General features: G+C 42.4%; 3 protein-coding genes across 4 annotated transcripts in view; 1 reads left to right on the top strand and 2 right to left on the bottom strand.

The window, feature by feature from the left end:
* Positions 1–9,480, bottom strand: part of nptxra (neuronal pentraxin receptor a) — an 11,342-nt gene extending 1,862 nt beyond the window's left edge. The window contains exons 1-5 of the mRNA XM_068718966.1: positions 8,454–9,480; positions 3,245–3,527; positions 2,606–2,847; positions 1,483–1,662; positions 1–997 (exon numbers count right to left, since the gene is read on the bottom strand). The exon at positions 1–997 is cut by the window's left edge and continues 1,862 nt beyond it. Of these exons, the coding sequence (XP_068575067.1) occupies positions 767–997; positions 1,483–1,662; positions 2,606–2,847; positions 3,245–3,527; positions 8,454–9,167 (1,650 nt within the window). The 5' untranslated portion in view covers positions 9,168–9,480 and the 3' untranslated portion in view covers positions 1–766. The remainder of the gene's footprint in view (positions 998–1,482; positions 1,663–2,605; positions 2,848–3,244; positions 3,528–8,453) is intronic.
* A 5,170-nt stretch (positions 9,481–14,650) lies between these two features.
* Positions 14,651–27,763, top strand: baiap2l2a (BAR/IMD domain containing adaptor protein 2 like 2a). Of its 2 annotated transcripts, XM_068719014.1 has the most exons (14): positions 14,651–14,857; positions 15,346–15,421; positions 17,042–17,128; positions 19,094–19,155; positions 19,265–19,336; positions 19,577–19,657; positions 19,796–19,927; positions 21,132–21,230; positions 22,260–22,329; positions 23,029–23,212; positions 23,936–24,001; positions 25,072–25,258; positions 26,745–26,785; positions 27,226–27,763. In XM_068719014.1, the coding sequence occupies exons 1-14, from the start codon at positions 14,804–14,806 to the stop codon at positions 27,305–27,307; spliced, it is 1,293 nt and encodes a 430-aa protein (XP_068575115.1). In that variant the 5' UTR covers positions 14,651–14,803; the 3' UTR covers positions 27,308–27,763. The 2 variants fall into 2 exon arrangements, with proteins under 2 accessions (XP_068575115.1, XP_068575116.1); XM_068719015.1 differs by lacking the exon at positions 17,042–17,128.
* A 1,234-nt stretch (positions 27,764–28,997) lies between these two features.
* pvalb6 (parvalbumin 6) lies at positions 28,998–70,924 on the bottom strand. The gene is made up of 5 exons (XM_068718871.1): positions 70,648–70,924; positions 31,069–31,134; positions 30,502–30,634; positions 30,302–30,411; positions 28,998–29,743 (listed from the first exon to the last, which is right to left on the bottom strand). Exons 2-5 carry the CDS (start codon positions 31,127–31,129, stop codon positions 29,718–29,720), a joined length of 330 nt encoding a protein of 109 aa, XP_068574972.1. The 5' UTR covers positions 31,130–31,134; positions 70,648–70,924; the 3' UTR covers positions 28,998–29,717.
* Between the last annotated feature and the right edge of the window lie 206 nt (positions 70,925–71,130).

Genomic DNA, 71,130 nt, shown 5'->3' with positions numbered 1-71,130 from the left:
ACAACAAAGTCTTAAAACGACTAATTGTAATACATATTTGTGCTGATTAAACAAACAAGATATAACATGTTAATTGTTGAGCTTTAGAGACGCTGGTAGGTAGATCTCGTTACCTTTGGACGGAGCCAGGCTAACATTTCCACCCTTTTCTTTTTTTTTTTTCTTCATGCTAAGCTAGGTTAGCTGGCTGTTGATTTTCTGTACAGACATGAGCAAGAAAGCAAATAGGCATCATTTCAAAAAAATGTTCACAATTCCTTTAAAGGTTAAACCTAATGCTACCTAATCATACTACTTTTGGTCAGCTGACCATCACTGTGTCGTTGCTTTTCCGTTTGCTCAAAAATGAATAACCAGCAGAAGGTTCAATGGCTTCCTAGTATTCACATAGTTAACGTTTACATTGTTTGCTTACATTAGCTTGGACCAATGACATAGTAGTTCAGTGTGGCCTGAATCTGGACATAAATCTAATAAGCTATATTTACGAGGAATCTCATCTTGTATTGCACAATTTTCCAGTGGGCCTCCATGATGGCATTGATTACTAGAATTGTGGTAAAGTAACTGCAAACCCTCTAGTACTCAAGTCCTATAGATATGCATACCATACATCTTCCATTTTCTACAAACTTGTCAGTCCATGCCACACATAGATGTTTAAAAAAGCCTGTAGCAGTGCTAATAATGGACAGAATCCTACTTTCTTGAAAGAGCTACAACTTTACCCCTCCCTTCTTCCTGTCACTTCCCTTTGCCCCATCGGTCATTGAGAACTCCTGTTGTGTTTACTACAAGGCTCTCCCGGGTCCTTGGTTGCTCCACCGTAAACCTCAACTCCGTTCTCGGTCCAGGGGGCCACACTGCCCTGGGCTACCCTGCCACAGCGGGCCAAGCTGGCCACCTGGTTGGCAGACAGGACCCGGTCCCAAAGACCCACCTGGGACAACTCCCCAACCAGGGCCTGGGATGAGTCAAACCCTCCACCCAGAGAATCCTGGAGAGAAAGAAGAGAGACGTTACAGAGAGGGTGTGATTGAAGACAAAAACACTTTTACTTACAAACAGACAAAGGCTCAGTTTAGACTGTTCTGGTGCCTTGGGCATGAATGTGGACTTGCTTGTGGGCAAGATGAAGGAATTGTGATAAAAAAAAAGTGGCCAGTATGAATGCAGGACAACTGCACAAATACGCCATGCGAGAGGGGTTCTCCTGGATCTGGATGAGGGCCCCCTAGGCTGTTAACCGTGATGCTTCTGACCATTATGCAGACACACACCTTATCCACCCAACGCTACAACAGCACACCACTTTGGTTAGCAGTGTACTCCAAACCAAACTGAAATTAGCTGGCAGCGCTGTAGTCAGCAGAAGCCTGACGGGCATTCTGAACTAGATTTATTTTGGAGCAAGCATTACCTGCATCCAAGCACTGAAAACTTCATTCATTTAGTCTTTCACTCCCTCATTCATGCACTCACCTGCTCCTGCCCCAGTATGAGCACTCCTCCAGGTCGGACGTGATGTCCGGCTGCCAGCGCGTGGCCCTCGCCCCGCAGCTTTCCCCCCTGGTAGGCCTGCCAGGCTCCTCCCTTCTGGCTCCAGCTCACGCAGATGTGCTGCCAGCTGCCTCTGGAGAGATTTAGAGGCAACTGCGCCACCTAGCAACGGGGGAGAGCAAGAGGGCGGTTCAGAAGAAGTATGTTTCTACACCACCCATTTGGAGGTGAGACAGGATGTAGCTCTATAGCTGTGTGACGTCCCTCTGTTATCTTATTTCTCTCCTGTTTCCTCTGTTGGCTGTTGTGCAGTATTCCCTAAGTCCCAAAGACATCCTGCTACCTCCAAGGACACAAAACTTTCCTCCAGGCATCTATTACCATAATGACTTCATTGAATTATACCAGTCGCTGCACTGCTCTACACCACCCTGCAGTGCTGTCAATGTGGTGCATTAAAGTGTCATTTAAACACATGAATGAGGCTATTTAGCTTGTCTGCTAAATTGGCTCTGTCGTTTGATGTGCTCGACTTATTTGCATGCTAATACAGTGCTTACGTGGCTGCACCATTGCATCGAATTAACACGTAACACAAACATATTGACACAGATTGAAAAATCACAATGTGTATGTTAAAATCGGTATTTGTTTGTATAAAGTACTATACATTTACTTACTAAGTAATAGGTAGTAATGCATGCACACTTCATCTAAATCTTGATCTTTTTATAGCAATAATTGAGATATTGAGTCATTTCTACTGGCATTATGGTGTTTAATATATTATATAATGATTTTCAATAGTCCATAATTACGGTAAATGAAAATATAAGTGTCTGTCAATGTATACAGTTTCTATATCCCTTTACATTCATTAAAATAAAGTTCTGCAGGAAATAATGACTCACAATGATGTACTCTCTACAGGCTGTAGAGGGTTTGTGTCGACTTAATAATACATATCATATCAATCAATAAATAGTTTGAAACATAACCCATAAACCGTGACATAAATCTCCTCGGGAAAATGAACTGCTGTCAAGCAGTGGACAGGTCAGTTCAGATATACAGCGGAGGCTCCGTCTCTTGACTGACGGCCTACCTTGTCATTGATGAGCAGCTCAGTGGGGGTATGCAGGCCTTGCAGCAGCACCAGTTCGTTGGGTTGCTCGGAAACAGCGTAAGACAGAGGCGTCCCGATCCCTCCCTCCGCGGGCCGCAGCCACAGGCAGAGGGTGAAGGCCCGCAGCGCCGGGATGGAGTGTTTCACAACAGCGTACATGTAGTTTGTCCGAGTTGGGAAGGACAGCCTGTAGCCCTCTGGGAAGGAATGCCCTGAGACACCTGAGAGTATGAACACAAAATAGAGAAATCAATTTAATCATCGATCAGGCAAAATGGATTTCCTGCTTTTCTCATAGACTGTAACTCCACTTCTGCATCTGATTTGAAATTCTTAAGCAGGGCATGGATTTCATAGTCTTTTTGATATTTCTTTTTTTCAGCAGTTAAACATAATTTATTTATCATAAAGAAATCCTGATTTGGCCTGATTTGATTAAGAGTAATACAAAAATGAAACATATGAGGTAACTTTTATGCCAAATTATTTCTCATTATTGAATTGAGTCATTCTGCAAGTGATTAATTACAGTCAGTTATACATGTCTCCCTTCCTTTTGTTATTATATTTTCATTTAAACATCATTTCCTTCTTTTCCTCCCCTCTGTCAATACCGACCTCCCTCCAGCCCTGAGAGTCGATGGTGTAGTTTATTGATGCCCCGGTCGATTTCCTGCCTGTGCTTCTCTGTTTCCAGCCTCATGGTCTTTCTCTCTTTCTCCAGCAGCTCCACTTTCTTCTCCAGCTCCCCCTCCAAGTCTTCCATCCTCCAGGGCCTGTCCGCACCGGCTCTGAGCCCGGGATCGGCCAACCTTTCTGGGCCGCCCGAGACGCCGCCTTCCTCTGGCGCTCCTGAGGTGCTGCTGTCTGTCTGGTTGTGAGGAAATGGGCCGATGTCTGACTGCAGAGGAGGAATACAGTGGATGAAAACCGGTTCACAGTGTGGGTTTTACAGGAAAATATTGTAAAGTACACTCCTTTATGTTTAATCAAGCTAACAGTTCAGGTATTATGTATTTTCTACTATAGCAGTGAATCTCAACATTAGCTCAGTTGCATGCCAATGAGAGGAAAAGTTATTACACCCAGTTAATAACTGATTTTGCTGAGACATTACATCACTGCTGGATATACAACAAGGCTCATTTATTAAGGTTTCACTATGTTGTAGTTAATGTTTTGTCCTTACAGAATAGTTCAACATTTCTTTAAGGAGATTTTTGCTAGATATCCTGCCAAGAAATAGTCCTGAACATAAACCCCAGTAAAATCACAAATCACAACATTATCTCAACAAAGTGTTGTTTTTACACCTTGTTTTTTGTACAGATTACTCAAATTAGGTATAACGGCTTGATTAGAGAACTTTTAGATTGTTTCACCTTCAGACAGAGCTGTGCTAGGTGTCTCCATGTCGTTTCCATGTCTTTATGCTAAGCTAAGCTAACTGAATGCCGGCTGTAGCTGCTTTTGCAGAATTACTTAGAACTGATTCTGGGTTTTATTTGTTGATGTTTTCATATTACTCTGGGGGTTTTGGTTGCACATTTAAGCTCTTTTGTGACAAAGAATTTCACAGAGAAGCACAACAAAACTGTCTGTACCAAAGTAGCACACGGCAAGTTTTCAGACAGACCATCTTAAAGGTCAGCCAAGATAATCAACTATTTCAGTCAACAACAAATTACCAGGCTCCCTTGCAGAATGAGTCACCGAAATAAATAGCAAAAACAAAAGAGAGGGAATGTGGGAAATACAGACGCTGCGTGGACCAGTATATCCACTGAGCATTGTGTTACAGTGTACTGTAGAAATACAGAGGCACCACAAAGGAATTCATACAGAACACATTCAGTGTGCTCGGTGCTTACACGTAGCTATGAGATACAATACTGATGAAGTAAAGCCATAGAGGAGAATTAATCCCTACAATGACAACTACTATGTGAAAATCATAGTAAAGTCAAAGTAATTGCTTAAAAGAGAAGTTAGAGCATTGCATATCTAAAGATGCTTCGTCAGGATGGATGGGATTTCCAATTTAATCCTCAGTTCATCATATTTGACATGTGTTCTGCAGTATCACTATCCTTAAATACCTATCTAAGGATAGAGCAAAATAAATGTCCCTATTGTTAGTTTTCCTACCAGGAAGTTATAAAACATAATTAAGTACCAACAAATATGATGTAATATTAAAACTGGACCTTGTTATGCACTGTACACTATGATGCATTTGCTTTCCCAGAGTCTTGCCATGATAGGTGATCTATTCTCAATATATAATAGTTCTTTTATTGAGCACAGGACTAGGCTATAATGTCGGTAAGTACTTGTGCAGATGTCAAACATTTCTGGAGAAAATAATCAAAATTGCAATATATTCTGGGAAGAAAATGTTTTTTAGATTTGCTCAAGTGTGGTGCAGGTGCAGGTATTGTTGGACATGGATGCACTATGACTCAATAGATATGAGCACAGAAGGAGAGGAGGTCAGCTTGTTTCATTCATGCAGAGCTGTTTCATTTTCAAAGGAAGATCTCATATCAATTCTTCAGTCACTTCTGTGTGAGTGGTTTTAGCTCCGCAAAGGAACAACAGACTCATTAACAAATAGAAATCCTCTCAACAGATATTGTGCGGTAACGTGAATCAAAGCAAGAAAGAAGTGAACAAATTCACAAGAAGCAATTCACAAGAAGCACACATCATGACTGAGGTCAAAAAAGTGGGAGCAGAGGGAGGAAGGCAGCATATAAAGCCTCTCATTGAGTGGAAGTGATTGCACCTGAAGGGGGCGGTTCATTTCCAGGCAGGAGCGTTTGTTTTATCCTCCCTGTCTCAGGTGTGCTCATGAGATCTCTTTCTGGGGACTTTTAACAGGCATCATTATTGTTCTTAAGACATAATATAGTGAACACACCTACGTATACCTCACACTAACGTCACAACCATGTTGCCTCTTGTATTTTTTATCAGCCACACATTGCCAGTCTGCTGTCACCGCTGAATATATTAATATATCTCAACAACTATTAGATGGATTGTGATGAAATGGTGCAGATATTCATTACCAAGAGGATGATTTTGGTGATTCCCCTTTCATCTAGTATCAGTAGCAGGTGAAATTATTTTAATTACACTGAAATTTCTCATCTATTTCTGTACAGACATTCATGTTCCCCAGAGGATGAGTCCTGATGAATTGGCAATCCCTTGACTCTTCCTCTAGTGCCACCGTGAAGGAGACGTGTGAGCTTCAGACTAGGTCGTTAAACAGTTATTGGGGGTTTTTAGTCTCAGCGATCGCTCAAAGCGCTCTTCAACACAAGGCAGCATTCACATTCACACACCCATTCATACACTGTTGCCAGGGGCTATCATACGAGGTGCCACGTGTATCTCAGGAGCCATGAGCATTTGAAATGGTCTAGAAACGCAACTCCATATTGTCATGAAATTTGGTATTTAACTATTCATCTATCGCCATCAACTGGTGAAACTTTTGATTTGTCCAATACTTCGGTTTATGAGCAAAAACCTGCTAATACTAATGACGTTCCCATCAGGGTTAGCTCTAAGTTGTTTGATGTTAACTCACAAACGGTAGCAGGCTTACAGGGTAAAGTGAGACAGATACATTACCTGCTTTACATCAACATGCTAGCATTGTCGTTGTGAGCATGTTAGCATTCAGCTCAAAGCATTCTTTAAGTACAGCCTGACAGAGCAGCTAGCATGGCTTGTTATGGTGTAGTATGGTTGTGATCTTTTGGTCTGATTTTAGATAGCCGAGTTGTTTATGGTTTCATGCAGCATTTCCACTAATAGAACTTCAAGCTTCCTTGATGTGTTTATTTATTAAGGTACTCAAGATAAACGGTAATTGTCACTTTCATTTCAGGAAAACTGCCATTTCTGCATGTTTGCCAGATGTTTAAAAGTGCTAACACGTTGGCAGAGCATCACAGCAATGAACCATTTTAGAATTAGATATGCATAAATGTCAAACTTTCAGCGCCCATATGAGCATTGAAAGGACTACAGTTACTTAACACCCATAACAACCTGCCTATTAACGAGCCTAATGCAAAACATGAAAACAAGAGCCAATACTCAAACTGCTATCAGAAACTGTGGTACCAAGTGTACTGGTAGGTACGCTAGAAATGGAAAAGCATTCCAGTAACTGCACATTCACACCATTTGCAGCCATATCACCTTGTGTGCTTCACGTGGTTTGGTCTTGAATGCTAATGGTGCTAGGAATTTAACATACTGTGTGTTCCAATATCCATACAACCATACCATTTAGTGTGCCAGAAAAATATGTAGCATGTCCCAATACATAGTATAGCAAATGCAATATGCCAAAAATACCAGGATGCTCTACATGCATCCGGTCGCTTTTTTGCATTATGCAAGCCAGCATATCTTTCTGGCTCCTCTGACCCACAATCCTCCAAGAGGGTCAAAGTTCAATGTGCAATGTTATGAGGAAGTAGTATGTCCCAACTGAAAGCACATGCAACTGTACATACTTTCTTGCACGTACAGCTGCAGTACGTGCAAGAAGTAAAACGAAAACGTATCCAATTTGGAGTATTATTTGACCTGACTAGTAATCCCGGCTCCTCTTCTATATTCACCATAGCATCTGATGTAAACACCTCAATGTGCTACTGAAGTAGGCCATGTAGCTCCTGTACTCAGAAACGTGACTTGGATGGTAAAGGACACACAGGATTGTGTTTTAGGTTGAATTACAAAGACCTGTGAAATCCATTCAGATCTCATTCTGTCAAAGGGGAAATGTATTCTTGAAAAGTGTAAAACATGATGATTATTCAACCCTTTTGCTTTCTGGAGGATTCCATCTGTCAGCGGCCATATAGAATAACATACAAAGTGTTTATAATCCACAAAGTAGATGACCCGCACAGACATGTCCTACATACGCTAGCACAGAGTGAGGAGTACTACACTGCAGAGAATCTCGTTAAGTCTGCGCTTTCTACAAATATAGGCAACTCATAAATTATGTATGGTATTTCTTTAGCCAAAAATGAGGTTATACATCATCGGATTCTGGTCAGATGAGAGTGCGTTTCATGTTACTCTGCTATACTCTCTCCTCCACCTCGTCCTCCTTCTGCTGCTCCTTTTTTTCTCCTCCCCCTTTATCCTCATCTCGCCTCTCTCCCCGTCTTTTGACTTTAAATCTCAATCTGTTTACTTGGCGTTAGAAATGAGCAACCTGCACGCCAAAGCAATCAATTCATGTATTATTAATGACATAAACAGATGGCAAGTTATGATTATACGAAATCACTAAATGTTGATGTTATCAGCAATTAACGTTGATATCATTTCAAATTGATGCACGTGATAAACGGTTATGTTATGCAAAAAAAGGTCTCATATTGTTTCTTTATATGGCTGCCAATATCCCATATCGCACACAAAAGCTTTTGGATAACTCACTTGTTCACATTCAATATTGAAACCCCTTGCTTTCATAAACCACGCATGCATGCCCAGGAATCCTAAAAAGGTATTATAAGAGTGGAAAAAAGACAAAAACATCTATACTCAACTCTGATCATCACTTATTACAGCAAAATGTAGCTAGAGTTTGAGTTATAGTAGAATACAATCATTTCCAAAGCTGTTCTCAGGCCATGAAACACCATTCTAGGTGAAACTTATAGAGGGATCCTTCTTTATGGCCTCAAAATCCCATCATGTGGGACCCAAAACTGCTTGTTTTAGCGGCATGCAGGAGATGATTTACGTGGAGGGGTAATTTTCTTCACACTCTACCTACCTCCAGTTTCTCTATGCGGTCTTTGAGCTGAGTGATAGCTTGCTCCAGCTCATCCACAGCCCTAACGGTGAGCAGGTGAACGCCGTCGGGCGTCGAACCCGGGCTGTCCCGCACCATGATCCGCTCCAGGTGCGTCTCCTCCGCCGTGCTTTTGCCCCCCCACAGCCCCGCAGCGCTCCGGCGTCTGTCCGCACCGCTGCTCCTGCCGTCCAGCCCCTTCTCGCACTCGGATAGTTTCCCCGTCAGCTCCCTGATAGTCCGCTGGTCCGTTAATATCTGGTCCTTTTGCTGCAGAACGGTCTGCCGGAGCTCTTCCGCGGTGGTGCGGAGGTAGCCCCAGTCTTCCCCCGCGTACAGCGACGGGTCTTCCGCTTGTTGCTGAAAGTTCTTCGGGTTGCACTCCCCGGCGGGGATCGGCGTGCAGATGAGTCGACTGACCGTTGGGTCGTGACCCGTGAGTCCAGTGACCCCGTCCGGCCCGCTGAGCCCGATGTTGAAGGTCGGTGCTTCCGAATTGGGAGTTTCAGAACCATGGAGAGCGCCCAAAGATCCGGCCCGGGCCACGGAGCCCGCTGCAGCGGGGCTCTGAGCCGCCGCGTCCGGATACAGCGAGTGGTTGTCGGTGGCTGGTTGCTGTTGTGCCGCGGCAGCCCTGGAGGAACCGGTGTGGACGGCTGCGATGATGCAGATTACCGCTCCGATGAAGGCCACCATCCCGGCGGCCAAGATAATAACAATGAACTTCAGGGTGGCGGCGGGGGAGATCGATTATTAGAAAAATCTAATAATAATAATAATAACGCTGACTCCGTAAGAAACCAAAAGCTCCAAAACAACAAACGCGTCAATTTATTTTCATGTCTGTCTTGTCTGGAGAAAAGATTAAAAAAAACTCCTCACTTTTCCTCTTTTCCACAAGAACAGGCGAATAGAAAATGAGAGTTCTGCACCATAATTGAGTCAACACAAAACATAAGAAACAGCCTGTGACAGACCTCCCCCTGTTCAGCGCGCATGTCCTCTGTATTCAGGCAGAATCCAGCCTGTTAATACTGAAGCAGAATGAGGAGGGGGAGTGAGAGAGGGAGAGAGGGAGAGAGTGAGAGAGGGAGAGAGGGAGAGAGGGAGAGAGTGAGAGAGGGAGAGAGGGAGAGAGGGAGATCCATGCAGTAGCACATTTATTTGTCCATTTGATCTGTTTAGCATGTGGCTAACTTTTCCAGCTGTGTTTAAAGTGTAATCGGTGATAGGCCAAATATCAAACACCAACGTTTTTCCACAGGATTTTATCCATATCAACATATCAAATATGTTTTGCTACATTGCTGCTAGAAGCCACATTGTAGAGAGAAGAGGGTGCATTTTTGTCTTCTTTATCACTTTTCTTTCAAGCTTTCATTGAAGATGCAAATTCTAAATTGGATCTCCTCGGCATGCATAATAATCGGTCTCACATCAGGAAATTGTTTTTTTCCGCCCTCCCTTAGACTTAATATGTTCATGCTCAGCAACACATTACAGACCTACTGTAATGCAATGTGTGGATGGTCATAAGTCAGCCTAAAGGCTCCCTGTAGAACAGCTCTACAGCAGCAGAGATGGCAGAATGATGGCCCTATAGCTAGTGTATGTGCTTGTGTGTGTGTGTGTGTGTGTGTGTGTGTGTGTGTGTGTGTGTGTGTGTGTGTGTGTGTGTGTGTGTGTGTCGCAGAGCACGATACAGACCTGCTGATATTAGGGTATATCTCATTAAACCATGCTTGGCAGTAAAACATACATTTTAATCTCAATATGATACACACACACACACACACACACACACACACACACACACGTAATTAAAAAAACATATTTATGAGCATGCATGAGAACGACTGAGTGAGGGGAAATTAATCACACACACAGACAGAAAAAGAGAGGAGTGAGAAAACTCTTGGCTGTGTGTATAAAGTGAGTGTGTGATGTGCATTATCACACAAGTATTAAGTGGGATTTAAGCTAAGACTCCTCAAAGTCCCAGGCACTGAGAGCTCTAATAGAAGACGGGTGAAGGGAGACGGCGTGAGACGTGTCTGCAGCAAAAAATAGCTGGGGCTCTCAGTCTCCACTGGAACACTAGAATAGTAAAGTAGATTGTTGAGTACTCCTGCAGAGATGGAGACAAGAGCTCGGGGGAAAGCAAATACAAAACAATCACTTCTCACAGAAAAGCAAGACTGATTGCTGAGCTCCACATTTCTGTATTCAGCACACTAAATGTCACTGGTGGCACTTTTGGCAGCGTTGCAGCAGTAGTGAGGGTCCTTATTGCAGTCATTTCCGCCCATGCTCGTCGCTGTTTTACATCTAATGATGATTGTGGCGATGCTTGTAGCTTTAAATGGTTTTTATTTCAGGGTGTTAGGGTGATGAAGGTGTAAACACCGGCTCTGTACATTAATGCATTTGGGGATTACAGTAGAAAAATGATGTTTTATTATGCTGCAGCGCAGTCCACAGAGTCTGAGCATTACAAAGGCCAGCGTGGGTGAAGCATTCTGGACACCGCTGCCCGGTTAATGATGGCAATATACTGCTGATCTTTTATGTCTATAAAAGCCTCCGTGAGAGACTCTGTGGCCAGTAAGTCTGAGCTTGAATTATCATAAGTCGCCCATGACCTTTATGCTGTGTGCTGCAGTGGCGTTAGAGCTTTTAAAGTTTCCTTGTTGGAAACGTTTCATTGTGTTAATGCACTTGTTCCACAGGATTTTATCCATAAGCTGTGATGGGGATTTGGTCAGAGCCGAAGTCTAAAAACACTGTGGGACTTTTTCTCATTGACTTCTTGGTAAGCAGGGGACTCAACCTCTGTAGGGGGATGGGGAACACAATGAATTGTGGCAGTGAAAAACATTTCGTTATACATATTTGAAGGTTTTCAGTGTGATTGTTTGGTATGTGAATGTTGTTTTTCCTTCTTCTGATGTATTTCTTGCCTCTACTGCTTGATTGTTGTAGCTGTAATTAAATAAGCTATTTAAATGTCTACTGTGTCAGCAGAATGAAGAGCACATATACATCAGAGAGCCACTAATGGTCTGCAGCGGTGGGAAGTAACAAAGTACATTTACTTAAGCACTGTGCTGAAGTATAATTTGGGGGGTACTTGTACTTTTCTTCGGTATTATCTTGTATTCATTTCATGATACTTTATACTTCTATACAATTCAGAGAGAAATATTGTAAATATTGTTTTTTTATCATTTATCTGATTGTTACTGTGCAGATAAAATAAAATACAATGAACTGTTTAGATTGAACAGTATTTTTAATAGTTTAAAGTAGCTACTTCTTACTCACTGCATTACAAATATTAACGCATCAGTGATAATAATCCAATTATATAATATATGAAATATTATAACTCTGACAGAATAAATTCTGCTTTTACCTATTTTCTTTTTTTTAAATTGTATACTTTTGCTGTAGTGCGCTTTTCAATTCAAGCAGCCTGAAAAGCTCTCCCACGATATATACTACAACCAATACTCAGTATGTGGCACTAAATCCATAAATATCAGCTTCTTGTGTAACAAATTGTTAGTATTCAGAGTGGGTTTATGTGCTAACACCTGGAATATTGAACAAAAGTTTCCACTTTATGAGGAGAAAAGATGAGGGAAGAAAAAAGAGATTAAATCAGGGGTGTTATAAAGCTATTTAAAATTCAAGTCATGTTTCTAGTAAGTTTATAGTGCCATCTAGTGTACAAGACTCTCTCTCTCTCTCTCTCTCTCTCTCTCTCTCTCTCTCTCTCTCTCTCTGTCTCTCTCTGTCTCTCTCGCTCTCTGTCGCTCTCTGTCTCTCTCTCTCTCTCTCTCTCTCTCTCTCTCTCTCTCTCTCTCTCTCTCTCTTGCTATCTGTCTCTCTCTCTCTCTCTCTCTCTCTCTCTCTCTCTCTCTCTCTCTCTCTCTCTCTCTCTCTCTCTCTCTCTCTCTCTCTCTCTCTCTCTCTCTCTCTCTCTCTCTCTGCCAGGGCCATCAGTAATCTATTAAACTATGAACAACAAACCCAAGAACCAAAGGTTTCCCAGTTTACTCTTTACTTCCTGTGTGGATTCTCTCACACACATGCATCTAATAGAATAGAATACAATCAATACTCTTACCACATCATCCTACATGCCTTCACAATAGGAATACGTGACCGTCCATGTGACACCTGTACATCTCCTGGAGGAGTTCATGGGGAGTTCACTGACTCTGACATGTCAAAGACAGAATAAATCCTCTCTTTGAGAATAAAATGAGTCTGTCAGAGCGTTGGGGCCGAGTGCAGCTCGCAGCCTTGTGTGTGTTTCAGCTCGGCAACAGGAGGCATTGGGCCGAATGCCAAAATATGATGGTTGAAGTAAGGACAGAAATCAATAAGTTTCTCTGCACTCATCTGGGGTTTTGATCAAATATCGCAGAGCAACTCTTTCTGTCTTTTATTTTTATTTTTGGTCACTGGTAGAAAAAGAGAATGTTTTCTCTCAGTAATCAATATTTCTTATGGTTCAGTGTCTAAGGTATTCTAAGGCTTATGTAAAACAGAAAATGATGACCAATTATCAAGATACATTCAATTAATATGTTTTATTAAATTGTATACAAAAATGTGGGGACACCACTGTTCTTTTTTCCCTTGCAGTCGGTGCAAGTGGGATTTTGACATTCAAAGTGATTAAAGTACAAGGATTATAGGATTTTTAGCACATATGACCACTGAATTCTGCATTAACCAATCAAAAGGAGAACTATTAGTGGTGTTACTGTATTAAAGGATTGGGATCACGGATTTCAAAATATGCTTGAATTACAAATTCACTTTGTGACATTTTTATAGAAGTCACTTTCATTTATGTAGCCCAGAATCCTGTCGACATGTGCTAGAACACACATCGTTTACTTGTGTTGTCATCTGAAGTAAAATCTGCTCCATGGGTCCAAAGTCCTCCATTGTCTAAAACCTGTAACACTAATAAGTGATCACCAAATGCCAAATATGTTAAGGTTAACATGGGCACTGTAGTTTATTTTGTACACCATCCTGCTGCAGTAAATACTCACAAGTGCAAAAAATGTGTGTTAATCCGCATCTGAAAATAGTCCCTGAAATGTACAACATTTCCTCATGTTTGAGCAGTACAGTGCAGTATGAATAAAAACAATATAAGACATGAATGTCACAATCACAAATTGAAGTAAGGAATTTGATAAATAAATATGAATTGAAATATAAGTAATGATAGATCCTAATCTCATTTGGCTGTTGTCATACATCCAAACATGTCAAACAATCAAGTAATCACAGATGGTCCAACGTCTGTGAGGGGTTATGGCTGTTATCATTGACCATTCACAAAATCCGGGAATCTTTCCTATTTCTGAGCATAATTCTCCACTTGGTTAATGAGGGACCATCTCTCATATACTACAGTTCCCAGTAGTGACCAAACCATACGTTCACTGGGGGCAAAGCTTAGCTCTGAACAGTAGATTTGATTGATAACCTCAAACTGGAGCAGTCTAATCTCCCTCGACATTTTCTTTCAATTCCTTACGGTTTTTATCCACGCCTCCTCAGAAAATGAAAATATTTGAATCTATTTCCCATGTCGCTTTAAGATTAGATGACTTTGTAAATGAGTGATTCAGAAGCATGGGGCAGTGTTTCCCTGAAATAAACCCAGAATAGAAAAGGGAGTGTTTGAGTCCGGGGGCGTTTTAAAGTAATTGAGCGGTGTCTCATTTGAACCTACAAAACTAATGTCAGGGTAGCTCAAACTGCTATTTTAGATCTGTGAATGACTTCACATTAACCCCCTCCCAAGACAAGGATGCCCCTCTCCAGCCAGAGCTTCCAAAGAAATGCTTTTTTTTTTATATGTTAAGCTCAGGATTCAGCCAAATGCCTAAAGACAGATGACTCATTTCTAAAGATATGCATGTAAGGATTTCATGAAAACAGATCTCTCTTATAGTCTTGAATAAAACATACAATGTGGCAAGTACACAAACGCACACGCACACGCACACACACACACACACACACACACACACACACACACACACAAGCCTGTCAGGGTTTACAGCATATGTCAGTGTGTTTTATGGTTGAGCCATGTTTAATTATTTACTCCAGTCTTTCTCAGGCCACAGTGGTGTCAGTTACCAACACGCTCACCCACCGCCTCCTCTCCTCAACTCCAAGTCCAGTTCAATCAACTCTTTTCTCACAGAGGCTTTGGAACATTTGCTGGATGGTTTAAGACCCGCAGAGCCTCTCAAGGTTTCACAGACGGCTGCACAGTTCTGGATACAAACATGTCGGGGATGAATAGCGATCAGCTGCATCGCTCCACCCTGAGGATTTACTCGGTAAGCAACAGATACTTTGTGTGGGCTCAAATTGAACAACAAACATACATGTGAGACAGACGGAGTGGCCTGTCATGTTTTGTGATTGATTTTCAAGTGACAAGCTTCCGGAAAGTTGTAGAGTTTCTTGAAAACATAGAAACACGTCCTGGTTACATGAGGAGTGAAGCTCAGTTAAACCTTTTTTCTTTTTTTTTTATCTGAATTCTGCCAAGTGAACACGATGTGAATGCACAAAGTCATTTTCAAATTCAAGGAGTATTTCCTCTGCTTGAGTCTGAGGTTGTCTGTGCTCCGGTGTTGGGAGAGGGAGTTTGTGCTCATAAATACAGATTAAATTAAAGATGGATTTGATTGATTCTCCTTTAGGCGGGTCTTAAAGTTCCTGTGACTTTTGAAAACTCAACAGAAACTGTGATGTGTGTGTGTGTGTGTGTGTGTGTGTGTGTGTGTGTGTGTGTGTGTGTGTGTGTGTGTTTTCCAAACAGAGCTTGATGGACGAGTTCAACCCAAGCCTACAGGAACTGGTCTCACTGGGTAACAGCTACGCGCATGCTTTCCAGGGTAAGATTAAAAAAGACACAATGTGCTGAAGAGACTCTCTCCCTTTTAGGTGATTTGTGTGTGACGTCCACACAGCTACCTTTATGAGTGCAATAAACTAAACAAACTAATTTCTTTCCATGCAATATGGGAGCTGTCAGGCATCTATCTCACTAGACCTAATTCTAAAGTCCATATGCTTTGGGGATATCCTGGTGCTATTATAGCCTTGATTATGGGCCTGCAGAGGCTGCGATTATACTGCCACCAGACCAACACAGCTATTAATGTCCACATACAGAGGCAGGGATTTAGGATACTGAATGTCGTCTTGAACTTATTTCTACGCTCTTTATCTGACTCTTTATCTGACTTTAAGTCCTGTAAGGAAGAGAAGAGGTCAGGATGAAACTTTTAATTTGAATCCGAAAGCGCAGTAATTGTGTCTATATTTTATGTCTCAGTTGTCCACATCATAATCACCTCTAATCCCCGTGCAATGCATTAAATGTGAAAGGCTGACATGCAAATGAAATTCAGCAACAGAGGCAGTTTTGCACGGTGATGCTTTCACACGTTGTATTCCACTATAGGAGTTTGTTTAATATATGCAAGAACAGTAATGCTACATCCACAACAACTGATTCAGAGTTGCAGCCAAAAGCTCCTACAAAAGCACTGCAGACCTAAAAAAGAGTATTATGTCTTCTGTTGCCCAGCTTCACAGAGGCTGTTAGTTCACTCTGTGTTTGGGTCAATAACCTCATGACATGTTTATGAGCTCAAAGAGCAAAAGCAAATGTAACGTATAGATTCTACTGATGCAGCTTCTCCTTATACATTTTTGAAATCATCTATTTTTCAAATAGGTACTGAATGCAGCTCAGACTCTACATCCATCCATTGTTATATAAAGCACCGTTTCTTTCACTTTTGAAATCAGTTTGTCTCACGGCCTCTGGGATTGCGTTGTCTGATTGGTTAGCTCCCAAAAACAAGTTATTCTCACCTGCTGAAAAATAAAAGACCAGAACGACTCCGCACAGGGATCTAATTACGTGCTCAAATTACTGAGGCAACACCAGGATGCAGATTTAATTGGGGTCAAGCTGTGATTTGACCACTTTTGACTCTGACTGCCCTACAAAGGCAGATAGCAGTAACGAGAGAAAGGCTGAGAAGTTTTCAGGCTGACTGAATAAACCGTAGCTTTCATCCACCATTTATTAAAATCACTTTTAAATCAATACGATCATGTTATTTACAATTTAGTACATTCAAATGTGTAGTTAAAAAAACAACAACTTAACCACATCAAATGTAATTATGAATTCCACCAAAGTTTAACCTGAGAGTTACTGTAGTAGAAACAAAGCAGTATCAATAGCTGGTGGTCAATGAGAGTGAAGAGGGACTTAGTTAAGAAAATGTGATTTCCCTGAGAAAGTATGCTTACTTTTTTTTTAAACATATTTCCATTTGATTACAGATATTTGTGTGTATGTATAATAATAATAATTTCCTTTTTTGGGGTAATTAAAAAGACCCTGTTTACCTGCGCTCGTAGTTCCATGCCAGGGAAATGAATTGCACCAAAATAAATTTGCATTTCAAATGACTATTGCGTTTGTGTTGTTTCAGCTCTTGCTGTAACAAGTGAGGCCTACTTTAGTGCACTTTCAAAGATCGGAGAAAATGCTTTCCACACCATATCATCGCGCTCCCTAGGTAGGTATGAACCACGTATGATACCCGAGTGGCAACACAAAGAAGTTATTGCTGTATCTACAATCCAGGATGTCAACGTTTTGTCTTTGATGTGTTCATGGTCATTTATTAAACTAATTCAACAGTATTCTTCAGCGTCATGAAGACCAAAGTTTACCCTCTGGCGGTGCTTTATTACTAGGACATAGTGCATGTGCAGCGAAAGAGAGAGTGTATGTGTGTGTGTGTGATCAGCATACTCTTTGATATTTAAGTGTGTTAAACATAGCCTGCTTTGATAAGCTGAATTTGTGTTTTTTACAGTACTTTTAAAGACTTAAAACTTTAACCTGACCTGAGGCCTGTATTGGGCTCAAGTCAAGTCAAGAGTTTGGCAGAACTAACTAATTCGATTTCTACTTACTGTACGACAACAGTCGGGTTCAAACACATGTATGTTTAAGTCTGTTTTTCTGTGAGTTTAAGCCAAGAATTGTTGGCAGGGTAGGTATCAGATGCCGACTGGGAACATGAATAATTGACGACGACAGGCAGTGGGCCGTGCTCCGCTCACTTTCAGCCGCTCTAAAGGGGAGTCATGTTAGGTTTAGTGGCTGGAGTTAAAGATACTGTCCAAACTGGATCATTAGTCTCCTCTCACTGTACTGTTTCCTCAGTGAGGATACGACTCCCAGCATGCATTTCAGGGACGGTGACAAGCCAAACTAAACAAGTGACACTCTCCAGAATACAATGTTATGGCATGATGAAACCTGATATTCAAAGTGCTTTGGAAATGGTTTGGAGCTTGCCCCCAGCTATATAGCTCAGCACAGTTTTAATAAAGGTTTAAGACAGCAGTTGGCCTTTTACTGAAGGCAACTGTGAATCTGTCAAAACAACATTTGGCAGCTAATTCAATGACAGCGATCACAGCAGAAAACAGTGAACATGAACATTATAACAGGTTCAGAAATCAGCAAAACAGACGAAAGGTACTGTAAAAACAATTGGCACAGTAACAAGGAAACTGGATGAAAACAAATATAGATTAACTGTCAAGTCAGTTACCTTGGCCTTCTATTTAGGAAGCAACAAGTATCACTAGTGAACATTATTGTTCCAGAGAACCAAGTACATTCAGAGATTCATCTAGTAAACAACACAGAGAGTCCACAAGAGGAAACAGGGAAACACTTGACAGTTGGCCTGGGTAAATTGCAGTTGTATGAACACAACGTTAGCCTCAGACAGCTAGCATGGTGGCTAGCTGCGTAACAAAGATTCAAAAACAGTTAACTGTTATAAAAGAGAACCTTCAGTTTGCGTCTCTCGTGTCCTGCATAACATTTGAGTCATAGTGCTAAGCATGTGTTTCCCTGAGAGAAAATAGTTCTGGTCTTCTAACCATCAGGATGAAGAGATGTTCAGTCTGCTGCATGATAAAACATATTTTTAACAAAGCAGTTATATTTATATTTGAATGCCAATAGTGGTGTGTAAATTCATTGAAATGAGTTTTACATTTGTCTGAGAACATTTCAAACGGCACAGATGGTCCAAAAAAATGTCCAAATTGCAGATTCTGCCTTCACTCTGACTTTGCTCTGCTTCACTTCATTAGCAGTCTGTGCACAGCTAATGTTCAGATGTTGTGATATGATTTGCGAGAGGTTTGTGCTGAAACTCATTTATGATTTTCTCCATCTTCATTTACATATACCCAGTCAGATATATACGAATGCAGAAATCTCACAGGCGTTAACGTTATGTACCTTGTAGTTGCAGATACACTTCATACACTGTGGACACGTCATTTTCAAGCAAGGGCCTCAGCCAGAGGCCTCGTGTTCAAGAGGTTACTGAGTAGATAGAAGTGAACAAAGGGGATGAATTTAATCAGTACAATGGCATTTTAGTGTTTTATAGTTGTATATTAAGTAATGATAATGATGTGACATGTAGCCTGATGCAATTGTGTTTAAGGAAATGTCCTGATTCAGATCTCTGAGAGCCAACGACGACTCACGGTGGAGCTAGACGGAGTCGTAAGTTATATCAACGCACGTATTCGTCCATCACAACCTTTAAATGTGTGACCTAACTCGTGTGTGCCCCATTGTCTCTTGCGTTTAATATGATTTTGTCCCTTTCCAGTTCCGCTGGTTCAGTATGGAGGTCCTTCAGGAGATGGACACTAACATCAGACTGGACAAAGATTACATATCAGTGAGTGAAGGGCCAAATGGGTTCTTACAGATGACAAGCTGTTATCTCATCATCATTTCCAGGAAGTAATGTCAAATTAATATCTGCGGGGTATCATGGGAATCTGTCATTAGAAAGGGCAAACGCCGTTAGAATTAATGAGAAAGACCTCTTCATTTTAATTTCCACTGGATTGCTGATTGTTACCTGGATGACTGAAGTGTTTGCACACAGACGTGATGTGAACTGTCTCTCCTACAGGGCAGCAGGAAGCACTACGAGATGGAAGTCCACGATCAGTCAGCAGCTCTGGAGAGGCAACTGAGGAGAGGAGACAACCAGGTTTCTCTCCGTCTCTATATTCTGCACCCGGGAGCAAAAAATTAATCACCACTGTATATGAGTATGTCCCTGTACAGTGCATATATATATATATATATATATATATATATATGATCTGTCAATCACGTGTATCCGCAGGATTGTAGCGAGTATATGCAGTTCCTCAGGGAGCGCCACAACGAGGCTCTGAAGGAGGAGGAGAGGCGATACCGCTTCCTGTCGGAGAAACACTGCGGCCTGATACAATCCATCGCCCACCTCATGAATAAGGTATACAACTTTCTTTGAATAGCATTTGTGATCTCAATATTTATGGTTTGTTTTGGCTTATTGACCACAAGTGCCAAATGGGTCGGGTTTGTCTTGCAACTCATTGCAATGGATCTCAGAGGAACAATGATGGGAAGGCACTCAAAAGAGAATTCTCAATAATGTGAAATGATTACAAGACTTTATCGGTCTCCGTGGGGGAAATTCCTCTCCTTTATAACAAAGGTCAACCACAGAACAGCAGATACACTTTCCAGTTGTTCAGCAGGACTGATGCCACACTAACAGCACTTTGTAACTGTGTGTTTTTAAAAATGCTGTGTAAATAAAGTTATTATTAGAATAACAGGGAGTCTGTTGAACTCTGGACTCCCTGCAACATTTTTATGACACCACTCTATTGACCAAATTAAACACCTTTAGTGCTGTAAACCTACCCTCAGCTATCATAATAAGGCTATCACAAAGCGCTTTGAGACTGTACCAGCGGTTCAGGACTGTTCTGAACTTCTAACACATGTTCCTGTTTGTTTCTCGGTGTTCTCTGCGGCTTATTAGCAGCCAATATGTGGCCCCCGAACAAAACCTTAATACTTAATCGAATTTATTATAATTTATTAACAATGTAAATACAGGGCATAAGTCAAAATTAGATAAAAAGATAAAAAGTCAGAAAGTCAGAAACATGAGATGAAAAGACAAAATTATGAGATAAAAAGTCAAAATTTTAAGAATCATAAAAAAGAAAGGATCAGTAATCAAGAAAGAAATCAATTTTGAGATAAAAAAATTTTTAAATGATGACATAAAAATCTAAATTATGAGATTAAAAGTCAGAATTTTGACTTAGTAAGTAAAAGTTTTGTCTTCGTCAAAAACCTATAAGATATATGATATTGAGTCTAAATTAAAAGATACAAAAATCTTTTACCTTTTTTATCTGGTCTGAATTATGAATGAGCCTCCATAATTCTCACAGTTTTAATTGTTTAACTTGTTGATCAGACCAGACAAACACAAAGAGATGACATTCTGATAGAAATTGCACACTGACGACTTCTTTCATACAACATTGAAGCACAAACATAGTGCACTATTGTTTATCATATGTAGATAAACTGTTTCCGTCTCTTCTCTTGTTGTGCAGCGCTGAACATGAACTTATTCTATGCATCTGTGTGTGTTTGTGTGTGCGACGTGGCAGACAGGAGGATCCCTCCAGCAGACAGCTGATGCCTGGACTGAGGAGGTCGATGGTACCAGAGGACCCGAGGCCAGGCGACCCACTGCTGTAGTCAACTCTGTGAGTTCAGTTTATAGAAATCAGTCGTTTATACTGAATTATTCAAGCATGGTGAGAGCTGGATGTTGCATTGGATTCTTTCAAAACTCCAAGAATATGCTGCTGGTGTGAGATATAATCCTGTTTTAAGAAAAACGACAGAAGATCGAAGATCTGTTTGATTCAAAATGTTTAATTTTTTGTCTCAATTTGTGCAACAAATAAAATGGACAATACTCAGCCACTAATGTGTGTTGTAGGGAAACCAGTACATTATTCCAATAATATTCTTGTTACGAGGGGGCCCTCTAGTGGTTGGAGCCTGATTCAATTTGAAATCAATTTCTTGTTAGAGGAAAGCTTTCTGAGGAGGATTAAACCTGTAGCTGAAATAAGAGGACAGAGATTACAGATTGTCTGGCATGAAATAAATTGTGATTGTGATTGTGATTGTGATAGGCTACACATATTTTTCTGTCCAAACACTAACTTTAGTCAACATCTGAACCTCAAATATCATCTGAATAAACGCATGAGTCCTTGAGTTACATCCACATCTCAATACAGCGGGATTAACACGGATAATTCACAAACTGAAACCACAGGATTCTTTGTATGAAGGCTGAAATTACCATTCAAGTAAACAACAGAGATAAACCCTGTCGGTTTCAGTCTGTTCCTCGTTGGAAGGTGACATGCTGACGAACCCCACAGATCCCACATATACTGTAATAACAATCGCAGGATTAACGTGGATTCTGTTTGTTTTGGTTTGACGTGGGAATTATCCTTCGCTTCTAACAGAGAGAGAAGCCTGTGAGCCGCTTAGGACACATATTTGAGATGTGCTTCTACAGTCACTCATGACATACATTACTCATTGTAACATTAACAATATCCGTCACATCCTTCTTTTCTTTATTTTTTTGTTTGTTCACATATGAAATGTGCCATTGTGACTGCAGTATTTCCTAGGGTTTACAAGATATATTAGCATCAGAAAAGATTAATGACAAGTTGTCTGTACCTGTGCATGTGATTGTTGCACAGATGGGGATGAAGGAGAAGGAGACGAGAAGGAGCAGAGAGCAGCTGCCGCTCGGCAACGTCCCGTCAAGGGGTGAGGGTTTGATATGTCAACCTTTTAGCTGTTCAAGTGCTCAAAACACCTGATTCTGGTTTTACTTTAGTGCCACATATGTTATGTTTTTTTCTGCCCGTAATGCCTCCACCAGTGCTCATTTTGATTTCCCTCCACCACCCGCTTTATCTTTCTTTAAGCCTTTTATCTATCTCGCTCTCTCGTTCATCTTTCCCTCCCTCTTCATAATTTTGCACATCACACACTTTCATATCTCCCCATTTGAAAGTTCCCGTGCATAAAGTCTGTCTAATTACTTGGCTTGCCAATATAGGGTAAAAATAGATAAAGCAACAATGTATCATAAACAGACAACAAATAATTGCCAGAATATTAAATAGCAACTCATCCCAATTTTGTCCTTCTGAAACATTAGGCTTGTTTGCCCAACCGATGCTCACTCATGAGAAAAACAAAGCCCCCCTCTTTGGTACAATTCATTGAAATGCAGCCCCTGTCTCTGAAATGATTTTACATAAGATATTTAGTAGTCTGCTAACCCTTTGAGTTATGATTTCCAGGGCCATAATTAAATAAATAAATCCTTGTCGCTTATAGTTTTTCATTAATCATCTCACCAGAGATCCTTCTTGGCAATTTACGCTTGTTTATCATCTAACTTGTGCTTTAACAAACTATCCTCAGTGCACTTAAGTGTTTCATTTGTCATCTCTCCAGCTCCGTCTCCCCAGGGAAGCATTTCTCGCCCTACAGGAGGCAGATCCACGAGGGCCCTGGTGGCCCACCAGCCTGGTGGCTCCAACCCCACCCTGCTGCCCTTCAGCAGGGGAGAGATGATAACTGTCCTGGTCCAACAGCCCAGAAACGGCTGGCTGTATGGACGTGCTGACAGCAGTTCACGGTGAGTGTGTGCGTGTCTGTCAAGGTTGCTTAACCACTGTCTATCTGTACCCATTGTTGATGTCTGTTACAGTACAAAACTGTAAATCAGCCTAGTTTCTTTTGATGTACTTTCTGCGTCTCGCTGTTATGGTTCTGTAAGTCTACTGACAAACATTTTACATTTATTGTTCCGACAAAGTCCCTTTATAAGGAAAAATGTAATGGTGAGAAAAAGTTATAGGAGCAACCATTTGTAAGGAGTAAGAAACAGCGACAAAATTACTGGAGAGACATTTAAAAAAGAAGAACTTATTAAAGGCTTAAAGGAGAAACATAAAAGCAAAAGAAAACATTCTATGGCAACGCTAGCTGCTCTGGGATGCTGTACTGAAGCACAAGGGTGATTGAGCTAAATGCTAACATCAGTATGCTAATATGCTTACAATGATAATGCTAACATGCTAATATTTAGCATTAATGCTTTCTATGTTAACCACCTGAGTTTAGCATGTTAGCATGCCACATTTTCGAATTAGCAAAACTAAAAGTGCTGATGTCACTAGTTTAGCAAATGTCTGGTAATAGTGTCAAGTATATTATAAGTTTATGAACCAACCAGTATTGGACACATTCAAATTTTGACCTCAAGTTAATTAGGATTCATCCTCTGGGGACCGTGAATATCTGTACACGATTTCATTGCCATAAACTTACATTTACTTTCTCTGTCTTTTGTTTTCAGTGAGGGATGGTTTCCAGTCACCTATGTGGAAGCATTGGATGATCCTCCAAAGACAACCAGCTCTGGGTAAACATCCAATCAAATGTATTCAACAAGTATGATCGTCAAATAACAATAATGCCACGCGAATTGCAAGCTGTTAGCTGAAATTATTGACATATCTTACTGACTCTCACTATGCCAGCATGGCGAAAGACAATATTTTAAGAAGGTCTACCATACTGTCAATATAAAGCTACAGCCGGTTAGCTTAGCGAAAAGACTAGAAACAAACAGCAACCCTGGCTCAGTAGAACGGAAACAAAGTTTGCGTATCAGGACCTCTAAAGCTAACTAATCAACATGGGGTCAAGTATTTGCTGTCAAAATATTACTTTAATAGCCCCAGTCACGAAGAATCCTTTGAGTATTCACGATTTTAATTGTGGGTTTCATTGTATATTGGCCATAACTGGTTACTCTGCTAAGCTAGTTACTAGTCTATTCATGCATTTCAGAACTACAAACAGATTTACAGCTCTTCTCATGTTACTCTTTGTCATGAATTTAGTTGAAAATCATCTATTTGTGTTGTGATTTTTGAAGTGGAGTATTTTGAACAATGCTGCTTGTCTTGGTCCCACAGGGTTTAGCATCATATTTGCATGTAGAAGTAGAAGCAATTCATTATTTATTTGCAGCCATTAAGAATAGATGGAGAGACTTTAAACCAACATTTTCTGCATAATGTTTGCCTTTCGAACCTGTTACAGGACATATTTTGCAGCTACCCCAGGCTTATTCTTTTATGGGCCCAAATCTTTTAAAAGAGGGTCAGTATGAAGCTCAGGCCTGGAATAATAACATGAACTATTTGAGATATTTGGGTGACCCATTGCTGCGAGCAAAACCAATAAGAAGTTTAAACTAAAATGTTACTCAGTCACTGTGGACACATGCTTAAAATGTGAATACACTGAGCTTATGAATTTGATATGATATTTCATCTACGTACTTCAAAAGGGTAGATTTAACTCATATTTACTGTGTGCATATCTAATATAGATTTAAGTAGGAAAGACAATTATCATTTCAAGAGGAACGAGTGAAAAAAAAATCACTATACTAGACAACTGATTTGATTTTTGTAATTTCAGGAGCTCCTCTCTCAGAAGCAGCAGCAGCATGAGCAACCTGCTCGACCAACCAGGAAGCAGCAGCTACAGCGGAGCCCCGCCCCCTCCACCTCCACCTCCACCACCTTCATCTTCACATAAACAGTATGAGATGCGACCGATCACACCGACACCTGACAAGAGGCCCGAGTCTAATTCAGAAAACAAGGTACATCAATGTCCATCATTTTTCTCTCTTTTCCTTTTTATCAAAAGAATAGCAGTATTTTTTTAAACATAGTCTACATGACAATAGCATTTTGTGTCTTCTTCTGTGGTCTTCTTTAAAAGCCTTTTGGGGCTAATGAGACACCATGTCTATATCGTTTGTACGATGTAACTTATGTCTTTATCAGTGGTTAATACTATCTTTTATCAATAAGTTTTAAATTAGCCATTAATAAGAACAACTTTCTACTTGGTAATAATACAGTTTGAAACATTCTATTTATAAGTACTGATGGGTTTCCACTTTCTCATCAAACAATTTCAATAAGTAATAAGTCATAACTACAGGATTTTGATCCATCATGTCTGCAGTTGTAGTGTTTATAAGCTGTTAATAAAAATAAGTTATCACATGGTTTAGATTTTTACCAACTGGCAACCTAAACGTTTTTTTTTTTACCTATAAACCATTATTGAGTGATTCCCTTATAAGACAGCGCTACTGTACCACATCGATGTGTGCTTCTTTAACAAATGTGCCATAAAGGGGGACAGCTCTGATAACACACAGTTTTTACATCTTTGGTGGTGTTTGCCAGTCTGTCCAGCAGGGGCACTGTGGCAAGGTGCTGTTCTCCACGGCTCCACAGCCGTATTTCTGGTGGATGCAGGGAGGAAGCTCCAGCTGCTGATGGTGTATAGGCGAGGAGGTTGTGTGCGTGTGTGTGTGTGTGTGTGTGTGTGTGTGTGTGTGTGTGTGTGTGTGTGTGTTCTTATTTTTGCATGCTGTAACTGGAGACCATTAGACTGAGGACCTATTTGAAGTACTGGTGACTAAACAGGTCTGATACATAACCTTTAGGTTGCTGCAGTGTGATAGTACTTTTGAATGTGTTTTCTCTTCGGTGATATTCAAGCACACAGTGGTTTGAATAGCATTTCTGTTTCTGTCGGGGACCTGCAGAGAGCTCAAGGTGTAACTGGCCCTCTTCAACTGGGATATTTTGTTTTATAAAAACGAAAAAAACGATATTAAAACAAATCACATCATACCAGTACTCCAAGAATGGTTGGTATATTTAAGGGACAACAAATGAGATATTTTTTTTCACAATCGCTCAGGATGACCCTAAATATTTGGTCATTGGTCAAAGCACATTGATTATATTTCACTGTGACATTGATGCATTTTCCTTGATGTCTCTGCATGGTCTCTTCTGTCGCTCCGTTGTCAATCTCTATTGTAAAAATATAATTTAGCAGTGTGTGTCAACTGGACACACTCTGAGGTGTGTGTGTGTGTGTGTGTGTGTGGAGCTGACAGGCACAACACATCAATGAGCAGCTTGTGGGAGGACCGACTGAAAGCAGAAGGGCAAAGGGGTCGAGGGCCGGAGCCTGCTGAGCCTCCATTAGCGCGTCTATGTTTTTTTGTGGTTTGGATTGGCCTTCACTCACCCAAACCTTTCTCATATTATTTTCCGCAGAGATCAAAACCACATGGATCACAGCCAGAACTCTTCCAGAGGTAACATTAATGTACCTGTGGCTCTCACACTCTCTCGCTCTCTTTCTCTCAAGTTGTAATATGTGTAAATGGAACTCGTTTTCTCTTCTGCAGAAAATAATGATATTTTTGAAGTATATCATGAACCCATTAAATGAGAGAACAACAGATGAGGGCAGTGATCTAAATGGCACAGGATTGCTTTCCTTCCATTAGAGTTTGAAGAGCAGTTTAGTGCTGAATCCATTTCAGTCACGGCCATGTGGGAACCATGACTATCACTCTCACTATCATTTCAGGTGAACAGTTTGCTAGATGAGGCTTGAACAGTGTGAAATGAAGTTCTCATTTCTCTTGCTATAACCTTTACCGTGAGGCTCTAAGATGCTTTTCTCCACCCTGCCTCTTGTCTTTTTCTCCTCCTCCAACATCTATTCCCCTCTCTCCTTTTCATTTTGAAGGGGCACCAACCCGTTTGCCACAGTTAAGCTGAAGCCCACGTCCACCGATGACCGATCGTCCCCGCGCGTATATCGACGATGACATCTTCACCCCAAAACAAAATGCTTTCGTCGAGCTTGACAGTTCATTCTTGACCTTCGAAATGGCAGAGTATATATGTGAGTGGAGGCTGTCTTGTGTTTTCCTACTTTCTAAACACTAAGAGACACACAAAGCTGGAGAAAGAGGACAGAAAAATGTATGAATATTTTATAATTTTTGGGTTCGCACAAGGACTGTTGATGTATATTTTTAGATCTTGGTGAATTACAACAAGCATTGTGTTTTTTTAGGCTATAATGGTTTCATCTTGTTGACTATTTTGTATGAAAGTAAGACTGAATCACTATGAAACAAAGTGTTCATGTAACATAAACGAATTGATCTTACCTGCCTTTAAATCATCGTTCCGTTTCTGTGTTTTCTGACATTCTGACAATAGAAGATATGAGAATGACTTATATGTTCCATTTGGAAATAAATGATTACCGTCTACAATGTGTTAGTGTACAGTTGATGTTACGAGTCGGTGCTGAGTGATGTGTCGTTTGTAGCTCAGCGATGGATGCGTGATAAATAATCTTTGTCATTGTATTGCATTTCCACCATTTTTCTCTGCATGGTCCGCATTAATACATATTAATTGCATTACTAATTTACTTTGGAAAATGGCTTGTGGAAAAATGAAAGTGTAACCTCCGGCAGATAATGTAATATGTAAATCCTTTTTTTAAAAGGACAAAAATGTAGTCTGAGCCAGAAACGTGATAAAAAATGCAATGCGTTCATGGATAATGTAATACCGTCTTTATAGCATCATATAATTACCTTAACCCATTAATTTAGCTTGTTCAGGTGGCATTTTTTACTGATGGCATAAGGATATTGATATTGATTAATCAAACATAAAAAATAAGCTTGAAAATAAGCTGTTACCTAATCAAAAATAGTGACATTAAAACATCAGTTAAAGCCCCTGGCGACTTAATTTCAAATATTTAGTATTTTTTTTAAAAACTAAATAAGCGACTAAGTTAAAGTTCAGTTAAAAAAACAACCTTTTACTTGTCTTTCTTGTGAACGACACCGACCTCAGCAGACTAATGCCTTTCTGAGCTTAACAGTCTTTTAAGTGATAGCCTCTAAGCTTCAGATCTGTGTTTATTTGCTCAGGCAGTAAAATGGCCTACTAAAGAGGATTCCCGCGTTGCCTGTTTGGGTCCTCCGCCGGGGATACTTAACCCAAATTGAACCTCAGCTTGAATCCAATTCTGCTAATGGCTTGACAGCACGGCTCTGCTAAACTAGCACAGCGCTTCTCAATAAAGACTCTATGGCGAGTGGAATAATGTGGCCTCCGCCTCCTTTTCCTCTTTCAGCGAAGTGACATTCATAATGCAACATAGAGCGCAGAAAGATGCTCCTCAGTGATCTATGATTGTGTGGAGTTTGTCTTCATGCAGTTTCTTTCCCTCATGCTACTGCTTCCACGACACAGCCGATGCTAATGAATACTAACAAATGACGCCGGAGGGTAATTTTGACCTTCTTTAAGTACACCCCTTTATACATTACTGGGTTGCTGTCAAGATACGCTTCGCTTGCTCCGCTTGATACAAGTGACAGAGAAATAGAGAGCGATGGAGAGCTGGATTGAGAGGGTAGAATCAGATAAGAGCGTCACATCAAAGGAGGGAATTAACAGAAGAGTCAGTGTTCTCGAGGCTTTGTTTTTTTCTCTCATTTAATTTTATTCTTTCACAGCTTGACCTCTTTCTTCTTTTGGTATGTTTTACAACAGCTCATTACCAGAGGAGAAAGGGATGGAAAGATAGATAGATGGATGGGTGGAGGGGGGTGGGGGGGTTGGAAGGGAGAGAGGGAGAGAGGGGAGCGAATGCAGGAAGGGAACAGTGCCAGGAGTCAAAAGAAAGACAAAAAAATGGAAAAGAAAGAAAGAGGGGAAGTGAGAGGAAGTGTTGGCTAAGAAAAGAAAAAAGTTAAAGTCAGAAATACAGAAGGACATTAGGGTCTTCCTTTATTAATCTCTATTCTCTTTAAATATCTACTTTATTCTTTAAAATGTGAAGTTTATTCCTGCAGGCATGTTTTATATCTATACATGAACAGAAACAAAAACAAAACAGTTTGTATAAAAAAGGGTCAAATAAATAGGATGACTATAGCTGCGGGGACATCTGAAGAGGAGTGTGGCACACCACAGCTTACTTCCTATAGTGCAGCATTGCATTTCTAGCGAAGACAGCCGGGGGGGGGGGCTGAGGAAGAGGAGTGTGTGTAGCAGGAGTCGGCTGCAGTCTTGTTGGCTGGGAGTCAGGCTGGGGTGGTGAGGCCCGGGTGCAGGGGAGGAAGGGGAGGCCAGCGGGTGTAGGGATGTAGCGGTGGCTGGGAGGTGATCTTGGAGTGCTAGTCAGTCACACTGGGTGACTATTTATTCTTTCACCATGGCAGCGAACTCTGCAAGAGAGGAAGAAAAACAACACATTAAAAAAATGGTGTCCATATTATGTCAAGTCTCAAAATTTGATCTAAAAGTTACTAATGCTTTGGAAAATGCTAATAGTAATACAAAGAGTTCACAATATGTAGATAGTAGGGCTAAAATGTTTTAAGAAACAGTCAAATGGGAATATAATATGTAAAAAGCACATTTTCTTTTCATTCACAGTCACAGTCACGTTAACTTTATTCTGATCTATGATTAATTTAAACCTATCATAAAGAGTTAAACCCTTAATGTAATGCATGTCGGGCACAACCCGACCAGTTCTACTAATGGGTGAAGTGAAAACATTACAACACTGCTGCCCTATTAGACGGTGGTGATGAATGTTTATTGGTTCAAAAATGGAGAGCAGCTGCGATGAAGAGGATGCACCACTTGTTATTTTTACCATCATTTTGGCAGATGCTAATTCCACTCCTAATGTTTGACCCCTCCCAACCCACATTCATTTTGCTTGGTGTCTGTTTGTGTGACCTGGTGACGCTCCCACTAATACAACAATGTTTTACCATCGACTCCAATCTTGCCGTCACCATCCTTGTCGGCTGCTCTTAAAAATTCTTTGGTTTCCTTGTCTGTCAGGTCCCGGCCATCTTTGGCGAAACCCTGCAGGACGAATCTAAGCAGGGACAGAAAAGCAGAATGGATACATGTCCCACAACATTTGTTGCATCCTGTGCGTGTGTGTGTGTGTTTGTGTTTGTCTCACTTGAGCTCCTCCTCCTCTATGAAGCCGCTGTTGTCAGCGTCCAGCACCAAGAAGACCTTCTTCACTTCGTCAAAAGACTTTGCCTTCAGACCGACCATCTCGAAAAACTTCTTATGGTCAAAGGAGCCAGCAACTGCGCACACACACACACACACACACACACACACACACACACACACACACACACACACACACACAGGCATACAAACACAAAGATGCGAAATGTCAATACTTTATAAACATTTCTTTACATTTCACAAAAAATATTGACTTTTTACATTGAAAGGGTTTTAACGTAATGCAAAAACACTGATTTTCTATCGGATACCAAAATGATTGAAATGACAAAACATGATTTCTCCAAAGTGCAATTTAAATATTTGACCCTGTTGGCCATGACATAAACCCATATGGTTGTTATAGTACCTAAGAGAGTCATGTATTTCTTTGTTCTATAACAATAAGGACATTGTATAGAGAAGAAATTATAATGGGATTACAGTTTGGGGCTAAAAAACCCACTTCTGAAACCAGCTGCCATTAGCCAGATCTGGAAATTGCTTTTACCTGCAAATGCATCTAGAGCTTTCTTGATGTCATCAGCGTTGAGAATGCTGCTCATTGCCATCTCAGCTGTTGAAGAAATTGAGATGAGAATAAAAAGACAGAAGAGAGGGCGACAGAGAAGGAAGAGAAGGACAGAGGTTAAAAACGAGGTCGCTAGAGAGCAGAGAGAGAACTCAGAGACTTTCTCCTGTTACACTGGTGACACTGTAGAAATGGAGCAGGAAACCAGGACATGTGAGAAGGAGGTGGCGAGTGACAGACTGAATCAGTGACCGTCGAAAAAGAGTGACAAAGGGAGAGAGGGGAAGGAGATGTGACGGAGTTGGAGAAATGGGGAAGATATACCGGAGCAGGACGGAGTTGAGAGCAGGAGGGGGAGGAGGTTTGGTTGTGGTGCTATGGGACGTGTCAAAATGAAGATACGACGAAACCAGAACAACCAGCGTGGTGTCCTTATCGGTGTCTTGATCTGTCTGACATCACTGAGCTGTTACAGATGAAAGCAGGGCACCGAGTCAGCTGTGTCTGAAATACCGTAAGATAATTCTGTTTGTCAGCCCGGTCCAGGAGGAGAACCGTCTTGTACCTCACACTATGAAAGGTGAACCCGGCACTAAAAGGCCCTTTGGCTTTTTACTCCGCGCGTGTGACCGAACCCGATCTCTGCAAATGAAGTTGTCACCTTCCCCCCTGACTTTGACTTTGACCGACACCCTCCTTTCCTCTGTTGCTACTGCAAACGCACAGCAACTTGACGCTGAACACAGAGATGGACAAACACAAAGAGAATCTACCGAGGTGCTGAGAAGGAGTGAGCGACATGTGGATTAGAGGATGCGGTGCTCTGATTTCACTTCGCTGATTGCGGTCTGGCAACCCTTAATAGGGATTTGCTTGTGACACACATTATTTCAAGTACGCCGTTCGACAGATGATTGACACTTCACTCAGACTTCCACACAAACCTCACCTGCACCAAACTGAACACACACGCCCACAACTTGTTGAGCAGTCAGCCGTGTTTGCTTTCAGCAACAAACAAAAAACTCTTTCTGGGAAATTTTGCTCAAAATAAGCATGCAAAGAGTGACATCTTCATATACATAGCCTGCTTCTTGGTCCAGCTCAATGGACTTTTTCCAGACTAAAATCTCTTGTTGACAAGACTAGAACTCTGCATCTAAAGAGTGACATCAGCGGCACATAAGCTGTACTGAAGCATCAAGTCCTTTCAACAAACTCTGACTTAAATATGGCCGCCATTGTCCTCAGAACGGGCCGCTGGCAGCTGCCAGCCACACTGTCTTCAACAGACTGGCTAACATCAGACATTTACTGGTTTTAAGTAGGCTCCATGAGGAGTATACAGGAACAGAACTGTGTCACATAGTGAGCATAAAAAGACGAGGGTTCTCAGAGTGAGTGTGGATGGATACTTTGATAGCATATCTGTTCTGTGAGTTGGGAGATTGATGAACATCAAAAACACTTCTAAAAAGGATTCTTGTTTGGGTTTCTGGCATGGCTAAAAACGTGCACTTGTGAGATGTGGTCTGGCTTTTCAAGGCTACTGGGATCCTGTGTAGGAGAACGTACTGTAAACCCCTGACCTCTGAGCCATAGAAATAGAAGAGGAGTAGAACAGAATATGGTGGAACCAGCAGTTTGTATTTCCACCCTGCGTTGCCCGCTGTCCATCCTGCTACGTTGATTTGAATGGGAATGTCCCTTTTACGCCAATTCTATTTCTATGTGAAGTGCTGTCTGAGTTTCTGCTTGTTTGAAACTGCTTGTTTGATCAAGCCTTGTTTGCTGATTGCAAAGGTGGAGCTTCCACCTCTCAAGGATTTAAGTAATCCAGTTTGAGTTTTAACTTCAGTGTATCCATCTCCTGGTGGACCAGCTGAAGTTCTAAACTCACCTGCATTTGATAAGTATCTTGTTCTTGCTCTAAACTAAAGTGTCTTGATAGCTGTACTTAGGCCTGTCTCAGTGGCCTTAGTTGTGAAGTGCTGTCTGAGTTTCTGCTTGTTTGAAACTGCTTGTTGATCAAGCCTTGTTTGCTGATTGCAAAGGCGGAGCTTCCACTCCTGGCAGACAATGAGCAATCAGTAGATAGCTGTACTTCACCACTGCTGGAAGCGTCAGCTTTCAAGCGTCTGGCAAACGAAGGCTAGGGCAAACAAAGGCAACAGGCCAACTTTTTCAAGCCTGACTTCGTCAAGCTAAGACTTCTCGAGCGTGTACTACCATGTGTTTGCATCCTATTTCTGTCCGTTCCTCTGCCCGGCGGTCACGTAGACATTGGGCAGCTTTCAGGAGCTGTGACCCCACTAACCTCATCTATCCTACTCTCTCAGCTCGTGGCGAGCAAGTGGTGGCGGGGGGACTCTGGAACTGCCAGTCGGCAGTGCCGAAAGCTGAGTTCATCTCAGGTTACGCTTCCTTGCTCTCCCTTAACTTTCTTGCTCTAACTGAGACCTGGATCACACCAGAAAACACCACCACACCCGCAGCTCTGTCAGATGTGTACTCTTTCTCTCACACTCCCAGAGCTGCGAGGCGGGGTGGTGGTACTGGCCTGCTAATTTCCCCAAAATGGAAATACTCTCTTGTCTCTGTTCCTCAGTTCTCCCCGTCCTCTTTCGAATTTCATGCTGTTACTGTCACTTATCCAGTCAAGCTCACCATTGCTGTTGTGTATCGCCCACCAGGGCCTCTTGGTGAGTTCCTGGAGGAGCTCGACACATTAGTCTCGCACTTCCATGACGATGGCTCGGCGCTCATCCTGCTCGGTGACTTCAACATCCAGACCGATAAGCTTGAACCTCTTCTTTCCTTCCTCTCCTCCTTTGACCTTTACCACTCTTCTTCTCCTCCTACCCACAAGGCCGGCAACCAGCTGGATCCTATCTTCACTAGGCACTGTTCTACTGCTAACCACTCTGTCACTCCCCTCCAGCTCTCTGACCACTATTTCCTGTCCTACTCCCTCTCCCTATCCTCTGCCCCATCACTTCCTCCACCTACCCACATGGTTTCTACCCGGAGTCATCTCTGCTCCCTCTCCCCTGCTGATCTTTCCTCTTCTGTCACCTCTGCTCTCCCTGACCCTGAATCCTTCTCTCTCCTATCCCCTGACAGTGCTACTGATCTTCTCCTCTCCACCCTTACTTCTTCTTTGGACAAACTCTGTCCCTTCACCTCCAGGCCTGCACGCCCAACTCCACCTGCCCCGTGGCTGTCGGACTCAGTGCGTACTGATAGACGGAGCCTAAGAGAGGCTGAGCGTAAATGGAGAAAAGGCAAACTCCCGGAGGACCTTCTTAACTTCCAAGCTCTTCTTTCCACTTTTTCCTCCTCTCTATCTACTGCTAAAGCTGCATTCTTCCGCTCTAAAATCCTAACCTCTGCTTCCAATCCTAAAAAACTCTTTGAAACTTTCACTTCACTCCTCCCCCACCCCCTCCTCCTACTTCCTCCCTTCTCCCTGATGATTTCGCCAACTTCTTTGACAAGAAGGTAAACGATATCAGATCCTCCTTCTCTCAGCCCCTCTCTCCCTGTCCAATCATGCCCCCACAGCTCTCCCTCCCATCTCCACACCCCATCTTACCCTTTCTGGCTCCTCTCTCCCCTAACAAGGTCCTCAACCTTGTTACATCTAACCGCCCCACCACGTGCTCCCTTGACCCGATCCCTTCCCCTCTTCTTCAGTCTATTGCGACTGAACTCCTTCCTTTCCTCACCCACCTCATCAACACATCTCTTGTTTCAGGATGCTTTCCTACGGCCTTCAAGACCGCCAGAGTCACCCCCCTTCTGAAGAAATCATCACTTGACCCCTCTGATGTCAAGAACTTCAGACCGGTTTCTCTTTTACCCTTTCTATCCAAAACACTTGAACGTGCTGTCTTTAACCAACTGTCTTCCTATCTCCACCAAAACAGCCTTTTGGACCCCCACCAGTCCGGGTTCAAAGTGGGTCACTTGACAGAGATGGCCCTCCTTGCGGTGACAGAGTCGCTTCACGCCATGAGAGCTAACTCTCTCTCCTCTGTCCTGATTCTCCTGGACTTGTCTGCAGCGTTTGACACTGTGAACCATCAAATCCTCCTCTCCACCCTCGAAGGGATGGGCATCTCAGGCTCTGCACTCTCCCTGTTTGCATCCTACCTGACGGGTCGATCCTACCAGGTGACCTGGAGGGGGGCCGTATCGGAACCACGCATGCTGACTACGGGGATTCCGCAAGGTTCAGTCCTGGGCCCCCTTCTCTTCTCGCTCTACACAACATCTCTGGGTTCTGTTATTCGCTCGCATGACTTCTCCTACCATTGTTATGCCGATGACACCCAGCTGGTCTTGTCATTTCCCCCCGGTGACACCCAAGTGGAGACGCGCATCGCTGCATGTTTGGCTGACATCTCAAAGTGGATGACGACACACCACCTCAAGCTCAACCTAGACAAAACTGAGCTACTGTTCCTCCCGGGGAAAGGCTGCCCACACCGGGACCTGTCCATCACCATTGATGATACCGTGGTGACGCCAACTCGGACTGCGAGAAACCTGGGTGTGACCCTGGATGACCAACTGTCATTCTCGGCAAACATTTCATCCGTTACACGCTCCTGCAGATTCCTGCTCTACAACATCAGGAGAATTCGTCCCTTCCTCACTGACGAGACGGCGCAGGTTCTCATCCAGGCTCTTGTCATCTTCCGCCACTACTGCAACTCTCTACTCGCCGGAGCCCCAGCGTCGGCCATCAGACCTCTGGAGCTTGTCCAGAAAGCCGCAGCTCTCCTGGTGTTCAATCGCCCCAAGTTCTCCCACACAACTTCCTTTCTCCGTTCTCTACACTAGCTACCTGTAAGAGCTTGCATCCAGTTTAAGACTCTGGTGCTAGCCTACAGGGCAGTGAAAGGAACAGCTCCTTCGTATCTCCAGGCCATGGTCAAGCCTTACACCTCCGCCCGACCAGTTCGCTCTGCTGCATCGGGGCGATTGGTCGCCCCGTCGCTCAGAGGTCCTGGCGGCCGATCGACCCGGTCACGGCTGTTTTCTGTCCTGGCCCCACAGTGGTGGAATGAACTTCCCACTGACGTCAGGACAGCGGAGTCGCTGCCCATCTTTCGGCGCAGGCTGAAAACCCACCTCTTCAGGAAGTGCTACCCTGAGCCTTCCACTTAGCACTTATTGTATTCATACTAGCTTGTTGCACTTATTTGTATTCATATTAGTTATAGCACTAACTGTTTTTCTTGTTTCTGCACTTTACTTTGGCTCTGAGTTATGCTCTGCTTAATGCTCTTAGATGCTTGTTTGGAAAAGGAAATGTACTTATGACTTCTGGTGCCTAGTAGTTCTTTTGATTACCTATGTTGAATGCACTTATTGAAAGTCGCTTTGGATAAAAGCGTCTGCTAAATGACTGTAATGTAATAATGTAATGTATGTCCTAAGCTTACTGTAGTTTATCTAAAGTGGGCCCTAGAGCTCTTGGACAAAAATACAAAAAAACAAACGTACACCTTTTTGTTGGTGAGGGCAGAGGACTAGATAATAAATGAAACTTTGAATCTTTCAACCTTTCATCTCTGATGTTGATGCAAAGCAGGGTAGACTGAAATGTCTCACAGAAAGGTCACAGTAATGGCAAGGTATCAGCATCATCCTTGTACCATCATCACCATCACTATGCTCCCTGTGTGCGGCCTATAATGCTGAGCTGGCCAATATCATCATCATCGCCCTGTCCTTCTCAGTGGAAATACAGTCTGAGTTGCCTGTACATTTCCCTGTGTTTTGCTGCATCACACCTCAAGCAGTGCAACTATTGTAATATCATCTGCTTCGTAGTCTGCAACACTGTGGATTTATGAGGTTAATTATCACAGAAACACAATGTTATTCATGTGGGTTCCATTCTAAAACTGTAAAATATTTACCACAGTGTGGGGAAATCAACAGCAATTATGACATAACCTAGAGGATGGTAAATATGTTATATGAAAATTAAATGAATCCTGGCTAGATCTTTCAGTGTTTTTGATATTAGCTACTGCAGAATGCAGTGTTACTTTTAGAAGTAGTTCAATGTTCTCTTCCATTGGTGTCACACTCCACTTCAGTGATGTACGAGCTTCTTGGTGTTATCTAGTTCAGTAACATACTGCTGCACACACAAATCAATACTGAACACTGCTTAACTTGTGTGGCCACACATCCAATCTTTTATCATTATAAAAGCACAACCTCCTCCTCTGACCTTTACCACAAAGGTGTCCGTGGGGAAAAGAGACAATTCACCGTGAAATGAGGAGGATAAGATTGATTCACTGAGATATCTCAGTGTAGTGTGCTGTCAGTGGAACTGTCTAAAGTACACCACATTGATTTATTTAAAGGAAATTAAGTATAAAGGCCAATTGCGTTTGCGCTGCGGTTTGTCTCTGAAGATTCTTGATCTCAGTCAGTCTGTTTTATCTTCAATGGTTCAACTAGTCCACCTGCTAAATTCAGCGTCATGTTTCAGTCAATAGAACTCTGATTTAACATATCAGCAGTCACAAACATAACATTCACTCACTTTACGTGGAGCTAAAATTCATACCGAAGTATGTTAAATCATGTTGGCTGAATGAGTCGGTGTCTGTTTAAGCTTGAGTAAATGTTTACCAGTAAGCTTGGCTTCGTTAAATTTAACAATCTTTCCCCCTGACAGAGGGGACTGTTGAACACTTTATCTGCCTCATTGTCATGCATTTAAAATGTTAATTAACTAAATTAAACAGAATTTTCACAATTCACTTATAGTGTCATCTGTGACACCAGGACCCAGATCTGTTGAACTGAGCAATATGTTAATGCATCTAGCAGTCACTGGACTCCCAAAACTCCAGTGCGTGTTTTTGGAACAATAGAAGCAGCCCCCTTGTGTGTGTGTGTGTGTGTGTGTGTGTGTGTGTGTGTGTGTGTGTGTGTGTGTGTGTGTGTGTGTGTGTGTGTGTGTGTGTGTGTGTGTGTGTGTGTGTGTGTGTGTGTGTGTGTGTGTGTGTGTGTGTGTGTGTGTGTGTGTGTATGTGAGGCGTGAGATCTGTTCACGCTGATGTCAGATGAGGGTCATTTCAAGCCCTGTAACATGAACGTAGCCCAAACTCACAAGGGAGGAAGGGTGGTAACGAGGTACAGGTGACAGCAGGTCTAATGAGGGACAGGTGAGAACAATCACGGAGGGGCAATTAATCACACAGCCGGGAAAACAGACAAAGACAGGAAGTGAAGTGCTCTGCAACGAGAGAGGAGGAGAGTATCAAAATTAAACGGGAAACATTGAACATGAGCGAATGACTCAAAATTACTCAACTGCGTGGATTGATTGTGTCAACCTGGGTATGTTTATATATTTCTGAGGATGTCTCAGCAAACATACAGAATCTTTATGTAAACTATCTTTTTGATTGGCAATATATTAATGCCAGTAGTGCGTGGTTAGAGTCGTGGTTCTTGTTTGTTATTATGATATTTAGTCAAGTTCAATGTTAAATGCCTCGAAGGTTTGTTTACATGACTCTATAGATACATTGCATTCCTTTTCTAAAAAATATTGCTGTGAATATTTGTACAGCCTCAGATAAATCCTCAAAGATTATTTTATAAGTTTGAGCTGTGAAGATGATTCAAACAATGTTCTTTCATTTTCATAATCAGACTCGACCGAGGTTGAAGTCTGCTGCGCTGCACTGCTGATATGATGAATTTATTGTGTACAGTTGTTGTCTCCAAGAACCATCTAGAATGTTTCAACGTGAAGTGTACTGGATGACTTTGCTTTTTTCTCTTTGCTCTTTACTGCACTGACTTCCCTGAGGTGTGTTGTTTACTTCGAGTTTAAACTCACAATAAATCAACATTTTCATTGCTGAAGCAGAATCCTGAGGCTATAAGATAAACTGCTCAGAAGTCTCAATACAAAAGGGAAAAAAATAAAACAAAACTTGAGCTGACACAAACTCTGGATTCTTAAACTGTGGTCGAATAGTTTTTTATTAGTATTACTCTTTATTAGTCATACATATTCATTAGACAACAGCAAGGACATATCTGACCATGGAACTGCTATTTTAGAAGGGTCATGTATGTGCTTCATAGTGTTTGGAGAAAAAAAGGGAAGTAAGCGAACAATGCGTGACATGAAAATGGAGTTTTAAAGGTTTCTGCAGGATACTGATCTCCCTCATGAGGCCTGTGAATGTACAGTATGTGAAACTGGGGTTTCCTTTGTGGGAAGTCCCATCGCCCTGACGGCCTCTCTAGGTGTGGGAAACCTAACCGTGCTGCTGGGCTGCCAACTGTAACAGCTGCATGAACGTGTAAATATATATGTGTGTGTGTGTGTGTGTGTGTGTGTTCATGTGTGTCACAGAGGGTGCCAAGCAGGCTAGGACGAAGAGGTGGAAGGCTTAAAGAAGAATGTACTTGCATTTGCAAGAAACCCGAGTCCCTTGTGTTCGTTCGACTGTTGTGTGTATATTTGTGGGGGAGTCTATCAAAAGTAGAGACAAGGGGGAAAGGAGAAAGGAAACTAAATAATATGCTTCCTCAGTATCGTATCAGTTTGTGAACTAGAAGTGAACTCTTGTCCTCTACACAAATAGGCTTTGAAGGTATTGTGTGTGTTTTTCTCCCTTTATGCTGCTGCGTCAGTGTACTGCAATGAGGCGTTTAACAATGAGCATTGTGTCGTGGCTCGTACACCACTGGAGCTTTATGCCGCTTTAAGTTTAAATTGAGGTCACCAATATTGGGATTTCTTTGTGATGAATGGCTGAATAAGAACGGCTGTTCCTCTGTATTTGTCTTTGGTTACTGATATAAAAACACTTCGCCTGGATACAATATTTAGATATATGACAGGATTCAGATTATTATAATATTGGTGGTCTCTATCCCTGGTGGAATTGACAGAGAAGATTGCAATGGCTAAAGACAGAATTGTTCCCATTTAATAATACAATTAAATTGATAATATTTAAATGCATTACAATGACACTCTGACATATTGCCTATTTATCTAAATTCACATAAGATGACAAATTCACATCATGGGTAAGGCTTTATCTCACCCAAAGCCCACATAGCTACTTTGCACCATTAATCTTAAGAACAATAACTCTAACAGGCCATTTTTCTGAATAAAACTTTAAAAAGTCACATAGATACAGGTACATACATGACATTTAACCTCTGCATTTTCAGGAGTGCTGTAAAGCACCCGGGAAGCAACTTGGGGTTCAGGGTCTCGCTCAAGGACACTTTGACATGCGGGCAGTGAGAGCCAGGAATCAAACCCCGCTCTCTCCACTGAGCCACAGCCACCCCATCAAAGGTTCCCTAGTGACTGTCTTCCTCCATACAAGCTTTTTATCTAAATTGCTACTAATCTGCACAGTTGATCTTCAAATAAACCCGATGGTTGAATGGGTTGAATGTAGCGAGAGCTACCTTTTCAGTGTGCACTACATTGTCTATTGATTTTGTAGAGCTGTTGATAAAATACAATGGTGTTCATTCAAAAGCAAAAAGCAAACACACGTGTACACACACACACACACACACACACACACACACACACACACACACACACACACACACACACACACACACACACACACACACACACACACACACACAGCAAGGAAGACTGGATTTGATAAAAGTAGTACAGAGGCCTGAGGATCATTTGGCTATTATCACCACTGTCCACTGGCTAATCCTCTGGCAGGTACAGAACAGGATTAACTGCACAGTTAGAGTTTGGCAACAACAGTAGTCCTGTGTGTGTGTGTGTGTGTGTGTGTGTGTGTGTGTGTGTGTGTGTGTGTGTGTGTGTGTGTGTGTGTGTGTGTGTTCATAGCTGCACAGTACTTAATTGCCTTCCTGATTGACTGAATGTAAATTAGGTAATATAGGATTTATTTGTGTAACAATTTTCTTTTTCTGGCACTTCTCCTTCACATGATCATAGTTACATGATTGTAATAAACTGTAACTTTTTATGTATTTTAGTTGTGCCAAATGAAAAACATTCGGCTGCTAATATTTTGCATCAAAACTATTCATACTGGCAGCAATGCAAATTAGCATTTACAGTTTTTCAATAAAAGGCTGGAATAGATTCAAGCAGGCAGAGGACCAACTACCGGGATCCAGAGCAGCGTCTGGCAGTCTGTCTGAGGTAAATGGTTGCATAGCCTAAGCTACTGTAAGATATCTAATGGAGTTTCTTTTTAGCAAAATGCTATGAGTACATTTGAGTTCCTTCTGGTAAACAGTTATGCAAAGTTTATGTCTGGAGGTTGTATTGTGAAAGGTAAGAACACAAGGAGTGGATCTGGTCTGCTCTGCCTTTATCAAGGTTGAAAGGAGGAACAACGTTTGCCTTCTTGGTTCGGACTACAGACCTGCAGGCTGTGCATTGTGAACATGTTGAATATGTTATCTGCACAACGTGATCGGTTGATGCCTTTACTTGAAGTGCCAAAGCTCAGAAAAATGTACTTCATTCAGAAAACAAAAACTATGTGCTTTTGCCCATTCTCGTTTGGTGCAAATTAATCACACACACAAAACAAAATAAACACCCCGTTGTGTAAAGGCCTAAAGAGTCTACAGCCATGGTTCTCACAGCAGTGCTAGCTGCTAAAATCAGAATGCTAACAATGACGATGCTAAGATTCTGCAGGTATTTACCATGTTCTTCCTGTTAATTTAGCATGTTAGCACACTGACATTTTATTTTCTAAAGATGAAGAACAGCTGAAGCTGATGGGAATGTCATTAGTTTTGAATATATTTGGTCATAAACAAAAGTACTGGACACATTTTTGACCTGGTGGTGGCGCTATAGAGCAAAATTCAGGATCACCAAAGTTATATCAGTTCATCCTGAGGAGAACATGAATGTCTGTAGAAAATTGTATATGCAAGAAGCCTTGCCATGGTTACTCACTCCCACTTAACATACTGTAGGCACCACTAAGATTAATAATCTAATAATACCACAAACTCTAATGAAGTGACTTTGCAAAACACATAAGCTTTGCGATGAAAGCAGCGTGCAGACTCGATACACATTTGCATAAAATATTACAAAACAAATTAAAGATGTAAATTCCATTTAATCTGCCTTTGAAAGCAACAGCGTCAAGAGTGTTAAAAAAAAGCATACATATTTCATTGTGACACACAAACAAAATATTATGCGTCCTCCCCATTAATTAACTGAGGCCGCATGCACTTAGGCGTCGTATGAATATTCATCGTATATAATGCGTCTGCTGTACCAGTACATGCAAGATTTTTTAAATCTCTGTGATCAGCCGTTGAATCAGAAATGAATTCTCAAGAGGAGCTTCATGCCTTTCACTGCATCAGCATTTTGACAGAGTTGCACTTTCCTGGAGCACGGGTGGAGACTGTATTCAATCTCATTAGGCGTAATTAAAAATTGACCTTGAACGATATCGCAAAACAGCAAACGGCTGCTATCAGAAAGTTATTACCTAGTTTATTTACTGTCTCTATCTAAATCTAAACTCACCCTATAGAGGAGCCTGTAAAAGAAGGTAAATTACATTTCTTCACACATTTCTCTAGCTATCACCTCTCCTATTGGTTTCTTCTATCACTGCATTTGATCACAAATTAACATCAAGAACTGTAGATGTTCCCCTCTTCCCTCTACTTGTATGTTGTGATAACCTGGTTTTGTTGAGATCCCTCATTTTAAAACTTGCCATCTGTCTCTCAGTTTCTTTCTGGCAAAGCTTTAACCCTCTAAATAATATCTCATATACATCTTCGTCTTACCAGGTCACGTGATGACTGATGTTGAGGTGAGAAGAAGGACCAGATAGGTGCAAGAGGGTCGTCCAGTAAAAAAATCAGAGGCTCTGCGCTGTCTGTTTTATACCTGTCTTCTCCAACTATTTTGGGATGAAAAATGGGCGTCCAGTTCAGCACGGGGTCAGTGATGTTTGGCTGCTCAGGCCGGCCCGTATCACTTTCCTGACTGCACTCATGCTAATCAAACATTACTATTAATAATCATCAATCTCCACCTCTCATACCAGCCACACTTCTTTTCTTATGCTCGCCCCTCCCTTTCTCCAACACTCCCTCCTTTCTCCTTCCAGCCATTTGATTTCTCCACCTAATTTTCTCCCCACCTCCCACCCAAGGGACACTCCCTCTGTCCTCCAATCCCCCTCTGATCTGTTTCTCCTCCCTTCTCTTTCTCTTCTACGCTCTCTGTCTCTGTCTTCTCTCAAACTTTTAATTTTCACTTTTAATTCTCATCAACCACTTCCTCCTCTAAGGCATTCAGTATTGTCAGTGACACATGTTGAGGCCCAGACCTCCTCTACCTTTACCACTAGTGGGTCTAATATGTTAGATTTTATATGATCATTTACAGTGTTGGTGCTGTTTTGGCACAAACATTAGCCTATATACAAAAGCGGGGAAAATGGTTGGAAGTGATGGAGCCATCCACGTTTGTATTTATATAATTATATAATTACATTTCTTAAAGATTCTTTTCATTAGTGCAATTATATGTTCACTAAACCATTCCATTCTTGTAGTCATACAGTGAAAACGAGGGAAAATGTCCCCCTCTCAATTCTTAATATTTTTTGAAACACTGGGTCCTCACTTTCAAGATGTCAACAGCTGAAATGACAATTGATGCTGGTAGATTTTATCAGCTGTAGCTAGTTTGACTTTGATCAACCGAGATCCAGAAAAACTCCATGGTCCACTATGCAGGACGTAGTGACTCTGCAGAGAAAAAGAATCTGCAATAAAACACTTTGACATTGCCAGGCTATACATCCCTCTGGGACAGTGCAGCACTCCTCCCTGAGGTTCCATATAGACGTGAAGTGATTATAGATCGCAGCAAACATCAGCTGTTTCCACCAGCGGTATTACAGAAGAGCCTCTCACGCTGACCTTTAGGAAGGGTTTGTCGGGAGAGGCTGAAGCGAGACTTAAGGGCCACTGTCCCGTATGTGAAAGCCATAAACAAGTTTTCTTGGGAGACATTGGTTTGTATTGATTCTCTGTGTTGGTGCCGGGAATGTTTGTGTGCCTTGGACTGCGGGGAATGGCGTGAGCCTTTAAAATAGGAACGGGTGTTCTCCGCTGTGGAGCGACTTTCAACAACGGGATTATCTCAATTACTGTCAAGGTATTAATTCATGAGACAGCTATCAAGTTTATGATAGACGTTTTATTGATGTTGGATGTTTTTTTTAAGCCAGATTCCTTTTCAAGGTGGCAGAGATTTATTATCTTGACAATTTAGTCATGAAATGTTCTCCAGAAGCTCGTATATTCCAGGGGCTGTCCCCACCAGTCAAGATGAGTCATTTGATTAACTACTTTAAATGACTTATGTCTACTGACAAAGGCCGTTTTAATGGTGTTTGGCTTCTCTCAGGTATCTGGACAACAAAACCGTATTTTGTGAAACAATCACATGGGTCGATCTGCTTTGCTCTATGAAACTTGCCATTTGCTTTCTCTTTCCCGTTCTCTTTGTCTCTTTCTGTCCTCTGCTCTGTATTCCCTTTGGCATAACTGCGCAGGGACATCACTCCCAGTCCAATTCACAAACCTTCCCCTGAAAGTCCTAAATCTTTTTAACCATTAGATGCCCTCTCTCTTTCATCTCGTACTTAATTTTGGTGCAGCCTTGTGACAAGTTTTCTCTCAGCTCTTTCTATTTCTATACATCTATTTGCTGCTAGACCCCTTTTAATAAATGTAACAGAGGGGGTCGCCTTGATCCCATGATGTGCCAGGGTGCGTGTTGCAGCTCTCTTTGGGATCAGTAGGGGGGACAGGAGGAAGGAGGGAATGAGAGGAGAAGGTGAGTACTGACAAGCGAAGCCGGCAGGGAGATAGAAGTGGATGATGAAAGAGGAGGAATTAAAAGAGGGATGGCAAAGGAGAAATTAAAAGGGAAATGCAGACAGAGCAAAAGAGAGAAGTAAAACGGGAGGGTTGAGGCCAGTGGGCGAGAGGTTGACAATGGCTCTCACCAGGGACTGCCGGTGTTAGATGACGCTTGGACGGGGTGGAGGGCAGGGAAGAGAGAGAAAGCCAAATGACTGAAAATAAGGAAGAGAAATTCACATCATGGGGAAGGCTTTATCTCACCCAAAGCCCGCATAGCTATGGCCTGACTAAGAAAACCATCAGGGGCTGCTGCCGGAGATGAAATCAAAACTTTGTATTTTTTTACACTATTCTCAATCAATCAATGGCAACATGGAACACAAAAGAGCATCAGAACAGTTGTCCCACTGCTTCAGATGATTAGACTATCCCAAAATACTTTACATAGTAAACAAACTTCTGGTCTCACCTTTTCATGCACAGGTTTTGAGTAACATGTGAGATTACATTTATATTACATTCTTTAACTTAGAACAAAGGAGAGGTATTCTCTGGATCAACTATGAGGATGAAACAAAGTCCCGGGAGGAGAAGATGAGAGAACAAGTGATGGGAATAAGAAAAGGTAGACAGGAGAGAGAGAGAGAGAGAGAGCGAGAGAGGGAGAGAGAGAGAGAGAGAGAGATATGCTTTTGAACCTGAGTCCAGGTAAGCCAACATAATGCAGACACATTGGGAACCTATTTAACAATTTCCAAACCTTGAGACCTTTAAGTAAGCCATATTTAATTCAATCCCTGCTATGGGGTCATATTCCCTTTGCACATGCATCAGTGTTGACAAAAGTGGATTTTTATATGTTTGTTTTAGAGAGAAAAAAAACCCCTCTGAGGATGAAAAATGACATGTTGCGTTTATGTACGTGTCAGAAATTTTATAAACCAAATCATTAAATTTGCTGTCATGTCACTGTCAACCAGTACTTGCTCTTTGACATTCTTGCATTCTTACATTCATTTTTTCAGTCCTGAACAGAATTACTAAACAAGCTCAACAAATAGAGTGTTGTCTAACTCAGTAGTACATTTGCTCCACGCCTTGTGTTTGGTTATAATATACACACACACACACATTACTAAGGGAACTGGACCATACCACTGGATAAGAACATGTGCTAAATGACCAAATAGCAAATAATGGGAACTGATGTTGCAGGTCTTTGAGTTCACTTGTCCTCAACACTGAGCAGGTTGTCTTCACACGGCAGGAAGGCTTTCTTTTTCTGACATCTGATCAAATTATGCTTTCAGAACAAAGTCAGCATCTTTTTGACAAGCGTTTGCATTTAGAGAAAGTCAGTCTGTTTGATTTATTTAGTTCAGAGTGCCGAAGTTTGTGCAAAGTGACAGGTTTTATAGACGCAGACATGATAGAGGGAGGAAGACATGATAAAAGAAAACGATTGCATGGAACAAATGCTGAAGTAGAGTCTGACTTCAGCATAAGTGCATCTCACCCGCAACAAAAGCAAACTACTTCTGAAGCAAAAAGAATTTTGATTTGATGCTTGTAGGTAAATAATGTCATGGGCCTTTTTGGGATTCTTCCGTATGCCAATACTGTGAGGAAATAAAATGTTTTCCTTTATACCATCAACAAATCAACTCTATGTGTTGTGTCATCCATTGCAAGGACCATAAAATCCATAAAAAAAAACTCAAGGTATATGTAAATATGTGAAATTTCAATACATGAAGGCACACTTTCCAAAATGTATCATGATTCACACTCACAGTTACGTTTTTGTGAGAGAGACACAGAGAAAGAAGAGCTGTTATGGCATCATCTCCGTCCTCCACAAGCACTATTATATTACTCTGTCCCAGCAGTTATTTCTCCATCCGTCTCTCTCACTCTGAAAAGGGTGCAGATTGAAAAATAAATGAGTGGAATAAGAAGAGATTGATGAAAAAGTAAAGAGGCAGAGAATAGAAAAAAAGTGAAAAAGATATCACATGCTGAGCAAGGAGGATGGATGGATAGATAGATAGATAGAGGGGTGACACGATACTTGACAGCAAAAATTAGAATGAGACAGGAGAGGAGAGGAATGAGTTTCCTGTTAATAGGAAATCCAATCCAATCTCGTCTGCTGTCTGTTTCTGTGTAAGTGTGTCCAATGTGTGCATGTTTGCCCGATGCTCGTGCAGCAGGATCCACCTGCTTAAACATTGTTCTTTCTGCATAAAGATTAGGGCATCTAGAGAAATACCCCCCTCTTACACTGTATAATCACATCCTTTAGATGCAAAAGAGATAGTCCTCGCTGCAGAGCCGGCAGATATCAGATGTACAAAGATACCAAGAGACTCAGAGCACAGGAAGACTGATTGACCTGTCCGTATATACACAGAGGAGTGACGCATGGAAAGAGGGAAGATAGGAAGGCAAAAAGAGGGGGCAAAAGGCTGCACAGAGGGAGAGAAGATTCGTTGAAAGTGCTTCAGGGAGGAAGATGTATGAGCATGGTGACAGAAGAGTGTCAGACGTCTTTCTTTGCGTCTGTCCGTTGCTCTGGAAGATTAGATCTCTATCAAAGCCATCAACAGCACCTTTATCACTTCAATCTTCATCACTATCATCACTTCATCTCTGCTGTCATCATTGATGTGTCGATGTCTTGACGCTGGATTAGCAGGTCTATATTCTAGGAATATCAACATCACTAGAAGATGGAGAGCTTCCCATTAAAGGGACTTCTTTTACAACTTATACTGTCTAATGTTTTATACATTTTACCATCTGTCTTGCCGTGCTGTTGAGATCTAGTAATGTGGTGACATCCATTGGAGTCATCCAAATAGGTCTCCAATGTCATATGCAAGCTCAATCATGTCCATTCAGGTGGAAATCTTTAATAAACATGTCTACAGCCATTAGCGGCCCTGTGAGGCTAGTATCTTGAGCTAAATGCTATTGGCAGCATGCTAACATGCTCACAAAGACAATGCTATCTTTTTGTAGCAGGCATAATGTTTGAAAGGCAGTTAGTAGGCTGACATTTGCTAATTAGTACAACAGAGACTATACTGCAGATGTGATTGGTTTGCAGGTGTTTTGTCATAAACCCCAGATTAAAATGTTTGACCTGATGATGACGCTACATGAAGATTTCATACAGAGGGGGTATGAATGTGTGTACCAAATTCCATGGCAATCCATTCTATAGTTGTCAACACAGCTGAAAAACACAGTCATGATGACATGAATAAATCAAAAAAATCACCATCCGAATGGATATAAAACACAAACGTGCCGATGCATACACATGGACAAACACACACACCAGGAATGGTGAGGGGGGCTACAGCCTGTGAAGTGCAGGATGTAAGAGAAATGGGGAGGGGCGGGGGGGTGATTGTGTTATTCACACAGTATCTGGTGCCGGCCTTGGCTGTCAGAACAGTGTGAACCCCGACAACAGGTGTCAGAGAATAGTTGAGACTGACTTCAGAAGCAATATGAGCTCCAGCACCTTGTGATGAGAGTTGGTGAGTATTCAAAGACAGAACGAGAGAAGAAGAGATACACTAAACATTTTAACCAAGTTTCAGAAAAGTGAAGTTTTCCACCAAAGTAATACATAAAGTTAGAGTTAAGGTTAGGGTGTATATATAGCATTGGATGAATTGATGTTGACGATAAATATCAATATGATAACTTCCATTTTATTAAATTCCTTCAACATCTTCACTACATAGAATATATGGGAACTGCAAGTTGACTGGTGGGCAGAGGCATACGCCTGTGATGCGATAATTCAAATGTTTGCCTCTGAAGGGAGGAAATGGAATATGCTTGTGAAAGGTACGATGAGATGTGAGAGCTGGAAGTGAAAGTGGTTTATGGGGGGCCATGGCAGACATTTTTTAAAACCTAGAATATAAAAGGCATACTATGCAGGGATTGTTGCTTATACTGTTAGTAAACAGAGCGAGACCAGAAGCGCACATCCCCTCACCGAGGTGACCAGAACACAGCCCTGTGGACCACCTGCAGCATCACATACGGCAGCGATCTCATTTTGCTTGGCGTTTCACCTCACAATATTTGCATTTTATTCGCCGCTGCGTCCGCCATTTGTGTAGCTTTTTCTTGGTTGCATGAACGCTACAGACTCTGTGTCAAAAGGCAGAGGCCCAGAAATGTCCCAAAAAGCAAAAGAAGAAGAAAAGAAGAAAATACAGGCAGACGGCATTTCTAGTGGGTCATAAGTGATGATTAAGAGGGATTACTTTATACATTTGTTTATTTTCGGAAAATCCTGCATAGTATACCTTTAATGTGGAAATAACTGATGATTGATTTTTTTTTTCTGTCATAATTCAGATCACATTTACTAAATAGGCTAATGTGTGCAAAGACAATGTGAATTCTGTTGAGTCAATGTGACAGGTGGGCAGAAAGAGCGCTGTAAAGACGTCACATATTGTGGCTTTAATGTTAATGAGTTATGGATCAGCCCATCATACAATATGTAATCGGAGGATAACATTGATCTGTATTATGAATTGATCTAAATGGCAGTAAATGTAGCATAGTCACAGATTTTATGTTTCCTTCATATTTACAAGCAACTGTCCGGCATGGAGCTTTACAGCATTTAAAGAAAGATGGCCGATGGGGGGAAGGAATGCGCACATGCAACACACACTGACAAACTCTGCATACATGCAACACTGAACTCCCCTCCTTCTCTCAGTTGTAAACACCTACACAACATATACGTGCTAGTATGCAAATATGCACATATACAATATAACTACACGCAAGCTACACACACATTTATTCTAAAAATGAACAAGAGCGTTTGACCTTGAAGTTCGGTGTGCACGGGGAAATGTGTTTGCTATGGAATGTGTGGGATGTGAGCAGTAAAGTATATCGAATTCCAACAAATAGCTAGTGTCAGGCAATGAGAAAAGAGAAAATCTCTTAAGATTATTCCACCCATAAATCCTCTCAAGCTTGAATCACACCAGCGGCACATGGCCACATCTGCACATTATGATAACAACCAACCACGACTGTCTGTCACAGACGGCCTGATGTTCACGCGTTCCTTGTGTTAATCCAAGGGCGACTCTGTGTCAACACACTACTAAATGCTACACATTATAAAAACATTAGTGCGATAACAAGACCGGCGTTCGTGGAGAAAACAACACCTGCTCTGCTCTCTCATCCTGCAGACGTCTGACTTTATTTGCTCTTTTATGGCCAGAGTAGGTTTAAGAGTCATTCCTAAGTGGATGGGCCATTAACACACATTATGCTAACTGGCTAACCGTGTGCTGTGAAAGCCAGCCGCATTGCAGTTGAAATCTAATTTAAGTCAAGGACTCGCTCGGGTGAAGAATTCTCCCGGACAACACTCTGCCAGTTGCGAGACAGAGAGGAGGGTCCTCTATCATTATATCCCTCAATCAGTTAAACAGCAGATTAAAGCCATTAGTGAACATTAAATGAGGGTGTGTGTGTGTGTGTGTGTGTGTGTGTGTGTGTGTGTGTGAGGGTGTGTGTGTGTGTGTGTGTGTGCGTGTGTCTTCAGATTATTCTGAGCTCATTTATTCATGTCCATAAGGTGCTCACATTTGTGAATGGCCGTGTTTTCAACACACGTTGAAAGTCAACTCAGCAGTGCGTGAAGCCAAGATGGCTCAACTGCCGAAAGATGAAATAACCAGATCTTCCGGTGCTCCTCTGCTTTGTGGTGCCCATAGAGCAAGCGCACTAGCGTTTCCTCTAACCCCGCCTCCCAGCCCTCGTTCTCTGGCTCATAGATAACCACTCTGGATTTGGCTATTCATGGTTACAACTTGTAGGACCTAATGACTTAGATAAGGGCTTTTTAAGTGTTCCTTTTTGGAAGTTGGTTCACCTCAAAAAAGATTATCTTCTAATTTACAGACGTAAGTCTATGGGAAAAAATCTTTTGGGCCCAACGCCTTTGCATGACGGACCCGGAAGATGGTAAATTACAATGTTTGCTCAGAATGAAAATGAAATGTTACTTCAAAGCCCGGTGCTCTTCCTGACTTGGTTCATATTACTACCATACCATATTACTGTTTTATTGTCTTGCTTTGGCTACTTTGTGAACTCTGTTTTTAAAGGTGCAATATAAATAAAGTGGTTTATTGTTATTATTGTTACCACGTTTAGCCAGTTGGTTTCTGCTAGCTAGAGACAAAAAATAAATACAAACTGTGGTCGCTCTAGCCAACAGGAGCTAGAAAACACTGCTAACTATGACACAAAGAGGAGAAGCCTGTCATAGATATGAATGGGACGACATTGCAATTCAACTGCACCACAGACTCTCACCTACAAAGTGAACATAACATTGATTCAACACCTCTAAAACTGAGCATTATAACAATGACTGCATTAGTGCTAGCTAGGCGTAAACCTGCATCTGTGTGTCACAGGGAGTGAGGAGGTTGGGTTTGACCCTTGAGAGACACTATGATTAAGTCAAGTTAATGCATTGGCATCTCATGTGCATCGATCCGCTCCCTGCTAATGTCCCGTAGCGGCTTGACTTGTTGGACCTATTAAGTGCACACCTACAACCACAGTATGATCTGATTAGATAGGCTCATAGGGCATCCACCCAACCTGCACGCTGAGTCATTGGTGCCGTCATTGCAGCAGCAGCAGCAGCATTAAAGACGGTTTTAATGAAGTCACGCAAATGATGGATTTTTTTTTTTTTTCCTGTGCAGCCCAGAAATGCAAAGTCTTCTTATCTTAGTGTAGCGAGAAAACGCCACACTGTGTTTCATTTTATAGCCTGCGAAAAGAGAAATTGGTTTCATTTTAATTCCTAGATTAAAATGAGTTCATCCACAACAAGCTGCAGTGTGTTTTATGGAGGAGGTAGAAGCAGAGTGGAGTTATAATCGAGCAGTTCGGGTCGAGTGTCTCCAAGCCTTTGAACAAACTGTATCATTCACGACTTCTCGGGAAACGGACATAATAAATCTTTTGAAGAATGGCTTTTTTCTCACTGTTCCACCTGCAGAAATACATGAAAGTCTTTATCAACAAAGGCCGCACCACTCACCTGCATCATCTTGGATTTTAGAACATTAGTTGACAATTATGTTAAAGATTAACTTCAGGCTAAGTTATTCCGGTGGCTCCAGAGTTTTGGTCGCCACACTAAGTGGTTAGTGTTGATGTCATTGATGTTTTACAGCTAATGGGAAAATCCCCAAGGAACAAGTCGGCCAGTGGACACTTTAAATATTTATGCAATGGCGTAGGTTTTGATGTGAAATGTAGCTACTCATCTAATTTAATTTATTAGAAGAGAAAATAGAGGAAGAAAAGAGGAAAGAAAACTGCTTGACCTCTCTGAAAAATCATCAACAACCTCAGGGTTCAATTGCATGTTCAGTTTCTTTTCTCATGCTCCAATGCTGAGCTTGCTTTGGATCAAACAGCCTCCTTCAAATACAACTTTATCTGCTGCTGGCTTACCCTTTGGCCTGTTTATCCCTCCAACCACACACACACACACACACACACACACACACACACACACACACACACACACACACACACACACACACACACACACACACACACACACACACACACACACACACACACACATCCACTGTACACCTATTATACCTTTGCACCTCTCTGACCTGCAAGCTGCTACATCACAGTAGTATACACAAATACAACAGCCACAAGCAAAGTGACCATCCAGGAACTCGGGGAAGCATTACATAATGTACATCATATAAGGTTTGAGTGTTTATGTGTAGGCATGTATGTATGAACATACTCATACAGTTAAGTGAGTGGGATTTGTTTGGGCATATTTTATGTGTAGGCTGAACATTATCATTATTGGAGTCCATCACTGTACAGCCCAAAGTGCAACTATAACGTAGGAGTGTTTTTCAGTCAGCAGAGCTCCATAACATTGTAACATCACACCACAGTCCTTCCCCTATAGAGGAAGAATGAGTTTATATGTGTGTTTGTAAGAGGGGAGGGAAAAAAAAGACCGAAAGTATTTGTTCACTAACTCACAGAGCTTGTGAGAATGAATAATGATCAATACTTTGACCTTTGTTGTTGCCACCTGAAGGGTAGCTGCCGCACCCACGGGAGCCAGCGCTCAGCGGCCTGCATCAAAACTTAAACACCTCACTACCGCGTGTCAGCATGTCAGTGTGTGTGTGTGTGTGTGTGTGTGTGTGTGTGTGTGTGTGTGTGTGTGTGTGTGTGTGTGTGTGTGTGTGTGTGTGTGTGTGTGTGTGTGTGTTTAGATGCAGCACACATACAGCTGCAGGGGTTACAGTGCTTCCTACATACTGCTCAGTATTCCAAAGATTCTTGACTCTTTACTTCTGTCATCTCGCAGAACACAAAGACACGAAGGGAAGGTAGATCCAATGAGATGATGCATGAAAGAGAGAGAGTAAAGGGAGTGAATGGCAGAAAGAGAAGGAGCAGAAGGTGTGTTTGAGTGATTTCCTCCCGTCCCTCTCGCTGGGCTTTGGTTTATCATTCGTTCAACAGCGGTTTGTATGTCTCCCCTGCGTGCTTCGCAACATTAACAACACCTGCCAGGAGTCGGGACACACACACACGCATCAGGTCACCCTCTCTCAAACCACATCACACACACTCGCAGAGACACACACACCCCCACACACAGAGGATTTCGGTTGTAGTAGTCGTTGAACCGGGCCTGTCAATAAATGCTGCTGACATGGAATCGGAGGCGACAAACGAGGCAGGTGAGTCGGCGAGCGGGGAGGTGGGGGGAGACAAGGAGACGGACAGGGGGAGTAATTAGGAGAGGCATGTGGTGGGGAGGGGGATGGGGGGAGGAGACTGTAGAGATGAGACGGATAGCTGAGAGTAGAAAGGTGGGGTGAAGGAGGGACTCTAACAGGACAGACGTCCCCCCATCCAGTGACGAGTGTGATTCAACTGCTGTGATGAGACGGATGAAGGGCTAAACTATTGATGGCGGGGACCGGGCTTAAATGTCTCAACAGCTACTGGATAGATTGACAACACATTCTCACTCCCAACACGACGAATACCGACACTTTGTGTCTCCTTATAGTCATTTTTGAGTCTCTTTGTAGTTGCTTTGTGTCTCTTTATGGTCCTTTTGGGTGTCTTTTTGTTGTCGTTTGGTGTTACTTTGTGGTCATTTTGAATCTCTTTCTTGTTGGTGCGTATCTCTTTGACATTTTGGAGGTGAAGGCCAGGGGGGCCCTTAAACTTTGGGCCCCTGGGCCTGTGCCCAGGAGGCCTGTTCAATAATCCATCCATGGTGCTATAGTTCAAACTATGACGTTCTTAGGTACCCATGCAGTGTCAGTTTTGGACGTGGTGTCAAACGTACATGCAAAATGAACATAGGTTTACTTCGTTTTTTGGGGTTTATTTCACTTTCTTGTCGCGGTAACATCTGATTCCAGGCCACACGAATGTGTTCTTTCTTTCCGTCCTTCTGGGAGAAACATCTGTCTTTCAGCTGAGTGCTACCATCTGGCAGTTTCATCAAGGTCTCTGATGGTTTTCTCATCTCCCTCATTTTGCCATCGCACCATTCTCTATTCAGGTGAGACGAGTCCAGATCAGATGGTATGCTTCAACGGGTAGGTGTGTCGTTGCATCTCAAGTAGCTACCAAAGGCTTCATGTCAAGCAGATATCAACAAACAGCTCAGAGCGAGAACAAGAAAAGACGAAATGCATTTCCCCGGAAATGAAAATTCCTAATTGGTCAGTTATTTTTTTTACTGAGTTACAGTTAGTTACCGTAAATAAAAGTATCCTGAGAGGAAGCTTTTAAAAGCGCTGCTATGTTTTAAATCCAAACTTCCATCAAGCTTATTTTCATTTTTCATTTTTTTTATTTACTTGCGCAGTTAAAAGAATTTGATAAAAAATGTGGTCTTTTAAAACTGAATTTTTTACTTTAACCTTGTATCTCACTTCATTCGTTTCCATTTTACACCAAAGTGAAAGAACCAACCTGAGGAAAAACTTTCAACAAAAGGCTTTTCATGGGTTGCGTATTACAGAGTAATTACACACTGCGTCAGCCTGTCTCTGCCAGCTTCACATTTTAAAAGATGCTTATTTAGGGTGAGTGAGTTTGTGATTGGGGAAGGGGGGTGTCCTTGGAGCTTACTTTTATTCATTTAAAGCCAGAGTGATGATAGAGTAGCTCCAAAGTAGAGCTCTGAAATCAAATTGGGACTGGAGCCAGATTGGACAGCAGAGCTAAACTGTGACTAGCAACACTACGATGCTTTCCTTCCTGTTCTTTCTATTGTCTGTTTTGTATCTTATTTCAATTTCAGTGTGCTCTCATCTTCCCCTCCATTCTGGGATTTTGCTTAGTTGATTTTCTTTCTTTTTTTCTTTCATTTCCCCTCATTTGTCTGTGTTGCTCCTCTCCATCCTCTTGAAGCTGCAGAGACAATGTGTCCCTGCAACCCGAATCAACACGGCCATCTATCTCGTTGCCTCTCCATCCATCTTCTCCCTCTATTTTGGCTGTCCTTCACTGACTCTCTTTCTCTCTCTCTCTCACACACACACACACACACACACACACACACACACACACACACACACACACACACACACACACACACACACACTTCATCCTATCTCCCCATATATATTCATTTTACACTTTTATTTTGTCTTCTTACCAACACACATCTATGTGGTCTCATCATCCTCTTCCCCTGGCACATTTTGCATCCCCCATTCTCTCACCCCTAAATCCTTGATTTCACCACCCCCCCTCTCGTTTATCTCTCTCCCTCCATTCCTGTGTTCCTCCACTCGTCTGGCAGGATCATTTGGCCGCAGCAGAGGGGCTCTTGTGCTCCAGTTGTGGTGCATTGAATGATGACCACAGGAGGACCAGGATGTGGCTCACACACACACACACACACACACACACACACACACACCTACACACACACACACACACACACACACACACACACACACACACACACACACACACACACACACACACACACACACACACACACAGTGAGCAGCCAATGGCTCCATCATTGCGGTAACCAGCATTTCTCCTTTTGTCTTTCTTCTCTTTCCAGGTAAACTATCTGTCATGTTTTGCCAGTCAGCCTTTGCTTTAATGCCTGATTCAGATAATAGTGTTGTCACACTGTGACTAATACATGGGCTTATATAATATATAACTATGTATATGTAGTGTGTCAATAAGCGTGGTCCAGTCCTTTTGAGGTCTGAGTCTCCATGGGACAAATGCGTCTTCCATGCCGTCTCCTCGTCCAGGCCATTACTCTCTCCTCTCCTCTCCTCTCTCTTTCCACTCACATTCCAAATGGATTAATTCATCCAGCCGATTAAATAGGCCACGGCATCAATAGTTTTCAAGACTGCGCTATCATAATTTTGCCTCGAGGCTCAATGAGGTGTAAAAATGGCTATTATAACTTGTTGGGAGAGACAGAAGATTCATTGTATCTCGATGGGAGTTTGTGAATGGAAGTCATCTTTCACAGTAGAAATCAGCTAGACATTTTCAACAGCCGGGGAGAATTTCTGAATTAATTACTTTTTGTATTGATATTTGTGCGAGCTCGACTTGAGGGACAGATTTATGCAGTTTCTGCATTCATCACAAAATGGAAATAGCTCCATTGTTAGTAAGCTCAATCAGGCAAAGTAGATAAAAGGGTTTGAAATGCAGCAAAACAATGCGGACATGATGAATTAAATGTCTAATTAACCAGTCAACACCGCTGCTACAAAACACTTTTACTCACAACAGCCTGTGTCAAGTATACAAGTTGTTATTGCATCAACTTATTAGGTATTCAAGAGAAAATTGTACTTAACTAGCAGTGCAAAGTAGCTCTGTTTGTATCGTTGCATATACTTGCACTGGCCTTTTACTTTAGGGTGAAGAACGAGAGAGATGGACTCTTCTGCTGCTCCACAAAGCAGAAAAGAGAACAAGTTTAGGACGTACTGTATGTGACAAGGTTGGGAATCTTCTAGGGAATAACACACCACAACCTCATCTCCTCCCCTACAAATGTATAATAGAAGTCATTCTATCCCAATTGGCTCTTCCACAAACATTTTAAACCTGTTTTTATTTGCCTATTTGCATGTTGGAGCTGTAGGAAAAGATGTGCTGCTGAGGGTGAGTCTCTGCAAATCCTAAAGGTGTTTTTTACAGAGTTGGCTTTCATTCATCTTTTATACTCGCTTCAGTCCTTTCAGGGTTGCAGGTGGGCTGGAGCCAATCCCAGCATGCATTGGGCGAGAGGCAAATTATCCTGGACAGGTTGCGAGTCCATTTTTGGACTGTGGAAGGAAACCCACTCTGACCCGAGGGGATACCACTAAACAACATCAAGTCATTAACCTTGCATTTTGTTTTCCCCCGTTTTGAATATTGAACCGAATATGAGCCCATTGAGAACAGGATGTGATGTTTTCCCCATAGAATTTAAATGATACACATGCCCTTGACTTTGACTTGTGAAATGTCTGTTTCTAACACTTCTCGGTGATCTGTGTCAGCATCCTGCAGTCTCTTCCCTGCACCGCCTCATCCTTTTTACTGTCTTGCTCTCTTGTTTTATTCGTCAGCATTGCAAGACAGAGAGCCTGAAGACCAGGGTGCTGCTATAACACACACACACACACACACACACACACACACACACACACACACACACACACACACACACACACACACCTCAGAAATCCACCCACACACTCATGCATGCATGCACACTTAGAGAGCAGGTACTGCACAAGTGCACACATTTAAAACACACACACTTCACAACCGGACGAGTTACTGACCGGAAGAGTCAAAGCGCTGTCATACATACAAAGCTCATTTCAACATATCTTATCATCAAGATGTAGGATTTTCTTTGACACTGAGGGATTCATGCAATGGAAGAAAAAAAAGAAGAAAAGCGTAAATTTAAGGAGACATTCGCACTTTTACCCATTTCCTCACCAATTTACACTCTACGAGATAAGAATCTTTGTCACTGAAGGTGCGGCATTATAGAGGGGGTATTTACTGTAGTATCTTAAAAGAGCGGCGGGGCCATAGTGTATGGTTTTGTGTGAGTTTGTGTCTCCCCTGGCTGAAAATACTGCAGTCTTCGTCATGCCTGGTTGACTCACAGCAGTGTGATGTAAGGGCATATTCTCTCCTTGGCTGCTTTAAAGTGATGGAGTCCAGTTGCGCTGTGCTTTATTTAGGGAAGAGACTAAATCAAACTCGACAGACATTGATCGTGTGTGTGTGTGTGTGTGTGCTGCTGCTGTGGCACTTAGGGCAATACAACACAAAAAGTGTGTGAGCCCTGAGAAAATGGGGTGTGTCCAATGTCCCCTTCTTTAAACATACAGTGGTCTACACACATACACACACACACACACACACACACACACAATATGAAACATAGGCGTCCACAACCACACAAACAAAACACCCCTGGTCTTTTGGTGCCAATCCTCCCCTCCCTCCTCCTCCTCCTCCTCCTCCTCTCCCCCTGTACCTGCTTTGTTTTCTCTATTGTACTGATGTTGCTCTCTGCCAGCCGCCCCACGCTACAGAACAGCCTGAGTGAAGCGTTGACAGTGTTAGCGCTTCCATCGAGCAGACGAAGCGAGGGGTCATACGTGGTGAGTGGCAGACAGCCCCGTTCTGTTGACAAACTCTGAGGTCTGACTCACTGCCGTCTGCGATGGCCACGGGGAACCTCGCCTGGTTAAGAGTACCGGCTTACTACATCAGTGCCACGGTGGGAATATCCCAGGTCTCGTCGGTGTCGGGATGAAAACAGACCCTTTTGGTGTGCTGCTCAGCGGCACTTGAGGCGGATGCTTGTTCATGCAGGACACTCACTATGCCCCACGGATGCCTCTACATCCTGCAGAACTACACAGGGTTTACCTTCAAGTTCAGTTTGAGTTCCCTATTAGGTCACTGAAAGACACATTTGCATGGAGTTCAGTTCACCCATCACCAGGAGTACTACTCAGCCAGTGAAAACTGTTTTCTGTGGCTCTGAAAAAAGCTTTCCAAAGTTTGAACAGGGTTATTTTAAAAAGAAGGGGCATTTAGGAGGCAGGGTGGTAGTAATGAGAGAGTTATTGAGTGGCATTATGGGAAATCAGTGTTCCTGGAGCTTCTCACATACTACACCACTACAACTGATATCTCGGCCTCTGCTGCTTCGAGTTTGACCCTTTCAAACAGTCTCTTGCCAACTTCATTAAAGTGAAGTACTTATCATGCTTTAATGTAGTTTTGAGCAGGCTTTGTAAAGCGTACAGTATACTCCGTGGAGCTGGTGGGGCAGGCAGAACATTTGTGGGGTCAACGCCATGCCTGGAACCGGCCTTGCTCAGGACAGTCTGAGGATCAGAGGTTCTGGCTGAATCTTCTAAAACAAGGTCTGCATTAAGTCGAGGAAGGACCAGAATGACTAATTCTCCACCTCTCTTAAGCCCTCAAGAAAGGGCGTCGTCACACTCTGATTGGCCAAGAGCTGAAACGCACCAAGCTGCTCTCAGTACTTAATTAGGAGCCAGTAATCACACTCTACTCAACAGGTGATCTGAATAACCCTCCAATCAACTCAGAGGAAATGTGACATTCAGCTAAAATGAATTGGGGAAAAAGGAAATGACAACAAGTACCAAAGAATGAGGGACTGCTACAATGTGACTGAGCTGTAAAGTGCCTTCTTAATTTGTTGGGTCTCATCACCTGTCCTTCTTTTGTCCCTGTCAGATACCTGTCCATTCTGTAAACCTACAGACTATCTGTCTGAAGAAACGCCTTTAACATACTAATATAGACTATGCATCCGTTAAGCTATCCGGGGTGAAATCTGTCCTCAAACTATAAATCAACTATGTCGCAGGTATGGTGGGACTCCTGTTGAACCACTTGCATCAAGGAATTTGGCTTAAGATTGAGGACTGGCCAATGGTAAAAAAGAGCTGAAAGTTTCAGCCCTAATTCAGAAAGCAAAGGAGGATTTAAATGAATCACAAAGTGTATATATTATCCTGTTTAAAATTCAATTAACATACATCTTTTTTTTGTGTGTTCATTATCATCGCTTCTCTAGGCAATGCTGCATATCAGCTATATCAAGAGCCAACCCATATGACGAAACTGCATTCCCACTTACAGTTTTTTGGCGGGTTACAGTCACAGTGGTTAATGGTGTAATTGAAACAAAACTTGGTAGGCAACGAAACAACAGTACTTGGTTTATTTTAGAAAAAGATCATGTTTCGTACTTGTTTGGTTAAAACAAGTTACATAGCTTAAGTTATGTGAGTTAAGTAGACTATATATGCTACATAAGTGTAGTAAGTTATGTAAGTAAACCTACGTACACACGTTGTGGTTTCACACAGGACACGAACAGCTGTGTCGTGGGTGAAAGTCCCATGTTTGTTTGACTGTTTCATCTACGCCACCTCCTCCCTGTGTGGACTTGAACAGACTTTGATGAGAAAGGCATTTTTGATACGTCAAAAACAGACGTAATCAGGAAAAAAAATACATTTCCCTCGTTGTATGGGAATGTAATTTTAGGAAACCAGACTGAAGAGCTTTTGAATGATCTGTGCTTTAAAGACTTCTGAAGGGAAAAAATAAGTAGTTTGTATTTGTCCCAGGACACTGTTTCTCATTGCCCATTGTTTTACACCGCGAGCCACATCTGATATACCCTTTGAAAGCAGACTCATTTAATCAGGCAGTACCTGATGTTGTATTATCTTACTGGGAAAAGTCATATCAATCGATATTTTTGATCTGATCATGAAATCAAAGGACTCTATAACGTGAAAGGGTCACTCGTACTGTCGATCCCACTGAGAATCAACTCCCCACTCTGCAGCATTATGCAGCGTTCGGCCAGCATTGGGGAGGCGTTGTATCACTGTTGCTCGGAACAAACAATGAGGCAAATCTTTGACGACTATTCAAGAGGCTGTCCTTTATCAAACACATCTCCAGTACAGCCTCCTTTATCATCATTTTACCTTTTGTCTTTGTGTCTTTTCACCCTGTTCCTGTACCTTCCATTCATCTCTATATATTCTCTCCCTCTCGGCGTGTCTCTATTTCTACCTCTCTTTGTCTTCTCGTCTTTTTGTCTGTCGAGCAGCTTTACCACCTCATTGTCGCCTCCCTTTTCTTGCGGTGGGACGCATACACTCCCGTCTCCATTTTCTTCTGGCCCCCAGCATTATGGGCCACCCAAATAAAGAAAGGAAAACACAATTTGTATTCCAGGCCACGTCTGTGATGTGAGAGGAAAGCGGAGAGGGTGGGGGCGAGGAGTGGAGGGGTGTTGTTAAAGTCACAGTTTGAAGTTGGTTAAATTCATCGGACATAGAGTATCTGGGGGCGTTCGCCTACATTGTTAGCAGATTTCTTTCTTCTTTAAGGAGCGAAGTCTGACCTTGAGTCATCAAGGCAAAGCGACATGTAAGAGACTTCACTGTCATGCACTTTATATCATAATTATGAGTCCCACTTCTGCTGCTACTTGCAATTAGACATTCGTTTGAGTATTAGTCTTCCATCTAATTATGTGCGTCATTACACAAGTGGTTTGTATATTGACATGACATGACTGCACTGTGCTTGGTGGTTGTTTAGTATTGTTTGAATATAGAGTGCCTTCACAGTTGGATAATGATGCGTATGAGAGTCTGTGAGATTCGCACATCAACTCGAGCGCTCGTCAATACCCTTCTCCTCAGCGCTGCAACACGACTTGGTGTGCGCACATGCATTAGAATCTGCATTCGCTCGAGCGAGCAGCGCTGGGCCGCTCGAACGAGTGTGCGCACGGGTGCCAATTTATGCCAGTATGTGTGTGCTGCCCTGTATCCTTAACCCCGGCAGTGATGCCCGGTCAGCAGCAGCAGCTGACACTCTCTTGTCACTGACAGCAACTCCTGCAGTAAAAGAGAGGGATTGAGGAGGTGGGATGGGGATGGGAGGGGGGTGGAGGATGGAGCTCCATTGACCTTGCAGCAGAAAACCCTAACAGTCACAGCAGTAGAAGCACACTCTCGGCTGCTCATACACAAAGACAAGCGCTCCAAGAGGGGCATGCACATCAACTCACGCACTCTCCCTGTGTCTCATGTTCATTCTGGCACTCGGTCCACACTCTAGTGCTTGGGACTCGCCTCGGGCCCGCTTGCCGAGGCCAGCCTTCTTACAAAGCAAGAGAAAGAGTCGAGAGCAGGATGGAAGATGGAACGGAAGGCAAGGGGGTTGAGGATGGAATATGCACATTCACACAAAGGGAAGAAATGTGCAGCCATTCACAAAGCCACAAAAGACAGAGACAGTGTAAACACGGTATATCTTCAGGGGAAGACGTGAATAGAGTCTTGCATACTTGTATGACTGTACATGCTAAAAATCTCTATAAGCACACAGCTTCTTAACATGTAAGGTAATGTGTGTCATCACTTCCACAAAAATACACACACAAACACTCGTGACAAAAGTCAACTTCATAAGTGTTTGCCCCTCATAAAAGCATCGTCTGTTTCCAAACTAACGCCTCTCGCTGATGATAAGGCAGGCCTCAGCGTGGAGTCACCAGATTTAATATGACACTGAAGTGAATGGGAGCGCAATATGGGATGAACTGTGTAATTGAGTGCTGCTTCTGCTGCTGCCTTTTGTTCATCCTGCTGGATCAGATCACTGATATGAATTTCTGAATGAAAACGTCACAGTATTTAAACTCTTTGAGACGTATTTTATTGCTCACAACCCACAGAGAAATACCACGCAAGTTCAACCGTGTTCTTTGTATTTATTTTCTACAGAGGCACGGAGTCTCTGTCTTCCATATTGATCCGTGACAATGAGACAAAATGTTCAGACTTTTCGACGTGTCTGTAAACACAAATGCATACCTTGAAAGAACACTTTAGACATCTAAATGAATCCAGAACTGTAACGACAGACTCCGCCACTAACAATGACAAACTACTATGTAGAGAGGAAGTTTCAAATGGCTACTGATAGAATAGATATCTGCGCACTGTAGAATAAATGATACATTTTTTATTCACTTCATAACGTGTTCTTGTACACAGCAAACATGTGTACAAGAGAGAGAATGAGAGAGAGACACGGAGAGAGGCGGGAAGCAATGATGTTAAATCATCAGCTTTGGGTTCGGGCCAGCTTCAGGTCAGATTTGGGCCTAAAGCGTTGAGCCAAAGCCGTGACCAGGCTCTGACCCGAATGAATCAGTCCAGCTTCAGAGTCTTCCGGCCCACATTCCATTGGGAATGTTTCAGCATTGAGCCGAGTAGCAAAGTACTGTCGGCGATAATGCAGAGATTGCGCCTGTAGCGAGAGGGTGATGGGATGAGGAATGCAGATTACATTAAATGTAGACTCAGGCAATTGGAAATGAAGGTCAGAAGAAAGGGGGAATACGGGAAGAGGGGGAAGCAATAAATGGAAGAGAAACTTCCCCTGGCCTTCCTGAGGGGCGGGATGCGGCCGGGGAGTGATGGATATTGTTCACAATGAACGCTGCTTTCCACAACAGCGGCTCATCTCGCCTAATCTCCGCTATTGAGATGAGCTGTCATTCACTTCGTGGGTTTGGCGATGTAATTCCATCTGACCATTGACAGTTCGTTGCTCCACATTTACTTGAGCTGTTTCAAGATAACTCTGCTTTGCATACAGGGCACTAGGCCGGTACGGCAATTTTTCTTTTTCCCACTTGTGCTGCGCTGGGAGGCAAAAAACTTTTCTCTCACTTTGAATAATCCTACTTTGAAAACATTAGATGTGGAACAGGAAACAGGTGAAGAATTTTAAGTGGTGCTCCATTTTCAGAAAGTTATTTAGCGGATTTATACTTTGAAGAACACAACTAAAGATTAACCACTGGGAAAGGGGTGCAGCCTTATTGAGGGTTTTCTAAAATGTTAAATAAATGATTTACTTAAAATATTTATATATTATAGACTTAGGGTTTTTGAATACATAGACATTTGAAAAATAAAAAAGCTTATTGACTTTCTTGACAAGAGATAAATGAGAATACACTCAATCTTCTCATGTCTGTTAATATTCAGTAATATTTGCATGAATAATGGATTGTTTTTTGAGCGACGATTGTAGTGTGTGTGTGTGTGTGTGTGTGTGTGTGTGTGTGTGTGTGTGTGTGTGTGTGTGTGTGTGTGTGTGTCTGTGTTAACTACACCATAGTATTTTAGTTGAATTAATATTATAAAACCAACTGAAAGTTACCTTAAAGAAAGAACCACTGAGGAAGCAGATGTGGTATAATTCAGCACTGATGTTGCACAACATAACACAGAACAAAGTGACATGTGTTGACCGGGTAAACGTTTCACCTGAGGATTGATTCACTGCTTAAGAAAAATATTGTAACTCTAAAAATACTTGACTTTGTTCCCAAAAGATGGAGGCTTTAAGTGGCTTTCATAAAATAGGTCACATCATCATCCTATTACATTTTTCTTTTCTAAAAAAAAAAAAAGATCAAGCGCTAAAATAAGAAAAGTCTCAATCCATTTTTGCTCACGCTCTCTCCCATCTGACCACGGATTCGTTAATATTCTCATTTAAGAGGTCACAGGTTTTCTAATTGGAAGCGGCCTGACCTGTGACAGTCTAAAGTTAGTATCAACCTTTTGACCTTATTAAAAAATGCTTGCACTTCTGTCACCCCGGTTCTTAGAAACAACCCTTCAAATAGCTCGAACCACCTTTTGGACCTGAGTTCCCCCTTGAGGAAAAGAAGCGCTTTGCATGAAGAACATTTGACAAAAGGTGAGTGACTCTCTAGTGTGCATGTGAGGTTTTAAAAGAGGGTTAGGGTTAATTAAGCGCTAATGAGCAACAGCACAGAACACAATCAAACCAAAAGGTATTCATAGTAATGCAGGTGTTGCAATTCCTCCATAGGGCAACACAACACCTGAGAGCTTTTTTGGGTGCAACACCTTCACATGACCTCACAGAGTCCAGCTGAGCAACTGTCTGGCAGAACACTGTGCTCCATCTATCCCAATCACTTATTCAAATATTAGCTAAAACGCAACATCTGATGTTTGAATAGATGCTGTTCACTTCATGCTCATAATTCCTTATTAGCAGGTGGCTCGGTTCCAGTGCCGCTGCCACCCACTCAAACAATGACTCCATGAGCACAACGTTACCCCAGTGTCTGCAGGCACACACACACACACACACATATACACACTCTAATAAGCCCCAAACCGGCTGCGTCGGGCACGTTTTTCACTGATCATCTTGTGTATCAGCGCGACCATCAAGCGCTCTCCAGATGCCAGACACCTCGCACAGCATCTGCCCTTGACCTTGGCGATGAAGACTCACCGGTGACGAGCCCGTCTGCAGCCCTCTGTCTAGGCCCATTATAATATCATTTCTAAATGTGTGTGTGTGTGTGTGTGTGTGTGTGTGTGTGTGTGTGTGTGTGTGTGTGTGTGTGTGTGTGTGTGGTTGTGATTGGGTGGTGGATCGGGAGAGATTTGTGTTATCTGTGACCTGCTCTGCATCAGTGCACAGTTTGTATGTGTGTGCACCTGCATGAGCCAATTTGTATCAGTTTGCATCTGATGGGACGAGGTCCAGTGACCCGTGCTGCTACGGTATATCATAACTTGCGTGTGTTATCAACCTAGATGACTTTGCATGCAGCCCGATAAGCAAGTGCAGCATAAAGTATGCTATGCATGCTACACAAGCCCCCCCCCCCCCCCCCCCCCCCCCATTTCCCTTCTTTTCTTAAATCTGTCACCTCAGCAAAAAAAGAAACTCTTCCTCATTCTCTTTTATCAAAATCAGTGTTTTAATTAATGCATTTTAACAAGGGCCCTGAACACCGGGTTAATTGTGCTTTTCATGAGAAAATCAGCCCAAATGCAAATTGTCTCTGGGCGAGCTTTGTGCCGAGGCTGGAAACAGTGTTTTAATTATCCAGAAAACCTCTTAAGTGGTGGACAGACTGTAGTGACCATATGCTCAGCAGTCACAACGTATCTTGCGGTTGCATATCAGCTCACAGGTGGTGGAGGATGTGTAGAAAAAAAGGAGGAAAAGATCACAACTGATTCAAACAAAGGTTAAATGAGGAAAAGTAGAGAATGGAAAGAAGGAAGGAGAGAAAAAATGTAAAATAAAAGTCAAGATCAAAAGAAAGGCACCAAAGACAATGTTTTTTTTTATTTTTCCATTTCCCAGGATGTATCTTTCCATGGATGTTTGCCTACATAAGGAGCGTGCTGCCTCCTGACTACTCACAATTAACTGACCTCTCTCACCTATGATAACAAGCCCACACAAACAACCATCCCTCTATCTTTCCCGGTAAAATGGCCTTTCCCTATCCAGTCCGCCCACTGGCGGTCTTCCATACTCACTCACATTCACCGTTATGTATCCACACAACAATGCACAGCAGAGGAGAGAAAATAGACAACCAGAGGGCAATTGGCAATGTAGCACAAATGATAGGCTCCCAGACAATACGCATGAACACTCACACACTCACACACACACACACACCTACACCACAACTGCTAGGAGTGTCTTTTTTTCCATTGTGCGTGGTTTTGCATCAAGTCTGCATACAGGTCTGCACAATGCGTCCCAAGGTAGTAACAGATAAGGAATACATTTCTATGTGCGGTTTGAAAATACAAATTGTTTGTGTGTGTTTCTGTTCCTTTGTACATTTTTAGGAATGGCAACGTCGGCCTGCCCGTCGGTCGATCAACTTTGGTCCAGATGGAAACGTCTCACAACTATTGGATGGATCGCTGTGACATCTGTTACAGAGGTTCATTTGTTGTTTTTGCTTCTTTGTTTTTAGTGTACTGAGGTTGGCATTTAGAATTTAGCTTAAAGCACTGCGATACAACCTTGCAATGCTGCTAGCATGGCTGCAGATTCTTAGTCTTGTTTTACATTAGTGCCGATGCAATGAGATTCTTACATTTAAAATGACCACACCTAATAGTATTTAACATGATTTCACACTTTTTGATTGATTATTTTATTTGCGGTAACATCTGGGCAGATGACTGCATGCCCCATTAATGATAATCATTAACTACAAGGACTTTTAAAACAAACCATTGAAGCAAGCCATCTTTGGATCATTCACCTCATTATAGACTCAATCATTAGCCATTATGCGGTAGTACAGACAAAAGAACCAAAGAGAGAACGCATTACAGGAGTAGCCTGTACAGGAGTAGGAAAATGACTGGGTGGATTTAGTTTAAACATTTTGAACCTCCTTTTTGCAGAAATGAGTGTCAGCTTTTCCAAATGGTGAATTTTATTGTGACAATTTTCTCGTGACAACAATTTTTGTGTGTGGTTTGCCCCTGAACCGAACACAACATGGCTATACAAGAGTGGATACTGTGTTAGTGTGAAGTGTGTCTGGATCAGTATACTGTGATGGAGAGAGGGAAGTGCACGCACACACACACACACACACACACACACACACACAGATTAACACATTTTTATCTCAATTCACAGTCCATAAGAGCCTCCTCAAACCAGCATTTAGCAACACTTAGAGTATTTGTATATAGTCAGAGCGCTTAATAGGCCCAACTAGAGCACATGTTGTCGATACAAACACACATGTACATCCAATGAATGAATCCACAGTCTGATTGTTATGGTGCTTTATTGCCTTTCCCACTCGACCGGTCCCTATCCCACTACTGACACCGGTCTGAAATGTATCCTACACTGGTTCTCTACGCTTCCCTAAATGCACCAGTCACCAGTACAGCACAGCTCCACACACACATAAACATGCACACACCTTTCTTTCTTTCTCTCATTGTCCTTCTCACACACACTAATCCACACTTCCACCTGTCTGTCCCTATACCTGTCTGCCTCACGCAACTGATTCACACGCAAAACTCTCTCTCTCTCTCTCTCTCTCTCTCTCTCTCTCTCTCTCTCTCTCTCTCTCTCTCTCTCTCTCTCTCTCTCTCTCTCTCTCTCTCTCTCTCTCTCTCTCTCTCCATCCCACACCCAGGCTTCCTCCCCCAGGAGCATTATATCACACCTGGGTATTTCACACTCCACAGAGCTCCACGCTCGTTAAATCACTGATTTCCCATGAAATCAGGAGAGGATATGCCACCATGCATCACGCCTGACTTTTATATCTAATGGAGAAGTGGTGATAAATTTTAAGGCGACGTATGATGTGTGGGTTTGAGAGAGAGAAAGAGACAGAGACAGAGACAGAGAGAGAGAGAGAGAGAGAGAGAGAGAGAGAGAGAGAGAGAGAGAGAGAGAGAGAGAGACAGAGACAGAGAGAGACAGAGAGAGAGAGAGGAGAGAGAGAGAGAGAGAGAGAGAGAGAGAGAGAGAGAGACAGAGCGAGAGACAGAAAGAGAGAGAGAGCGCAACGAGCAGAAGGGAATGTCCAGAGAGGTGGGTGGTTGGTTAAAGTATAGTCTGTATGTCTTCTATAGGATCCTACTTGAGTGAGAGAAGGAGAATAATGGCTTCTTACTTTTATTCTCTCCTCTGTAGTGAGGCTAATAACAACTCTTGCCTTTCTTCTTGCCTCTCTTAACTCTTTCACGCTTATCTCTTGAGTGGTTCAACTCCTATCTGTCCGTTTCCTCATCTATGAAACTCAAGGATCGATTCTGGACCCCATTCCTTTTTCTATTCACATATTTCCCCAAGGTATATAGTATAAAAAATGTTCGCATACAGTATATGCAGATGATACACAATTGTGTCATCCTGTCAACCCTGCTGATACTTGAAGTGTGGCTGCCCTAGAGGACTGATTTGAAGATGTTGCATGACATATAACGTTCTCCATCCCACCAAGGGAGTGAGATATCATCAAGAGTGAGATAACATTTTAAACCTCCAGCCTGGATCAAACCATTTTGATCTGCCGTTGACACAGAAAAAGTTATTCATCCCATCTAGATTGTTGTGTGAATGACTTCCTCTTGCAGTTCTAATTTTCCCCTTACTCTGGGAGATATCTCAACACCTACTGCCTAAACTTTTCATCAAATAGCTGCCTTATTATTCCCATCTCTCTTTCCGTCTTTCTGTCTCTATACTGTGACCTGAGAAGGTTTCTCTCCTCCCTGTCTCACCTCCATCTCTCTCCCTTCTCCATCGCTTCCCTGCCTTTCAAGTCGATGCACCGACAGCTCCTCCCCCCTCCCCAAACAAATGTCACTTTCTAATTGGCCTGCATTGGCAAGGCAGGAGAGCGTTTTCGTTTGGACAGCTGTTAATCTAAGAGGGTTGCTGGTGGCAGTGAGATTGTGGCGGGGAGAGCGATGGTGGCGGGGAGAGGGATGACAATCTGGAGCAGCACTGAGAATGACGCAATGAGGGAGAAAGACGAAGTTTGAGTCTGGGGGGAAAAATCACCCCAGTCTGTCCACACATATGTCATTGTGACGCCGTGGAGTTGTGCCAATGTTGTTTCACTATACATCTCTCACCTTCTCTACATTCCTGTATAGTATGGACTATGTGATGTTAATGTACAAGCGCATACCCTGCAGTTTCATTCAAGCCTCTGCTCAGAAGCCTCAGCATCACCGCATAGGAATGTAATGGGATTTCATCCCCCTACTCCCCTTCTTTCTTTCACACACACACACACACACACACACACACACACACACACACACACACACACACACACACACACAGACACAGAGACAGAGACACACAATGAAGCACACACAGACACACAGCGCTCGGAGAACCAATCACCAGCTCCTGTTCTCAGGTCCTGTTTGTGAATGGGATTGTTACGGGAGAGGAGGAGGCAGGCACCGCTGCGTTTGTAGGCATGCAACTGCTTCACCGGGAAACATCAGCATCCCATTCTCATTTCTGAATTATTTCTCCCACTCTCTTCTGGCTGCTCTATAATTCATTTTCAATGTTTTGGTTTTGTTTTGTTTTTTCTCACGTCTTGATTTCGATTTTTGCCTTTATCTCCATCTTCATGAACTCTCTCTGTCTCCTTTTTGTCTTTTTTGGATGCAGCAGTCGATTGTGACTCCCTTTCTTTTTTCTTTCTTTTCTTTCATTTCTCCCCTGACACACCATTACCGTCATCATAATCATCGTCAAATAGTGCTGTTTGTTTCTTTTACATCTCTTTTCACTATGCTGTCATGTCACTCTGCCGTGTGCTGCAGAACAGCTGGCTTTCTCCACTACCCTTTTTATTCTTTTCTTTTCACCAGTCACTCCACCTGCCTCCTAAAGCAGCAGCTGATGCGTGTAAGGTTAATGACCACCAACACACACACACACACACACACACACACACACACACACACACACACACACACACACACACACACACACACAGACAGACATACTGTGGACACTTACCTCCAGTGACAGGGTCTTCGTCCCGAGTGCTTCTGAATCCTCAGTAGTTGAAGGAAGAGCGACGAGCTTGCGAGCTTCTGGCGGCTGAAGAGAAGTGAAGGACAGAAAGACAGAAAGAGGCAGAGAGAGAGATAAAAGACAAGAGAAAGCAGAAAGAGTGAAAGGTATAAAGAGAAAGAGAGTGAGAGAAAGTGGACGAGATCAGGCGGGCTGTGGGATCCAAGAGGAAGAGGAGGAGGGTGCTCTGGCTGGCTGGAGGTGAGATGAAGGGGAGAAAGAGAGGGAGGGAGAGATAAAGGAAGAGGGAGGGAGAGAGTGAGGGTGCGCTGGATTGGGATAGGAGGGGATTGTGTGATGTTTGAGGAGGAGGAGGAGGGATTGCAGGGAATGGAGGGAGAGGAAAGTTAGAGAGAGGGGGGAGGAAGGAAGGATAAGGATGCAGACACAGGAGAAATTCTGGTTGGAAGAGAGAAAGAGAAGAGG

This window comes from Cebidichthys violaceus, unplaced genomic scaffold (assembly GCF_023349555.1).
Source record: "Cebidichthys violaceus isolate CVI_PGR_0920_01 unplaced genomic scaffold, fCebVio1.0.p SCAF_23, whole genome shotgun sequence".
Taxonomy (NCBI): domain Eukaryota; kingdom Metazoa; phylum Chordata; class Actinopteri; order Perciformes; family Stichaeidae; genus Cebidichthys; species Cebidichthys violaceus.
This window is presented reverse-complemented; position numbering and strand designations above follow the sequence as displayed.

Bases quoted from the DNA above. Each gene is read 5' to 3' on its own strand.
- baiap2l2a (XM_068719014.1), top strand. From the start codon at position 14,804: ATGTCGGGGATGAATAGCGATCAGCTGCATCGCTCCACCCTGAGGATT. The intron at 19,156-19,264 runs GTAAGTTATATC...GTCCCTTTCCAG, and splicing joins CGGTGGAGCTAGACGGAGTC to TTCCGCTGGTTCAGTATGGA. The intron at 22,330-23,028 runs GTGAGGGTTTGA...TCATCTCTCCAG, and splicing joins CGGCAACGTCCCGTCAAGGG to CTCCGTCTCCCCAGGGAAGC.
- pvalb6 (XM_068718871.1), bottom strand. From the start codon at position 31,129: ATGGCAATGAGCAGCATTCTCAACGCTGATGACATCAAGAAAGCTCTA. The intron at 30,412-30,501 runs GTGAGACAAACA...GTCCCTGCTTAG, and splicing joins ATAGAGGAGGAGGAGCTCAA to ATTCGTCCTGCAGGGTTTCG. The intron at 29,744-30,301 runs GTAAAACATTGT...CCTCTCTTGCAG, and splicing joins CGGCAAGATTGGAGTCGATG to AGTTCGCTGCCATGGTGAAA.